Raw genomic sequence first — 72,089 nt, 5'->3', positions numbered from 1 at the left:
AATCAATGTAGACAACAGCAACCCCTATATTTACAAACATCAAGAAGAGAACAACATTATCAAGACAGTAACAGCCAACACTTCATTTTCATTCCCCCCCTCCAAAATAAAAAGGCAGTTGAGTAGCAGAGTGCAGTTTTAGGGTGGTGTGAGGTTCTACAAAGCAGAACTACACAAAACTTCCAGTTTTCACTGTGGAAATGTGTGCGTGAGAAAAGCTACACGGCTGATTAGTACCTGTAAACTCGATTCACAGCACTGATTATCCATATTAACTAACAAAAGCAGGGGGTTCCCCCCACACAATGAAAATGGAAGTATTCTTCAGGAGGCAACAGCATGCATTTGCTTCCTGCAAAGTATTGTTATTTTCAAAGCAAAACTATTTTGGAGCAGCAAGACAGTTTTTGAGGTGTGATCCTGACTTTCACTTTTGCTATATAATCAAACTGAAAGAGAAGGGGAAGAAAGTTCAACTTCTTTAAAAAAAAAAAATAATAAATCCTTGGTTTTAAGCACTTTCCTGTTTTCCGGCCAGCAGTGAGGGTTTGTTCCCCACAAGGGACTGACAATGCTCAAAATTACAGCACAGAGCAGCATGTCCTACACCTTTCAATGTTTTCCTTAGCTCCACTGAGAGATTGCGAGGGCCCACACCACCCGTCCTCTGGAAAAAGTGGTGGGAGGCAGCAATTGAAGGCAGGAAGGCACAATAAAGTTCCTCTCTCAGGGTTCCCTTGGCATAGCACGGCAGAGTGGAAAACAGTGGAATTAGAAAACTGGATTATTTCCCAGCTTGCCCTCAAAAATTGACAGGAAAGCGTCTGCCAGAAGCTCCAGTCATCCCTGCAGTTTTGGGCTCTGGGGCCCCTTCCTTCAGGCACGGTGGTTCTGCTCAGGTCACATCACTGACTGGCTCCCCCAGCAGTTGCTTGATGGGATCTGGAGTAATCTCTTAATCATGTTCATCAACCCATACAGCAGTTAAAATAATGAGAAAAAAAAAAAAAAAAAAGAGAAAAAACCCTCAAACAGTTTCTGTCCATGCTCTATTAATAACTTTTTTTTTATAAGTACGAAAAGAGACATCAAGAGAAAATAGACTTTTACTTTGCTTTTTTCACGCAGAGTAATTTCAACTGTTGGTTTGTTTGTTGGTTTTTTTTTTTCTTTTTATAGTACTAGGAGATTTTAGCAAACAGACAGCATGTTACATCATGGATCTGAGGGTGGATACCAGCTTAACTTCATATTCTCAGTTTTGCATCTATCTCGTGGTTAAAACACGCACCAGAAGCGTGTGGGAAGGAGCAGAAACGGACCCTAAGCTGCAGCTTCCCGGACTGGCAAGCGGGTATCAGGCTCTGCAACGCCTGGACAATTATCAGCTAACACAAAACCAACTTGTGTTGAGTAAAAGGGCCAGAACAGTTAAGGAAGATACTGCAAGGGGCGTGGGAGAGGGTGGTATTAAAAACCAGAGTCAGCGTAGAGGAGCTGTTGCTTAGAGCAGAAGTATTGCTACACAGTTTGAATAGGCTTCCTGTGGCTGCCCAGAAAGTCTAACAGCTGGCAAGGCAGCCTGCTATACTGAAGAGGGAACTCCTTTATCAAGGGTACAGAAAATAGAAACATAACCACAGAGGTGGGAGAGCAGGTTCATAAGCTGTAGCCGATCTCCTACGGTAACTGTTGTTCTTATTCATTGTAGTCTCATTAAGCTTATTTGACGCGTAGTTGTCTAGATAACCATCTACCATTTCAGAATTGCTCAAAAATAGCCAGCCGAAAACACACGGATTCAAAATTTTAGAGTGTTTTTGTACCATAAGCGGGCACCGCTGCGGCGTACACCAACTGAATCCCAGTCGGGCTTGGTTTTTTGATTGTACAAGTAATATTTTGGTTTTCATCGTAGTTTACATAGTAAAAACAGGCAAACCGTGTCACTTTTAAAAAAAGTGATAAATTTAAAAACAAGAAGTGAAACAGTGCAGATACCTGAAACTACACCAATTCTGCTAGCTTAGCTGCACTACCAACAGAAATAGTTCTGTCCTGTTTAGATAGACTTTGTTTTGCTACATGACTGCATATGCAGCGAAGTGATATCAAGTCCTGAGGGTCCACTCCTTTGATGAGTTAAGCACACAAAGGCCCACATTTTGATGCAATCTGATATCATATATTTAAGTCCTAGACAAACTGCAACTGTGAGGAAGTGATAAACAGAACTTCCTGCACAAAGCTGCCTGAGATAACACTTTCCATGGACTGGAAAAAAAGAGACATGATTGCTACAGAACTAAAAGGGAACTGTTCCGCTCTTAATAAATAACCCTTTCTTTTTCACGTGGCTATTGCAAAAGCCGAAGCACAAGTGACTAAGATTCGGTATGCTGCGGAGCGCTTCTATTCACACATTTCTGAAATGATTCTTTGAGGAACTACACTTAATTCTTAGCTCTCCAGATCCGCCTTCTCCTGAAGACTCCTGTGCTGCAGCCGGAGCCCCGCAAAGCAGAAACCTCCCGGCTAATATTTTTACTTCCATTTTAAAGAAAATTCAAGACAGCTAAACTAAAAAGTTTAATCAAACGGAGGAATAAGGAGGGGTTGTTTAAAGAATAAGGCTACATTGTCTCCAACGAGGGAAAAACCCTATAGGAAACACGACCGATTCCTTCTCATGGAATTTCCTCTGGATTTTGCATCAACGTCACTTCAAATTCCAAGAAATTGAACATATTTATAATTACTTTCAGTTCACTTTGTGAATGTTTGAGCAGCCAAGTTTTCCTCGCACTGGAAGTCGTGGGGGAAATGAGCTTCAAATATGAGTACTTAACCTGCACCGAAAGGTTTTTTTGAATTAGAATTTAGAAAATGTTTGAAATATGGAGATGTTTCTTCGTATACAAACTGACTAGAACACAAAATAAAAATTCATGGAAATTAAGGGTCCAAAGCACATGCAATTTCTAATGGAAAATATCAAGAATTCATAGTAAAATGTCCACTAGTTGTTAATGGGGGCGGGGGAGTAATACTTGCAAAATAGACGTACTTATTGTCAAAAGCACAGGCAAATCACTGAAGCCTGGAAGAGATTCCACAAATACTTCTACAACAGCTCACCTACTATGCAGACATCTACTCTAACCTCACATGATGATGTCCTAGAACCGGCCCCAACGCCGAGTTCTCCTTCTGAGACACCAGAAGGGCTCCAGACTCATGACATTACAACCAGTTCTGATACAAAGAAAGGGTCTTTGTTAACTTTTGCTTGTTCTGTGCATTTCTTTTTATACTTTCGGGGGGGGGGGGGGGGGGATTGGTTTTGGGTTTCTGGGGTTTTTTTGGTGGGTTTGTGTTTTTGTTTGGTTCGGGGTTTTGGGGGTTTTTTCTTTTGAGAAGCTCAGACTGCATAACATGTCAGGAGAGAAGCAACTGCCATATATTGAAAAGTAATCAAATGCTACCCATCTTTAAAGAGTTTTAAAAATTCTGCTTCTGTTGCGAGTTTATGAAGTAGTAGGGGAAACAATTGACTAAATTAATGTGACGGTTCTGTGGTGACCTTCTGAGAGATTTGCCCTGTACAGTGTTTCTTGAGACATAAAGAACCCTAATATCAGCATTTTGTCTGGTCCCTTTTGGACCCTGCACATCGCTGGTTGGACCTAACCTTCACCACGAGCCATGCAGCTGCGCTCAGAGCAGCATCGGAGATGCCATTAGCACAGCTGTGCTGAGCCCAGTAAACCAAGCCAGAGCTACACAGTGCTTAACAGCTTCACAGTCTGTGAAATACCAATCTATTTAAAAAGAAGAAGAAAAAAAAAAAAAAGGGAAAAAAAAAAAAGCTGAAAACCTTTTCAGCAGTCTTCTTAATTGGATCATTTCAGAAGGCTGGGTTAGCACACAGCCACACCAACAGGGAGCAGCCACAGCAGTAATCTCTGTGTCAGGCAGGAAGGAGAAGGGAATCAGACTTGACTCTGAAGAAATTGTAAATGGAAACACAGCCCAGTGATTGCTGACGACTATGCAGTCAGAGTGACAGGCTGCAGAAAGCACCAGGCCTAAAACTGTGGTCTTTCTTTCACAGGCTCAATAGATCCACCGTAGCAGGAGCTAGCTATGATTATTTTTCTGATAGCCTCTTAGCGATACACTCGGGCAAAGAGCCAAATGCTATGGACAATTCCAGGCTTTTTATGATTTAAGAGACAGTAACTGCCATGCTGGTAGCAAAATGTAAAAATTTTTTAAGCGAGTGATAAAATACACAAATGCTTGTCAATTTTGGCCTATTTCCACTGTTTCTACAGTACACTGCAAATATGGAGACTTGCCCATTTGTAATCTAGTTCAAAACTGATTGCTTTCCCTTTAATCTTATACATTTGCTAATTTCATTCTGAGGTCTTGTACGTTCCCTCCCCTAGAGGGATTTCTCTTGCAGATAAATTAATGTAATCAGTTAGACTGCGATTCTTATTTTTCAGGTGTGAGATGTTATTGAATAACAATTAATGACATTACTTTTCTTCATGAACTCATGGGCTGCTTGTTCACTTGGGAATCGCGGTAGAAATTATTGAACAAACATTTTTATCGTCATTAAGACAAGTTTTGTTTTCATTATACTAAGTTATCATGAAAGCAATATCTAGTATAACACTCGAGTGACTAGTTTATTGTTACTTAGCCCAGCGATAGGCACCTTAGAAAAAACGAAAATAGGTAGCAGACCAAGCTATAAGTAGCAAACACTCTCAGTCTCCTCCTCTTTTAGTATGAATACAATTGAAAGTCTTCACAGTGGTGGTAATCTCGTAATGGGTTTGAGCTCTTTACCTTGGCCATGAATGAATTATTGATTTTTCAATTGCAAAACCAAGTCTGCCGAGCAGACACTTGTGACTACAGAAAGAGGGCTCATCTGATGCGAATCAGTGGACAGAGAAGCCTTATGCGTCAGCAACTGATTCTTAAAACAAATAAAATGTCACTTAAATATTGTAAAAACAACAAACAAAAAAAAAGCATTTGATTTTTTAGTGCTGCAAATGGGACACTGTGCCAACTTTGCTCTGCATAACAAGTCTCAAGAAGCTCTCCTGGGAATGTTTATACTGTGTTTCTATCCAGGCCTTATATTTGCTTTGAATTGTGACAACAGTTTGACCGTTTTCATGTTAAAAGCTTCCTGCCTTTGTCACGAAAGGAGCTTTTCATCAATATCTATAGACAACAGTCAAAACAGGAATTCAGAAATATTGCTGTAAACTTTACCAGCACCTACGTGGAAGTCCTTGCACCCCAGTAGCACCCCCACATCCCTCCTCAGTCCATGTCTTCTGCCAGTGCCAGTACCCTAAACCCTACCAAGAGCAAAGCAGAGGGCAACCGGCCCCAAATCCTGCTGCTGAAGCTAGCTATGCTATCAGTTACAAAAGATACTTAAGCATTTAAAAACTTTTGGAAAAAAATTATTCATTTTCTGTTCTAATATGATAGAATAAGACTTTGACAATCACGCTCAGGTCTTACTACAGTGTGAAAAGTAACCAGTACAAAACATTTTAGAGGTTTTTATGTAGATAAACACACATAACACACATACACGTGTATGTATATATATGGGAAAGTCTCATACGTGAGTACATATGAGAGTGTTTCATATCTGATATTTGTCAGTTCAGTTTTTTTTTTGTTTTGTTTTGTTTTTTTTTTTATATTTAACACTGCAGAGCAGCTTACTATTTTCAGCACTCTCAAGTCAAATAAACTATTCACGTCCCAGAATCTTGGGATATATTACCTTCCACCTACGGGAAATTCTACTTGAAAGATAAGACTTCGCACAAGACTGAAATAATAATAACTGCTCAGGCAGAAGTCGCAGTGTCTTTCCCTGGAAGAATTATTTACCTCAAAACTTCAGTGCAATGAAGAGAAATCGGAAAGTATGATTCGCCTTTTAGATTGTTTTAGTTGAGTAACGAATAGGCTGAACTTCCTTTTTTCAGAGTATAGTCAAATAGTGATTATGCAAAGTGTACAATTCTAAACAGCTAATTAAACAGCAACCCCAAATCTTTACAGCTGAATAAGCTGCTTTAAAAAAGAAAAAAAAAAAGCCAGAAAACCTGTGCCTTGTGTACAAGTTGTTTGGGTTTTTTAGAAAAAAAAAAAATCATCAGCTACTCTAGCGATTCATCTCTCCACACATTTTTACCTGTGCAAAAATCAACCATCTACAGGATTCAGTGTATTTTTCTATAAGAGCACTTTCCATCTGAAGCTCCCAGGGGAGACACCCTATTTCCTAATCAAGAAAGTAAACCATCAAGAAAGTAAGAGAATAATGCAAACAACTGTGATACAACCTGGCTCTCCAGTATCTTCATTCAGGACTAAAACCTAATCTAATTACATCATACTAAAGAAACAAGAGCATCTTGCACTATTCCAAAGGTCATTTTAAGATGACCTTTGCGTTAGGTGTACTTTCTTCCCATCAGATATGTACAGAAAAGGGAACAAAATATTATAAAAATAAGCTTGAGTAAGATTCATATAGTTTGGGAGACATGGCAGGATCTCCTGAAAACTACAAAGTAAGAGACAATTTTGGAACTTTTTCCTTGAAGTAAGCTAGACATCTGGGACCATGTAATTCCAGTGGTTTTAGAGAGCTACTCAGCACGGTGGAAAAGCATACTCCAAAACTGATGTATTCATCTATACTTTCTAAGCAGTGATTTCGACAGTGTTACTACAGACTTACTCTGGTAAAGCCAAAAGTAGCAGTAGGGTTTGTTTTTAATGCCTACTTAAAAAGTTCTGGGATTCTCTGGACATTGCTCAGTTGAGTGCAATTTCTTTAAGCTTCAGTGAAAATCTACCAACTGTTGTCATAAGAGTCATCTTCTAGTACATTTTCTGTCTTTTTTTGAAACCTGAAGAGAACCTGAAGTAAATCAATTCTTGGTCAAGCATCACATTAGTCCCATCACAGAAGGTTAGCCCCTCAGCAACGTAACTGCATACCTTTAGCTGTTCCCTATGCACGGTAATGGACACACTTAACTATGAAAAAACAGCCATCACTTCCCAGGAACTGTTTTAGCAGGAACAGCATTGCAGTAGGTTTTTTTTTTAAATCAGACATGGAACAGTTTCTTTCCAGCTCCCATTATTGTAGGTAGCTGTATTCAGAGCTGTGTGCTGAACAAAAGCTAGTGAGCATCACAAAAACAGGCACCAAAAGGATGTACAACTTATTTAGGGGGAAAAAATAAAACATCAAAAAAAACCAAAACCAAAACCCTTAGTACTCTCTCTTACTTTACTAGGGAACGTTCATTAACATCTTATTTGGATTAGGACACTTACGTATTAAACCCATCATATCAGTTTCATTTTCTGAAACCTCTTAGCATTTGTTTAAATTGTTTTCTCCACATTTGCATATTTCTAATGGTGCGTTACTTTATGATGCAGATTGGCCATTGCTGTTGGGATATATACTTTTAAACAAACAAACAAAAATATCTGAAAGCGGAAGATACTTCAGTAATAAAAAAAAAGACAATTTAGTGCTTTTCCCATCTTTTGTGACAGAAATAACACTTTGCATAATGGGCACTATTACTAGATTTTACTTTAGCAGCCAGGAATGCTGACTCAAGTACTCTGCTTATATTACCCTGTTATCTGGGAGTGGGGTCCTCAACAGTAGAGAAAACTATGTGAGACATTCTTAGTACTCTGTTTAACTTACTTTACTATGTCTCCGAGGTGCTAAGTGAAGTCTGTCACTATCCCAGAAAAGTTCCTTAACTTCATGGCTTTCACAAACTTATATATCCCATTTATCTCCCAGTTCGCTTGGGGATTACAGAGGACCTCAGCTGAGTCGTAGCTTTTAATGAGCTTACGCAGAACACAGGGCTGAGATACCAAACTCGCTCCTCCCCTGGAAGGCCGTGGCTCAGGCAGGGATACAAAGAGGGCTGTGTCAGAGCACAAGCCTGACATGCTTCCCTTCTGCTGCCTCTAGCCAGATAGCCAGGGAAAACGGCTGACTCCATGGGTTCTGTAAATCATTGTTTCCTGAACATGGTGGGTCACTGAATTTCAGCTAACCCCCAACATCAAATTTTTTACCTGCACTAAAGGTGAAAATGCGTGGTTAACTGAAACACTGTGAGGTTATGTGCCGCAAAGGGCTCCCTGAGGGTACCTACCATTACCTGGAGAAGCTTTGCTGAAACTTGCGTTTCCCAATGAATTTAAGCTAATCTAAATGCACGCTGTGACTGAAAGAGGCAACTCTGCCTCTACCCAGATTCACATTCTTACTCTGTCTCTTCTCTGAGCATGAGCAGTCATAAAAAAACGCGTGGCCAGTTAGATCTGCTGAGAATTAACCTGAAAAAATACAAATAAAGTGGTTAGTTCTCACTAGCATGAGTTTGTACAGTGCATGGGAACAATGACTGGTGGTAGAAGGGCCAGAAAAACCCTTTTGGCTGCAACTTCTTAAAGCCACGGTGGAACCATGAGAAGGGGACTCTGAGCTACCATGGAGCTAGCAGGAGGTTTTTGCAGTGATTTAAAACTGGGTTTGTTTGAAATAGTATGTTGGCCATACGCTTCTATGCTGCCTCCTGCTGAGGATGCTAAAGAGCTCAGCAAAGCTCACAAACAGCTCCTTGGTAGGTATTATCACTCCTTTTTTACAGGAATGAGGATGTGGACATAGCTTGGATAGTTTCCCTGAAGCAGAAGGCAAGTTAGTGGAAGACAGACAGAAAAACAAAACCACTGATCCTTGATTCCCATCACTATGTTAATTAATAAATCAATTGTGACCAACACGCAGAACATTAAGAAATGCCCCCTGAGCATTTGCTAGCAAGTTAGGCAAATGAGCAGCTGCATGACCACACCAGTGCTTGCTCGGCTGCACAGGCAGGGAACAGCCGAGCGCACAGGACCGGCACCCGTGGGGCTGTGCACTCCGCCGGAGGAGGTGTCTTGTAAGCCTGGTGAGAACAAGCACGGGTAGGCAACGCAGGAAAGCTGCAAGATGGGAATTAGACATAGATACGCAACCAGCAGATTTTAACAGCAGGTTCTTGAAGGTGCAGGGTGTTGGCTGGTCTTGACCTCGTCCTGCCCGTAGTGGTGCTCTGCGCCCTGCACAGGATCTTGCCGGTCATGAAATACAGGAGGGAGCCACTATTTTATCACTCCTAGCAAGTTAAGAAGAGCGTGCATAGAGCCCCGTGTGCCTGTTGATAAGTTATACCACTTCCAGCTGGGAAAAAAAAAAAAAAAACAACTATAATGCTATTGAAGGAGGAGGTATTTTATTTTATTCCGTTTTAAAAACACACATTACATAAGAGCAGGAAAGTGTTTGTCATTGCTTCAGAGCCTGTACGAAGCCATGCAAAAATGTATATTGCCACCTCTGGTGTTCCTTTGAGCCTTACAGAGGAAGCAATGCTTTACTTCACTGTATAGAGTAGTAAAAATCAGATTAACAGCTGATTTAGCATAGTTTCTGACCCTGCACTTCTGACTTTCTTTTACACCACTTCGTATTGACATGAATGATGGCACACATTGTGGGGTAATGGATATTCAGATCTCACCTGTACAAAAGGCAGTTGCTAGTTGGCTGTTAAGTATTTTTATCTTGTGGTTTTATAGCCTCCACTACAACAAGTGAACAAGATACCTCTGTCCTTGAAACCATTAGGATCGCAGTTAACATGAGCCTTTGAGGTGGTATCAGAGAGATAGCAAGAGCTGATGAACACAAAGCAGCTGGGTCCACCAGGTGAGATTTAGTGTGTACTCACTTATTTTCATCTGTCTTAAGTATTAATAATAGTGCTTGTAAGTGTTCTTCTTTTTTATTGGAGAAATCATCTTAACCTAGAGTGTATCAAATTCTTTCACCTCTCCCAAAATTCCAGCTGGCACTCCAGCTATTTATAACATACACTTAGTTTTAAAAAAGGTCCAAACTATTCCTTCAGCAGACTCCAAATAAGCTGTGTTTTGTTCCTCCAGACTTTGGGCAATGTCTACTGCTCATTTTTTAAAAAAGATCGTGTACAAGAAAGACTTGGGCAGAGCTGAGGCATTTACAAAATGTGTAAGCCAGCTCCTTCCCCTAACACCAGGGGCAGATTTCATTTCCCTGACATTTACCCTTTGCTGCACAGGAGCAGAGAGGCCTTCCCCAGCACGAGACTATTGCCTGCCTCAACGGACCTTGGATATCTGGTCTCGCTAACTGTCTAGCTGATCTATGCAAAGGTTTGCTTGCTTTTTTTCCTCCCCAGAAGCATTTCTAACCACTAATAGAGGAGCTGTTTTATTGAGCCAGGAAGTCAAGAGGCTCGTCAGAATCAGGGTTTGGGCTGCGAGGACGACACAGGGGAATAATAGCGATGGCAGCCACGGAGGGTGGGGTGCTGCCACCTGACAGCCCCGCGGGCTCCAGCGAAGCATTGCTTCAGAGTCTCTTTGTGTTCAGCTCATTCGGAGGGGCTCACGCTGGACGTGCATCTCTGCAGTCGTTCTTGTTCTGCCTCAGCAGAAGCCCGGGAGTGTGAGCGGTGACAAAGGTGGGAACAGACGTTTTTTTGAGAAATAGGGTAACCTGTGGCCTGGGCAGACAGTTGAGTTCTTCACTGCTTCCCAGACTCCAGGGGAACACCAGTCTAGAGATCCTAATCAAGGAAGCACCTGGATGTCAAATTTTAATCCTAGAGAGCCTTTCCCAACCAGCTGCCATGCCAAATGCTTCCTCTCAGTTCCTATACCAGGACACGCATGAAACTGACCCACGACATTTAGACAAAATGAGGCCATAAAAGGGAGATGAGCGATGTTAAAGCCATTCACCAGACATGGATTTCCATTGGAAGTGACGTATGTTAGGAGGGCTTTTCCCAGACAGGAACAGGAGCTGGAAACGTAGGCTCCACCACCTCATCAGTGCCACAGGGTTTAGCAGCTGCTCTCTTTCTTTAAGCTTCCCACTGCATATACCCCAGGGACAGGCACTAGCAAACATTGTGAAAGAAGTCCCGATAATAGAAGCCAAACTGTATTAATCATGGAAACTTATAAAATAAATATAAAATAAACACTGTAATATTTGCTACAGTGTTAATTTCAAATGCATTAGCACAAATTCAGAATAAACATCCTAGAAACAATGGAAGAGCTTTGTGCTTCCACTACCATGACCAAGAGCCCAAGACCATAACCCACTGAAGAACATCCTGAGGTCAGACTTTGGGAATGCTTAGAAGATCCAACACAACCAAACTCTTTTAGGCAGGAGTGCCTCCTCCATACCGTAAACAATATATTAAAAGCAACTTCCTTAAATCTTTTCTGGAAAGCAATTTATGTCATAGTTACAGGCATTTCCCCCAGTATTTTCATCTTTGTTGTTTCAATCTTTGATAGTGCGGGAAGGAAATCAGACAACTTGTGGATATTGCTGCTACCCTTCAGTTCTGCTGATAATAGTTGTGGAAACGTACACATAAGAATAACTTCCTGAATGAAACAATATTTAGCACGTATAGAAGCTTTTGTTCTTGTTGCCTAGAGGATATATAGTTTTACACAATTATAGTGACTTTTAAATGACCATAAAGAATACCACTAAGATGTGTGAACGCTCTCTTTGAAAAAAGAAAAGCAGCCAAAGTAGGTGGCTTTTTTTCCAGACAGAAAGGACAAACGGATACACACTAGCTCCATTTTTCTTAAGCCAGTTGTATCATAACAGGAAGGGTTACTCATTCTAAATTTGATGTTGAATTATTTTACAAAAAAACTATGATGACCAGTGGGCAGAACTTTCCCCTTTTTATTTCATAACCTCAATCAGATTTTTCAGAAGAAGCCAATGTGTCATCAGCTGAAACACATTCAGTCACATGACTGAAGACACAGGGCTTTGATTTTCCTGCCCCCAAAATTACAAAGAATCTACTTTTTTTTTTTTTTTACTCAAGCATAAAAAGAAGGAGAACTCCTGGGGAATGTATCTGTCACAGCAGTATGATAAGACACAAAACAGTTAAGTTTCCCCAGATGATTAGACTTTATACCCTTATAAGACAGCAATAAGTGGGGAACATAAAAATGGCCATATTGGGCCAGACCAAAAGTCCATGTAAGTAAGTATCCTCCAGCAGTTACCTACTGTGCTGCGTAATTAAGGAAGAGAGCAAGAACAAAACAATGAATAAAAACCAGAGCAAGTTGAAACAGCCTCTTACAACCATATACACTTACCTATTTCTTTCGCCAGAAATGCTAAAGGACAAGAAGGATCTAACTACCGCTCCTCCCAAGTCTCCAGAAGGAAGGCAAGGGAGCAAACAGGGCCAGAGGAAGTAAATTAAGAACAGAGACAACAGGTGTTTCTTATTTTTGTTCATGGTAGGTGAGTAGTAGGCTTGTCATTTCCTGAGGCAAAATTCAGACCTTGATTTCTAAGAAATCATGGGGTTTGTAACTTTACTAAGCTTAGCTTTTCCTCTTTCTGTGCTGGGACACGAAGAGATTGCTAGATGCTCCTACTTCACCTGCACTGAATATTTAAAAATTTTATTTTATAGGGTGCATGGTTGTGATATCGCATGTGTTATTGCAAAGTGCTGTCATTATGCCTCTCTAATTTTAAATCAATACAAAAATGGAAGTTTTGATGTTACATAATGGGTTAAAAATCACAGCATTTTCCCCTTCCAAGTCAGTGTTTAACATAGTTATCCGATGCATCAGAACAGGATTAATTGAGTCTCACACTGAACAGAAACAAGACACGCTCAGTGCTTTCCCAGCATTTTAATATATATACATAGTATTTAAAATTCAGCTTGTTTTATTCACGTTAGTAGAACAGTATTTTCTACTCTGGCTGGGAAGGTTGAAGGAAGTCTTTGACATCTTATATCGGACATGACAAACTGCAAGTACAAAGATCATAATTCCCATCACTCTGCACACCTCACATAGTTATTCACCCTAATTCTAGGTCTGAATTAGAAGCATCTAAGATTTAAAAAATTAAATACAGCAGAAATTAGACCTGCAGATTCCAATCTACAGTGTTTTGAGGTACTTTATGCCATATCAGAGGACCATACTAAATCTCACCATGTCACAAAACCAATCTGTGTGTTTTATTTCATTTTTTTCAACCTAAGATGACAAGAGCATAATTGTATCTGTTTCTCAGTCCTTCCAGCTGCCTAGGTAAACAGTAAGCATTTACAAGATCGAGGCATGTGGGGAGCAGTGTCTTTCAATGTTTAATTAGAAAAGCAAAGTAAAAATAACTCTTCTGCTTTAAACATATTGGCTTTAAAGTTTGAACAAATCTGAGCTTTTTTTTTTTTAATTTGAATCTGTAAAACAGCCTGATGGCTGCTTCTTTACTCTTTCTGAGTATGCTTAAATTTATAAATTTAATCTAAATCTTAATCTAAGAATGTCCCTTCCTTTGATTTTCTGACTGGAAGACTGAGCTGCATTATAACAGGGATGAGACATCACCAACAGTCACATCTCCAGGAGCAGTCCAGGGGGCTTTGCCCACCTCTGAGGCAGCGAAGGAATTTATTCTGAAATTCAGTGGATGCAGTTAGATGAATGCCAAATAATTCTGAAGTTCTCTTCAACTTCTGGTTTGCTCTATTAGGTGAGTATGTAGAGGTTTGGGTTTTGGTGCTGCGCTTGCCCCATCTAAATGGCAGTTACGTAAATAATACACTGGCCAACCAACATACTGGCCCATCAGCTAATAAGTAGACCACCAGCAGCAGGGGTTGTGTGGGAAATGAAAGGGGACACGGAGTGGAAAAAGAAGCTGTGTGACTTTAGTGCAGTTCCTTTTACCCCCTCCAGTGATCTAAATAAGGAGACCATGATGCCTGTGAGAACAGAAGACTAAATTTGATGAGTTAGGAGAGTTCTTCCTGCCCTTGCTTTATGGGTTTTTTGAGTGCCTCCACCCGCACCGTTGTCCCATTAAAGCAGTGGCCAGAGAACCCTGAGAACCATGCATGTGAACAGGAGCATCTTCAGCAATTTAGAGGAGTTCAAAGCACAACCTTCACCATCTCCATTAACAATATTAAAACTATGAGTTCCCCTGCTCCAGAACAGTCAGAAAATTGAGAAAAGCACATTTGTTCTACACATCACATTGGTTCTTATTTGCATTCTGATTCTTTTAGTCCTTTGGCTGCACATTTTCTATTTTTTCTTTGACATTGCCACAGTTAAAGGGTCCTTGGATTTATTTTTTTTAAATGAAAGGTCAGATTATCACAACAACAGCAAGAACCGAGGCTGAAAATGGACTCTCAAACCTGGTGCAATAAACAGTGCACTATGAAGAGTTGGCGACACCTGTGTTGTACGACCCTGGGCAAGTCTGTGCCTCTTTGCTCCCTTTCCACTGAGTAAATAGATGCCAGAGGGGTGACTCTCTGTGTACCAACCTCCCAAGTGAAAGCTGCTGAGACAGTGAGATCACAGAGACCTTTGCTTTGGTGTCATCATCCTGGAAAGACAGAAGTACTGAATCAAAGGCGTCAGGTCTTTCATGTGAATAAAGTGCTGATCCCACAAGCTCGGAGGCCTCTGCTGACTGGCACTGCTGAGCATGGAAGAACTGCCTTCACGCCAGGTCAGCAAACAAAAGGTGCTGTTCCAGTGGTCCCAGAGGCTGGTGCCACCTCTGCAGGTTCCCGTGAGAATGTTAATCTCTGTGCCAGCACAAGTGCTAACCTCAACCCACCACGCAGGTAATTTTGCCTCGATAACAACCCAGAAACATGAGTTCTATTAGAGTATTGGTAGCTCCAACTGGTAGACCTGAGGCACAGGAACAAGGCGGCTACCCAGACTTGTCAAACACATCCCGCACAAGTCGGCGTGGGCAGGAGGGAAGCTCTTTTTATCATTTTTTGATGCAGAGACGACTCCTTTTCCTAGCTGGAGGAGCAATGCAGGACCGCTCCCCCTCCCCAGCATCTTTTCCCCTCCTTGCAGGCCCTGCAGGGAGGAGGGGCTCTCTATCACCACCCCACTGCTGCCACCACATCCAGCCAGGGCAGAGCCTCTGCGCCCCTGGGGACAGCACGGAGGGCGGAAGGGTGGGCCCAGGGAAGGAAGGAGTGGGAGGACTGCAAGTAGGCACAAATACTTATGACTCTCCTCCCACCTTCTAGTGGGTCTTGCTGGGGAAATTGTTTTATTACCCCATCTTCTTCTCTCCCCAAAGCAGAGGGAGAAATTAAAGCCCTGTCGCTGTAATCGTCACTGGTTGCAGCGAAGGATTATCCCGTCCTCAGGGGGTGATGGCTGAACACTGTCATCAAGGACAGGACTGGCCAGGCACAGAGATAAGTGACAACTGAAGTTCTTAAAACAGGTTGTGACCTCAGGTTTTGGTCATCTCCGTAGAGTATAAGCTCTCAGTGCTGGAATTGTTTTTCCTTCAAGTTTGGGTGAGGGAAAAATTAATTTTCATTGTTTTCAATCTCCTGAGCAGCGGATTTTCCACATACTTTCCCTACCAAAAGCCAGTCACCAAAGCTAAACACTCGTTTTACTCATGCAGACGCTGACGTTGGCTTCAATGGGATCAACCAAACAAAAAGGACAGAGAATGAGCAGAATAAGTTCTGCTCTTCCCAAGTCAGTGGCTTGATTGTCCTTGCACTTCTGGAGACAGGGCAAAGTTCAGGTTTGACTTGAAGTTCTGCAATTCATTTCATTTAGATAATTGTAAAAATGTGCCAGACTTCCTAAATAGACACACATTTCATATTTCTAATGGAGTTACTACACTAAACATGGAGTCTGTTGTGCAACTTGCTCACTAATTATCCAGCAGATCTTCAGCCAGACCTGCAGGAAGCTATTCACCTGCCAGGGCTGGTTGGGGACTGAGCACTGCCTGTCAGAGTGGCACTTCTTGCTGGGATTGTGTTTGTCTTTTTATTACTATTTTACCCATTTTGATAAAACTAGTAAAGCTCTCATTCTGTAAGCAGAGCCTGATGAAGTGAAAGGTATGACAGGAGAAACAGAAATCCCCGGCTCTTTTTTTCCTCCTCGGGCCGTCACAGCTACCGCAGCAGCGCTGCAGCCCCATCAGTAGGTCAGCGATACAGTATCCACTTCTAAAACCAAGAAGAAAGAAGAGAGGGAGTTAGAAATTAATGCCAAACAGTTTTACTGCATTTATAACAAGACTTGATATAATTTGGGCTTTCCTAGAGGAGTGTAGTGCAGCATTTGTATATCTTGAGAGTCTGCCCTGTTCCAGAGAAATCATTGGAGCCCTTTCGTACCTGGGCTTGCATCATCTCAGACAATGTAGGTGCCTTTCATCAGCTCAAACACATTGTCCTGGTTTGAGCAACACAGGACTAATTTCTCTTCTAATGCTTGGGAAAAGTGCACTTTTAGAAGACTCTAGTGTCTGAATTTGTGAAAATATTTACTTTATAGCCAGCTATGATATGCGGATTTCAAGGTCCCAGCGTTTTCGAGCTCACCAGGTGCAGGGATGAGGAGGAGCGAGACCCGGGTACTAGACCCAAGCTGTCCAACAGGATTATTTCATACCATGAATGTCACGTTCAATACAAATTAGAAAGTTCGCTGTGAAGTGCTCCCTCCCCTTGATGGCGGTGGTCCAGAGAACTTCTTGTTCCGGTGCCGGACTGCTGAGGCCTTCCCTTCCTCCCGAAGCTGTAGCGCTGGCAGTGTCTGACATTTGCGGTCCACTGCTGGGAGTGCACAGCTTCTACTGATAGAATTGGCTGAGCATAATCCATGTATATTTTACATTGGTATTGGGATCAATACTGGTTCTTTCGTATTATTAATGTTAATTATTCAGTCTTATCCTATTAAATTTATTCATATTTCAACCCTCGTGTTTCCTCATTTTTCCCTGATTCCCCTCTCCCGGGTGGGGAAGGGTCATCGGGTGATAGAATAATTGTCTAAACGACAAGAAATTCTTGTGGGTTTCTCAAACCATAACACACATCTATAGCTGGGCCTGTGAGTTTATCAACTCTTCCCAGTGGAAATGGCAAGAAATACAATAGAAGTCAGTAGGACTAATGATACTCCCAATTCTTCTGAGCCAGGGTGCTTGGCACTGGCATGTTGTCTGTAAGCGTTGGGGTGCAGGGTAACATGTTGCTCATTCCCACAACACCACCTGGCTAATAGTACACACCTGAAGAGGGTTTTAGAGCTACAGGACACTCTGGGATTGTCTTATCTGATCAGCAGAGACCATGTAGTTTGGTCCATTTCAGCTTCGCCATTTTGCGTGGAAAACCTTCTTTCTTGCTACCTGTTCACAAAAAAAAAGCGCCTCCCCCCCCCAAAATCCATACAGAGAAGAAACCAAAAATAAGGGAAGAAATAGAAGTCCAGCAGTAGTTTTAACTCCATCTTCAGCTACCTTGACAGCAAGAGTGCAGTATTTAGATAACTTTTGGCCACTCAGTCAATTTAAGCTATTTCTGTACCATCAAAACCTGATTTATAGTCTGGACTTATCTACTGTAATACAGCCAAATGAACTTGAAAGATCAACGTGTTATAAAATGACCAAAAACAAAGGTTTTAAGGAAATGACAACTGACCCCTCTCCATAGCAGCACAGCGCTACAAGAGACAGCTGTAATGGCACAAATGGACAGTTTATCATCTTTCTGCCAGGGACTGACAAAATCATGTCAAATGAGGCATTAAAGCCCTAGTTTTGAAAACTGTGATAAATATCAGCTAATCTACTGACATAATATATAGTGAGTCAAATATTTAGTTTTGCATTAATTCTAAATCCAACATTAGAGCATTTCCTCTTGATTAAAAAGGATAAAACGTAGATGTTATTTTATGCTCCAGTTCCCACGTCTAATTAATGCTCAACATTCAGAGCCATTTCTGACATTACAAATGTATTAGCAAACATGCCAAGGAAAGGGGGGGAGGCACAAGGGAAACGAGTGCAAGATCTATATGCTTAATTCATATTCCTCCATTTGCAGAGGCTAATATGTTATTGCAGAGACTATTTGCAGACACTTGCCCTGCCAGTGAACAGCTAACTTCCCTGATTGCTTGTATAAACAGTCTTCTAGATCTGGAGACAGACGTTGTAAGAGAGCACATAGCTAATTTAATTTTAGTATCATTAGGAATTAAAAGCAGGACATTAATAGATTCACAGTAAATGTTGGCTAGGCAATCTAAGCATTGAACAATATGACTATTAAAAGCCTTAATATTTGTGTGTGATCATATGAAAAGGTTTGTCAGAAAGCATATTATCTTGGGAATAAGATGTACCTAATTAGAGAAAAGATTACTGCTGAGATAAAGCAAAACACTTCAGTGTTTTTGTATCATATATTACTGATCTTAATGGGCATGAGGAAAATCTGCATTTAAATGTATATACATTTATAGGTTAGTTAATTAGCTACTCATATCAAGAAATAGAATGAGACAAATCCTCACCAATTACTCAAATATCTTCATTCTTTTTGCATTGTATTCCCAGCACCATGCTTTAGCTTATTCTTGGAAGAGAGAAGTTTGAGAAATGTGTTTTATTGTCAAATACTATGACTTCAGACTCTTGTAGTTTCAAAACACACTGCACTGTAATTGCTCCCTTTCTAGAGAGCATGTTTTAGGAAGCTTAAATGCAATCCAGTGCTGTGTGCGACAGCACGAGCTCAACTCAAATGAAAAAGGAGTGAAAGACACAAAATAAGTAATCACCTTAATTCTAGGAAATGTGTTGATTTACTGATTAGGTGTCTCTAGGTTCACAATCCTAGATGAATCCGCCACGTAAATCAATATTAAGTGCAATCTGCAGGATTTGGTATAGCTCATGCTACCAGTGAAATAGTTCTTCATATTCCGAAAATAAGTGAAAAATCACTGAAAATAAACACAGAAGAAAGAAAAAAAAAAACAAAAAACACACAAAACTAAGGAGAGCTTAAAAAGATGCACTTCAGAATTAAATACTTATTACATTCAAGAAAGTTACACTCTGATTCTTCTTCATCATTCTGTTCTGCAAAGGATTCTTGTAAATGTATAGCCGTGTCCTTCAGGGTACAGGTTAGGAGATATTTGGCATTTAAGAAGTTGCATGAACTTTAAAATCAGTCAAACACGGCGAAAGTTGTTTACCAACAGCAGCGAGGCAGCCTCCTCCAGTGCACGCGTCTGTAGGGGGGAAGAGATTGCACACAGAAGTGATATTCTTCTACAACTCACTCTTTTGGTGGGTAGTTGCTTTTATTCAGTTTCCTCAGTTTCTTATCTCAAAACCACAAAGACCTTAAGCAGAACGATCGTTCAGAACAGTTCTGCAATACTTGGCCCTGGGCGCTTTCCTCAGCTGGCTATTCCCAGAGCTTCGCTCTGCAGGACTTCCTACTGGACAGGGCTCTGCTCCAGGGAGAGCTTCCAGGCTCCCATTTCCACCAGGATGGCTCTCCCGGCCTGCTTACCAAGTGGGAAGTCAACCCACTCTTGATAGCAGCTATCACCAAGAAATGCCTTTGAATCAGTGTTTAAAATGGTTTAATTGTTCCTGTAAACAAATCACAGCCGAATTTGTTGTCATTCCAGAAACTGCGATGGTAAACCAAGTTATACTGGCTCTGCCCCTTCCGAAAAAGGGTTTGTGCTATTTAAACTTGAGAAAAGTTTCAGTACCATTTTGAACAGACAGGTTGATCACAATAACGCTGGCATAACACACTTGTCTGGCTTGACAGTACGAGTGAGTCATGGAGTAGATCTACACAGGTCCTACGCTTTCTGCCCAGTTCCACAGTCAATGAATACAGAGCAGTGCAGGACCAAGACAGCCCCCTCCCCACACACTAAAAAGGCGGTAACCAGCCTAAAAAAAACCCCAGACCCTGAGTAATTTCGCAGTCTGAAAGACCTAAATTGATATCGTCTCATTGAAAAGTGGGTTTTGTCTTTTTCATGCCACTGTTTGTGTTACAACATAAAATACCTTCTGGCACCTACCATAACGTGAAAGAAGACTCTCTGTCAATGCCTGAGAATTTGGAGTTGATCTCGTAATTTACATCAATGCCTTGTGCAGATCTGCTTGCCAATTTACATAACTTCAAAATGCAACACTAGCAGTTTCATTTGCCTTGCATTTTGCACCTCAATTCAGGTACCTAAAAACCTATGTAACAGGTATGCGGTAGTTTGGGAGCTACTGATGTGTGGGAACTTAAAGTTATAATAGATAGCTATTGGAAGATAATAATTACATTTCCTGAGAAGTTTGGGAGCATGTGCTCTACGGTTGGGGAACTGGCACCTTTCTTCATTCTATGGGCTTTTTTTCCTTCTTTGTATTTTGACTCCAAAGAGACTGTAAGTGGTACACAGATTGGCACAGAACCAGAAACAGCCATCAGTGGGAACAACCCCAAAACCTGGGAAGCCCTGATGTTACTGAATTTGTTCTAAAATTATTTCTCAGCTACTAATATCTACCATTACCCCTTTGTGAAGAAGAAAAAATAAAAAGCAAATCTTACTTTATCTCTCATTCTGGAACTTGATTCATAACTTCATGTTACATCTTTGCACTGAGAGGAAACCATGTCTAGTAGCTCCTTTCAAGAGTTCAGCAAGTTCTTGTGACTGAAGTCATATTGCTTGGAAGAATGAAGAAATTCACCCCAGACTCATTCTTCTGGAAGGAAACCAGCTGTCTTTCTATGAACTGGTCTAAAAACAAAACAAACAAACAAAAGTACGCAAGGAAGCAGAACTGTTGCCACGTAGGTTCTGGAAAGGGCTTCTCACATTACCATATAACCGTTGACTGATCACCTACCTTTTCTGGGACAGTCATCCTGCAAAATGAAAATGTGTTAACCTGGAAGAATGTGTTCATGTGATGTTTGGAAATACATAAAATGCCACACATTACTAGCAGTGCTTATGTCAGTACTGCATGCATGGTGGCATATAGAATGTAGGAGGTGCTATGCAAAGCCCTCTCTCAGCAGCTCCCAGAGTAACGAGGCCAGGCACAGGACGAGTCGTCCTTGCCGGTCTGGAGCCTCCAGAGCACCATTACCTTGCGCTGCCATGTTGGCTTCTATAGCACCTTCGCAGCACAGGGCTGCTTCTTCCGCAGGGATGCCAAACACTGCCTTAGTTTACATTTATCCTTAAAATAACCAGTTTTGTACCAGGCACTGAACAACTACTTACATTTATATTTGAAATGACTTTAAGGTCAAGAAATTGGGATTTGCTTTTTCCACCTTCCGCTCTGTTGATATGGCTTGAATATTTAGACAAAGCCTTAAAATATTTAGAAGTTTATAGTTCTTTTAAGCAAACATAAAACCACATTTTATATCCCTCTTTTTCTCGACATACCTGGTGCATGGTAGTCATTCAAGATCTCTCACATGGAGAAAGCTTATTCGGATGCTAAAAATATCACATGTTTACACTTGTAAATCACCATTAGCAAATGATTTTCCTAATGCTTTAGACAATATAGTAGCAAAGTGCAGCTGCTTCGGCCAGAATGGTATTTTAGTGATTTTTAAGAACTTAATGAGATCAGGTAATTGACTAGTGAAGCTAAAAATTTTACCTTCAATTAAACAATCAACAGCTCCGTACATCAACATAATCATCTTCGCCCCTCCACCTCCCTGTTATCAAATCAATATGCGGGTAGCAGTTGTCTAAGAAACCACTTCCTCTGTGCTTCTAAACCAGTGTTCAGGACCCATTTTAAAGCATTTATTCAATCAGTCTGGTGTAATTTGCAAATAATGGAAAGTATGTAGTAATGCAGATTCCGTAAGCAACTAAGGAAAAATGAGGCCTTAATTCATTTGTTGTTTAATGGCATTATTTATCCTACATTTGTTCTGGTGCAACCAACAAATAACTTAAAACTCTACATTTTAAAATATAATCATGTGTGCTTCAATTGACAGTGCTACATGTATCGATTATATATACAGGAAATAAGATTGTACAGGTCATGTTAATGAATCATGAGATTGATAGTTCAGGCGACAGCCATGAGGCAAAAGTATCATATTAGAAAAAAAATGCACAAGAACATAAAATAATTTTGTCAGGAACCCCCTTCCAAGGGCTGTATTACAACACAGCAATTTTGGAGTGGTTGCTGCCGAATCAATATCACGGAATCACAGAATTTTCAGAGTTGGAAGGGACCTCTAGAGATCATCTAGTCCAACTCCCCTGCCAAAGCAGGATTGCCCAGAGCACATTACTCAGGACTGCATCCAGGCGGGTCTTGAAAATCTCCAGGGAAGGGGACTCCACAACCCCCCTGGGCAGCCTGTGCCAGTGCTCTGTCACCCTCACCGTAAAGAAGTGTTTCCGTGTATTTGAACGGAACTTCCTGTGTTCTAACTTGTGCCCATTGCCCCTCGTCCTGTTACTGGGAACCATTGAAAAGCGCCTGGCTCCATCCTCCTTCAACCCACCCTTTAGATACTTGTACACCATAATAAGGTCTCCCCTCAGCCTTCTCTTCTCCAGGCTAAAGAGTCCCAGCTCTCCCAGCCTTTCCTCATAAGGGAGATGCTCCAATATAACTGCCCTCCCCAACCAGAACTGTGAGTGTAAGATATTTATTACTTGAAGCATAGGGAACTTCTGCTGTCTTGCAAAAGATTCTAAAACCGAGCAGTCATATCCCACCGCACATTATATTCAGAGGAGTTCTGGTGTCATGTCACCCACAGGCAGCTGTAGCATAATTCTCTTCTCTAGTAAAAACATTTGTTTCCATCTGCAGGTAGCGTGTATTTTGTTACAGCAAAAATATCAGGAAGAAAAACTGCAGTGCAATGTGGAGATGTTAACGGGTAAATTAGTGACTTTCCAGTGTAAGTTTTTTTTAATTAAGGCATAAATATATTCTAATATACACTTATATACACCGCCTGCACTTCCTGCGAGTACGCCCTGAGCCCCCAGACACTCCCAAAGGTTTGGGGAGGGGGGAGGTAGGTAGTGGAGCAAACCAGCGTCTAGCATGAACAGTATTCATTATGAGAGTAGCACAGGCAGAAAATGGGTGTCTTTTATTCAGCTATTGCAGCGTCAGCATTGTCTTCTCATACCACAGTATGGGAAACCGTGAACAACATGAAGACTACCTGCACACAGCCGTCTGCTGCTGCCACTATCGTGCTGCTCCACAGAATAAAATTAGACTACTTCACTTGGGCTGGGGTAAGATGCTCAGGGGGGAAAGACTGTTATTGCACCAAGGAAACAATATAGTATGAGGAACAATATCAGTGCCTGAGCCAACGCTGCCTGTGTCAGCCTCCAGGGCCAAAGCCAGAGAAACGGGCTGAGCCCGGCAGGACAGACCCCATCCATCTCCCAGCAGGTTATCCCAAAATCTTACCAGGGTGGAAATCTGCAATCTGGTCCCTGCTGCCGGGACAGTCCCTGCAGCTCACCCAAAATAATCATTTGGCAAATTCCTCTTTGTCGTTTCACAAACCTCAGAAGAATTTCCTGGTTTGCTCCACTGTGTACGCCAGGGTGCCATGGGGGCTGCAGAGCCACCACCCCATCCCACTCTCTTTGCCTCTGAGCCCCTGAAGCGTCTTCTGCTCGCGGCACAGCTCCTCCTTGGCTGTTCCCACCCCGAATTATACAGCTCTGTGTTTGTTTTCAGCCAACAGAGCAACTCATTCACAGTTCCTGCCCACATCTAACTGGCACGGACATGCTCAGAGCAAAATTTAATCTGGTGTCTTATTAGCCAAGGAGCCCAGAACCAAACAACTAAACTCCCTCAATTAGCAAAACTTTCTCCGATGTGCTAGGAGAGCTCTGACGCCCATCAGCCAAAATGAACTGAGTTAATGCAGACCTTTTCTTTAAAGTGTAGCCATCCTTTAAACTCCTTACACTAACTTGGACTATTTTCATTCCAGGTAGATTTAGAAAAGGCTCCCCAAAGATGTCTGGTGACGACTGGGAAGACAAATCCCTGGAGAGTAACCTCGGCCACTGGCCCAGCCTTTTGAAGAACCGGGTCTTTCTATACCTCAGGTGTACAACGGGTCTGAACTGCTCTCCAGTTGACCCTGTGTGCTAGATTAGGAGGTTTGGGGCTGGGTAAGAGGGTTCCTTCTTACATAGAAAAGGAAGTGGAAGAACTGATGTGTATAAAGCAAAGTTACTTCTTCCCCTTTTAACCTGTGATCTTGATCCTGGTAGCTGCAGTAAGTCATTCAGGTACAATTGCATGGTAGCAGACAGTCCTGACATTTTAAAACAGCTGTACCCTCATGTAGGTGTTTCCCAGGACAAGTACTCTCTTTCAGTACGTCTAGACTAGGATAAAAGTTGTGTTTTTAAAGATATTAGCTAACGCAGCTTGACTAACACGTTTTGAAACCTTGCATAGATAGGACAAGTCAAATGCTAAAAGGTGTTAAAAAGTGTTTGCTAAGTCATTCTAAAAATACAACTTTTATACCTGTCTAGACAATGACGGGTCACTTTTTAAAATGACACGCCATGCTCATAGGAAGTCCCACTGCAACAGCCAAGGAGAATTATAGCATAGGAAACAATCAATAAGAAGTTTCTCCACAAAGGTCTTCAAAGCAATGGCACAGATTGACATGCAGGGAAACCCTGAAGGCCTTGTGTAGACAATGAGAGAAAAAGATTGGTTTTTTTTCAGTAGATACAGTTTGGCCCTGTTTTTTCAAAAGCAAAACCCACTAAAAGTCTACTAAGATCATCTTCTGCTCAGTTTTAGCAGGTCACAGTCTGGGCTCCTGGCTGACTGTAACTCAGTCTGCTAAAATCATGTTAAAAGGTATTAAGGTCTATGTGTTTGTCAGATGGGATATTTAGTCCTTAAATAAGCTTGATTGAATTAGGTCTCTTGGAAATGGCCCTTTCCCTAAAGCTGATGAGATGGTAGCTCTTTTTTCCATGCCCATTCAATCTTTTAACCCAATTGTACCAACAAACACAAAGTTCAATGTGACTTTAGCATTAGTATTTCTAGTCGACTGCAAACACCGACTCATTTCCTACAGGCCACCAGACAGCAATTGGTTTTTACTTTGACTTCGTTTTGCTGAAATGTACTCAGACAAAACCCTCGATCTAATCTACCTCTTTAAACAGCTACTTGAAAATGTCTAGCCCGCGTGCATGCACACTTACCCATTGTAATAATTGTCTTCTACAGTCAGCAGATAAATTCTTAGTCATGAGTATATTTCCTTACAATGTTTCGCTTCTACCAAGCTGACTGGAGAGTGAACAAGTTAGAGTAACTGTTTCCCAGAATTGTACTAGCATCTTTGACATCTTAAACAATACTTTCAGGAAAGAAAAAAGAAAGGGGGGGGAAGTCACTGCCACAACTGAAGAAAAAGCATGACTCCAACCTCTATGACCATTTAATGTCAGGCCCTCTTTGATCTGAAAAAAAAAAAAAATGACTATTAGTTCTGCATGGGTGGGTATCGGTCTGGTAGGAAAAAAATCTACATCTCAATTAGTCCCATTAGAGACTATGTCTTTATGACATGGGTGGGTATCTGACATACAGAGGAAAATTCACAAGTCACTAACTCAAAAGAGTCCACCAAATAATAATTTGCTGGTATAACTCCAAGTGGACTTGCTTGAGATTCTCTGGGTTTGTTAGTCATTTGTCAATAGCTCTCAAACAATGGAGTTGTGAAATGGAGCTAGTTAAATCATCATGATGAGCCTTTTTCACTATTGTGTCAAGTTTTTTTGGCCTTGGCATGCACCACCTGAAGTATTTTAGAAATATACATTGATTTCCCATTTTGAATAAATAGGAAGAAAACAAATCTCCAGTGCTTGTGAGGCCCGATGCCAACAAAATCCATGATTCAAAATAAGACAGAGGCTCCAGAGTTGGCAAAGGCTCTTTGGTAAGCAGTTGTCACCTACAGACCTGGACAAAATCTTTCTGTCCTTGCTAAGCCTAAACCACCATTAAACATTAATGGGAAGTTGATCTGAGTCACATTAGCATGCTCTGACCTGCTGTTGATGCTTATTTCGGGTTTTCAGCACTATCTTGAAAGTTTCTCATGTGCTAAAATAATGTCTTTAAAATCTAACTTTTTTTTAATATATAGACGTAGCTGAAAGACAATAATACCCATGCACAGATTTTTTTGTCCTCTGGAAAGATGTCTAATAGCCAATGTCTTCGAGGCCTAATATCATTTATTGCCATCCACTAAACCGAGTGGTAAACCCGCCATTTATCCGATAGGACCAGAGGAAGGTCCTTTTCGGTGAAAGCAAACAATTAGGAGCCCTAAGTTATTATTTCCTATTATTGTGCAATAAAAGAGGCTCTGGCCATTTCAGTGAGAAGGATAAAAGCGTCCAGGATTGCAAACATCGTGCAACTTCTTTCCTCCTCCCCCCGCCCCCGCACAGCGTGGAAGCACTCGAGGCTCGCTGGGCGAGCACGAACAGGCTGACCCACGCGTGTCCCGGCGGCCGGCAGCCGCGCTGTGTAAGGAGTCAAAGTACATAGGCGGCTGGGTCGATATCCTATTAGGCTAGAAACAGTTCTGCATATCAAAGGCCGACGAACCAAATGACTAAAAATATAAGTACCTGACCCGGAGGATTAATCACACACTGTCAAGCTGAAATTGGTGCAATTCTTCCAATCATTAACGTTTTGCTTACAAAAATGTGCTTTTCTGTTTGTTTTTCTGCTAAATGATAACCATTTTCAAGTTGAATCGGCTGATAAAAAAGTCGAAAACAAGACGGGAGTTGTGCTGGAAAGGTCAGACGTGCTAGTTCGGCATGGAATAGCCAACAGGCAAACAAATAGGAAAAAGCAGGGTGGCACGGAGGGGGCTCGAAGGTTTTCCCCGACGGTGTAAAGCGCTTTGGCTGTTTTTCTCCTGCCGAGAAGAAGAACCCGCCCGGGGAGAGCCGCTCGCCCGCCCCGCCGTGGGCATTCCCACGGGGGTCTCCCCCGCTGTGGAAGCGGGATTTGGGCATTAGGGGCAGCTGCTGAGGAGGGCGGGAGGAGGGGAATATTTCTCTAATTGCAGGCGGCAGCTCAGCCCGCGGCTCGCCGCCGCCGGCTGTGTGTTTTACCTACCGTGAGCCCTTCTTCCCGGGTGGGTGGGAGAGCAAGGCCATTTCCACAGCCGCGCCAGGGTGACAGTGCCGTTGTCACCTGTCCCGACACCCTGGAAATACACATCTCCGGCCCGCCGGCTGCAGGCGATGCACCCGCGCTCCCCCCGCCCCGCCACCGCTGGGAAAGTGCCTGGGTTTAACGAGCCCGGCTTCCCGGGACCACCTTACACCGGCGGGGACACGGACACGAGCGGTGCCTCGGGCACAGCCCCCACCCCGTGCCATCGCATCGGGCCCTGCAAGTCTTTAAGCGCGGCTGGATCCTGGCTTGCCCCGGCCGGGGGATGCCGGCATCGCCCCGCGTGGAAATGGCGAAGGCCCCGCACCCCCGGGCCGCCGCCTGTCGCCCGCCCGTGGCGGTGGCTCTGTCCCACGCGTGTTCCCGTCCCCGCGCGAAAGCACAGCCGTAACACGAAGCCGCCCTGAAGAGGTAATGCCAGTTTCGCGCTTCCTGATATCTGTCGGGACAGACAGACAGACAGACGGACGGACAAGAGAAGGAAAAATGTCAGGGAAAGGGCCAGGACGTCCCTGCCCGAGCGCCCCCCGCCCTGCTCCCGGCACCCCCCCGGCAGCTCCCGCGGCTCAGTCCCGGGGACTCACGGCGGGCTGTGCTCGTCCCCGTCGGGACCCGGGCTGGGACCCATCGCAGAAACACTGAGCGAGAGGAAGACGCGAAGGATGGCAAAGCGTTCTCCCCCTCAACGGAGCCCCGCCGCACGCCCCCTGCTCCCGGCGCCCATCTCCCCGCCGTGGGCGCACCGGGGGGCGGTGGGACCGAGGGGGCGGCCGGCGGCTTCGCCCTTTCCCCAGCGGGCGCGGGCAGGTGGCAACGGAACCTCCCCGTTTACTTTGTTTTCGAGCCCCGTTCACGAACGCAGTTTTAAAGGAATAAACCAACGCTAAAGCCACCCAATTACTGAGAAAACCCAGCTGCTATTTCTCGAAGCATTAACCAGCTCAGACACGACAGCACCGCTGCCCTAAGGGCCGTCCTCTCCCCTCCCCCCCAGTTAAAATTGCTCCCTAAAATGCTTTCCAGGCACTAAAAGACTCCCTGGCTCTCGGCCGGGGACAGGTCCCTGTCCCCTGGGTGCTGGCTGCGGCGCCCGGGGAGGGCTGAAGACGCGTGGGTGCCCGCCCCCGGCATGCCCGGTCCCGGGGGCATTTGCCCGCACCCCTGGGTTCCGCGCTCCTTCCCCGCGCCCCCGGACCGGCATCATTTCGGAGAAAGGCCGATGAATAACCACTGTTGACTCAGGCGGGTCAGCGGCTGCCCTGGCTGGGGTCGATGCCCGGCCCCGAGCAGGCACCGCCAAGCCCCGCTCCTCCTCCTCCATCCCGCGCCCCCCCCCAGGGTCGGGGCGACTCGGGGGTGAACACTGCCGCTTCCAGCCGGGGCCCGCAGACCAGGCGACCTCCTCCCGCCACACAGAGCTTTCCCGAGAGGGTGGGAGGCGTCCGGGCACCCGTACAGGCAAAGATGGCAATCGGGGTGGCAGGCTGAAAACCAGCAAAAAAACCCCAACAAACAAAACAGTGAGCCCACACGAGATTCCCGCAACACGAGGTCGCACAGGGCTGCGGGATGGCCGGTAACCAGCACGGTATCGGAGGGAAAAGCCCGATTACAACATTGCTGGCGGTGGGCAGGTTTGGGATTTCTCCTGGCAGAGACCGGACAGCCAGCATGACGGGTGGTGCAGAGCTCAGTTTTATTTCACAGACAAGTCCATCAAAATTAAATACCAGGGTTTGCCTTTTTTTTTTTTTAAACATTGAACAAATATGTACAAAATATGAACAACGTGAGGTATAAAACCGCAAGACTTTTAAAGAAAACTAGTATGTACAGAGCAGATATGTATACAATAGGCGTTATCTTCCCACGGCTGTGTGCCTGACTTATCTCCCACAGCTGATGCCCGTTTCTCTCCTGCAGCAGGGCCCTATCACTCCCTGCATTTTCTTCTCAAATACGAAATCTGTAAAAAACACCGCTAGAGATTTTCAAGGAGAAAAATATGTGGGGGTTTTTCCCTGCAAATGGAATCATCCAGATTGAGGGGCAAAGTCCTCAAAAATCTGAGTAGGCACATTTCACCTCACACAAGAGCAAAAATGAATCTGTCCAAAGACTCTACCTGATGAACTGAGGGATGTCTTGGTGGAGAGCACCATAGCAGGTAAAAGTGTGTGAGCAATAAGGCACTTGTCGGGATTGTCAAATCCCTCCCTATTTCACAGAACGTGTTTCTCTGCTTGCAAAGGGTGTTTAAATTAATCTAGTTAAACTACACTTGTTTACAAATATAAAGGGCTTAGTCCTCCAATCCCTACTCACTTCCACACTAGGTAGAGAGGAGTTTTGCCTGATCACCAACAGCAGCTGATTCAGACACCCCCTGAGTAAAGACAGGGTGCAGTATTATATTCCAGTTAGAACATCAATTGGCGTACAAATGTATCTTACAAATAATTAAATACAAACCACGTTCCTTTAACCAAATTAGAGATCTGCCAAAAATTGACTGTTTGTGGAAAATACATCTTTCTTTCTTTCTTTCTCTGCTTATTACAAAACGAGTCTGTCTGGTGCTGTTTTTTTTTTTCCTCTTTCAGTGGAATGGTGAAAGTTTTCTCCTGAAGCATAATATTCTTCCAAACCAGCCCCTGGTAAAGTGCAAGCCGAGTTAGGGTCCACTCTCCGCATGGGGCCGTTAGTGGGTAGCATTGTAATAGCCTTTATCGCCTTCAATGTCCACTTCTTGATCAGAGTCGTCGGAGACGTCTGACTCCAGATCCTCCTGTGAGGCCGGCGAGGGGGTGTACTGGGAGCCATCCAGGGAGACCTCCTTACCCTTCTGCTCAGGGGTCGGGCAGCTCTCCGGCCTTTGGTCACTGTGACTGTCAGCACCTTCCACTTCTTCTTTTTTGGTGGCCTGAGGGTTCTCCTGCAATGAAAGAATCCTGCTTTATACAGAAATATGGGCCACTGAGTGAGGAGGCCTGGGAATCCCAGCTGTGCTGGGTGGGAAAACCACCTTGGCTTTCTTGCAGGAAAAGGCAGGTGTCCCGCTACCTCCCCGGGCCTCCTGCCTATAAACCTGCTGGAGTGGGCCGGGCGAGGGCTCAGCCACACAGGGACTCGGCTCTCATCCCACTCGCCGGCAGACACGGGGGCCGCTGCCGTGAATAAGGCTCCTTGGCGATGGTTATCACAGCCACTTCAAAAGAGTCAGGAGCTGCTGGAGCCCAGGAACCTCTGAACTTTTGTCTTCAGCAAAGCAAATGTTTATTATGAACCTACAAACACCGACACACAGCTTCCTCCTGCCCTGATCTTTCTTTAATTACACCCAACGGCAAAAGGCGGGAAGCCGAATCCATCAGTGGCCAGAAAGCAAATGAGAAAAAATTACTAATTGAGCTAAAACTCAACATTAAAACACTCACCATTAAAACCAAACCAAACAAAACCAAAACCCCATTTCCGAAGGCAGGAGTAGCCCTGCGTCGGCAGCCGTCTGGGGAGCCCCGTCCCCTAAGGGGGCATGAAATGATACTCTTACGAGAAAGCAGGCAGAGACACGTACCCATGATATAACCGTGCGGGCTCGGAGAAATGGATGTGACTGAATGAAAAGGAGGAAATGACTTAAAATGGCCGAGATCCCAAGCGAGCTCTCCGGACACTGCGGCACAGGTTGGGCCCCGACGAGGAAGAGGCTCTGCCGGGGACCCAGCCCGCCTTTTGCCGCAGTAAAGGGGTTTTATTCAAAAATCAACCGAAGCACAGGTTAAACCCAGGGGAAGGTCACAGAATAAATATATCTAGATCATAGCACTATGATTAGTTTTCTTTTCTTATTGTTTTTATATTAAAGGCTGATTTACCAGTAAAACTTTGCTGTTCCTGTCACGCTTACTAAAGCTGGAGTCGGGCCACAATGCAGATTTTTCACAAATCTTTGAGCCAAGGGGCCCCAATCTGTCCAGGCTGGGCAGGATCGGGCCCTCTGGGCCATAAAAAAAAAAAAAAAAAAAGATTTCTCTGCTTGAGCACAATTTCTAAGGGAAGGGAAAGCACTTCAACTGCTCAGCCTCATACACTGTAACTATTTGTAAACGAAAAGTAAAAGCTACTCAACTTTCCATGCGGCTCCTCAAAACAAACAGGGTGTTAGTACCTGCATCTCCCACCATTTGCAGAATAAATCGACTTGTGTTTATTAAGAGAGGGCGATTTAAAAGACCAGTAAATATTCCTCTCCAGAACAACTGCCTAAGTAATTTACTGACAATTGCTTATCTCCTCCACGTTAATTGGCTAAACAACATATGGGTTTACAAAACAATTAGCGTGGAGTTTTAATAGGCGGTGTGTGAAAGCCGGGTATAATTGATATAGGAACTACATTAGGAGCTTTTAACGTTAGTGCTGCCTGAGCGAGCCCTCATGGATTCCAGCATGACTATTTGTCTTTTTAATCAAGGTGAAGAGGTTAAACAGCCTTTCAGATGACTTCTGCATACAACCTGGAATAGGCGAGCACGGTGTTAAGATAAAACAATTAAAATACTTATTTCTATAGAAACGGAAACATCCCCGTACCTGCTTTAGACGCCTCCATTTGGCTCTGCGATTCTGAAACCACGTTTTGACCTGAGCAACGACAACGAGAGAAGGCACGGGGTAGTCTCGAAGCCGGCAAGTGCCAGGAGCCTTACCCGAGCCACAAACAGCAAGCAACATCCAGCCACCCCCCTCCCCCGCCCGCGCCCCGAGCCAGCCGGGTCCCCGGGCACCGTGCGGCCGGAGCGGGGCCGGTGCCACCCGTCTCGGGGGCTGCCCGGGGATGGGGTGCGGTGACCCGGAGCGCGGGTTACGGCCTCACCTGCCTCTCGCTGAGCTGCAGCATCTTGGCCAGGCGCTTCCTCTCCGGCGGGGAGAGGTATTTCTGCGTCTCGAACTTCTTCTCCAGCTCGATGGTCTGGTCGTTGGAGAAGCGGACCTGGCCCCCTTTCCTCTTGTGCAGCGGCCGCTGGATGAAGGGGCTCCACAGCAGCGGCTTCCCTTCAAAGAGAGGCACAGCGCCGAGGGTCACCGGCCGGCCGCGGACACGCGTGCCCGGGGAGCCCCGCTCCTTGCCTGAGCCCGGGCCTGGAGGCGCACCGGCTCCAGCGCCCGCTAATTTCCTTCGCCTGATTTTATTTCCCCTAGTTCCCAGTCTGATCTTTCGCCTCCTCTGATTTTTCACCTCCGCCGCCGAACAGAGAGACCAGTTAAAGCCACTCTACGGGCTTTGGCAACATTTCCGTCAATGTGTTTCCTGTTGGTCTATCTCGCAAAGAAAAGAGAGAGAGAGAGAGAGAGAGAGAGAAAAAAAAAAAAGAAAAAAAAAAAAAAGACCTTTGCTTCCTTCTGCTCTTTCGCTGCGATGCCCCAGAGAAACCGTCTCCCTTTCTCTGCACCAGTGCCCGGGTCCCCGCGGAGAGCGGGGACATTGCGGGGCCGGGCGTGGGGGGGATGCGCCAACGCGAGGGGTCGGGGCCCCACACCCGCTTCGGGCAAGAAGCGCCCCGAGCCCCCCACCCCCGGCTCGGTGTCCCCCAGCCCCGGGCTCGGGGCAGCGGAGCGGGGCGAGGCGGTGCAGGCAGGGACACGTCGGGGAGTCAGCCCCGCTGCTGAGCGGCAGCCGCGTCCCGGGGCCGGAGGCTTTGGCCAGTGCCACTGAGTCACTCTGTTTGTCTTTCTGTCTTGCTGCCTGCACCCTTTGAAATTTGCTGCATTGTTTTTCAAGATTTTGCTTGCGTCAGGCTTTAGTAATTCTGGTGCAAAACAGACTCAAAAAATAGGAAGCAACTGGTTATTTTAGCTGTCATAAAGTCACATCCCACACAGAGGAAATGAACAATATCAGAAAAACGGATCCCGGCTATCAGAAGTCGAGTGTTTCCTGAATTTGTCTGTATTGAGGATGTCGATAAAGTAATCAGCAATGTGCACGACTCCCGGGGAAGAGCCTGCTTCAGGCGGCCAGGAAAACACTTAACAGCTTCTGAAACCAGATTTACTCCTATCGAGAGCTCAAGGTTTCCTGTATGAACGGAAAGGGTCAGCCTCTTTCACTGCACAAATGTGGTGAGTCAGGTCCAGTTTTGCAATCACTAAGAACAAGTGCTGCAGCCCGGGCGCGGGGCTCAGCCCCCGCAGCGGGGACGCTTCCCCCGGCCGCGGGCGACAAGGGGCCGCCGGGGGCCCGACTCGACCCGACCCGGTCCGGTCCGGCCCTGCCCGGCCCGACCCGACCCGCCGGGGAACCGCGGGGGCCCCGGCGAGCGGAGCCGGCCTCTCGCCTGTTTTTCAAGTCATCCGGAGGAAAAGGCTGAGATCTGCCATGCGATCTCCCAGCACAATTAAAACTCCCCACCAAAACCACACGCGACATTACTAAGGACACTCTCAGAGTCACTCGGTTGAAGGAAAACAAATCTGAGTCACCGCGGCCGCGCACTGTGGTCTCGCTCCCAGCGCCGGAGCGCGGCGCGTCTTTAATTTACTGTAAATCAGACGGGGGCCGGAGGGGCGGCGGGGCAGGCGGGCAGATTTCAGTCACTTCCCATTCCCCCCCCACTTCAGCCCCCGACGGCGGGACGGGGACGAGGATGGGATGGGATGGGATGGGAACGGGGCGGCGGCAACCGGGGACGGCGGGGGGGACGACGGGGGACACTTGGCTTACCCAGGGGGTCCTGCCGGATCAGGGCGTGCGCGTAGTCGCCGACGGCGCGGGGGAAGGAGTAGAGGGGCCCGGCGTAGGCGCCGGTGCCATAGGTGGCGGCGAGGTGGTGGGAGAAGGCCGGGTGGATAGGGGTCGGCTCGTAGATGGGGGTCCGGTACGGGGACACCAGGCTGGTGAAGGAGGAGTTGGGCGACGGCAGCGTCGGCGGCGGCGGGGCGGGCAGGGAGTGGGGGGCCGGGGCGGCGGCGGGGCCGCGGCCCAGGATGTCCTCGATGTAGAAGGGCGTGGGGTGCGCGGGCTGGAGCAGCGGCGTGGGCGCGTACAGCGGGACGCCGACGCCCAGGGCCGCCGCCGGCGCCGCGCCCGGCGGCTGGTACTGCATGGCCCGGCCGCCGCCCGCGCACCCCCCGCGCCCCCGGGCCGCCCCTGCGGAAAGCCGGCCCCGACCGCGGCGGCTGGGTGCTGGCACCGCCGCCGCGGGTTTCTCTGGGCTCGGGTTACCCTTCGATAGGTTTCTATTGGCGCGGGGCGGAGCCCGCCCGGTCTCTGTCCCCTTCCTGCCACGGCTCCGTCTAGCCAATGAGCCCGGCCAGGGAAGGGGGAAACCACCCCCCGCCGGCAAACGCTCCCCCGCCTCCCCGAGCAAACTCCCCGCGGCGCCAATCAACCACTGCCGCAGCCCGGGGGAGCCCAGGCAGCGGGGCGCGATCCGCAGCCCGCCCGGGCCCTGACGGCACCGCGCGGGGGCGGGCACGGCGGCGCCGGGCGGGGGGGTCCGAGGGCAGCGGGCAGGGGGCCCGAGGGCAGCGGCAGGGGGCCCGGCGCGACCCCCACCGGCTGCCGCTCCTCTACCCGCGCACGGCACAGCGTCCCCACGGGGGAGCGCGCTGACCCCCCGCAGGGTGGCCCGACCCCGGGCTGAGGGAGGAGGCGGAGAAGGGGGTGCGCCCTCCCACCCCCCCGAGGCTCCCCTTTGGGAAGGCCCCCGCGGGGGCTCCGCCTGGCTGCGTGGCCCGGGGAAGGGGCAGGGGAGCGCGGCCGTGGAGCGAGCGGAGGGTGGCGGGGCCGCGTAGGCTCCTGCCCTGTCCCCCAGGACGGGGCCGAGAGCCCGGCGGGACGCGGAGCAGCGTCGGCCGGTAAACAGGGGGGCGGCGGGGGCGGCCGCCCCCCGACGGGTGGTGCGCGGCGCTGGGAACCCGCTCCCCGACAGCCCCGCGAGGGAAGGCGGCGCGGCGGCCCGAGCAGCGCCACCTGGGCACCATGGGTTTAATTTCTAAAAACCCGCCGGGTTTTTTGTAAAAACCCTCCTGCCCCCCGCCCCCGGGCAGAGACGTGCGCTCCGTCCGAGCGCCGCCGGCTCCCGCTCCCGACCTCGCTGCGGGGCTGCCCCTCGCCGAGTCCCGCTCCAGGAGGGACTGGGGCGGGAGGGGGCAGCGACCCCCGCTCTCCCCGCGCCCCGTCACCACCTCGGGGACTCGCCCCGACGGCAGCGGGTGGCGCCGCCTTCCCCCCCTCCGTGGGAGCGGAGGCGGCAGGTGCCCCCTGCGTGTCCGGGGACCCCGCCGGGTCGCCCGTCCCCCGTCCCCCTCACACGCCTCCGAGCTGACAGCGAGCGCGGAAAACTGTTAAGGAATAGCAGGTGCTGGTTTAACATTATTTTTTTTTAAAAAAAAAAAGGTCTCCAGTTCAAACCCACGAAGATCTTAATAACTAAGAGGCTCAGAGCAAGACCAAAGGGTGTTGGTGAAATGGAAATATATATATATTTTTAATAATATAGCGAGGTTGGTTTTTTTTTTCTTTACATTGTTAACAAATGCCAAAACTCACCTTTAAAGCATGGTCTTGTGTCTTGTAAATATCAGGTACACGTAAAGCGAGCTGACAGTTTTGATTATTTTTTCTCTCTGTGCTCAGTCTCCCAGGCATTGCTCTTTCCAAGGGGTTTAGCTAATGTTTTCATCTGGAAGTGTTGGATTTGCAGCTTGATTTACTTAATAAATGTACAGTAAACCGATGACCCGTTGCCCTCTGGAATAACGACGTGCATGATACGAGGCAGCAGTATGGAGGGCCCCCACGATATTTTACAAGCTGTCGATTCAAAATCCTGAGAACAAGTTTAACCGAAAAGAAAAAAAACATGTTTTGCTGTATTATTGGAAAACAAATAAATAGAGGAAGAGATTATTCTTTTCTGACTTTTATACAAGCAATAGGCCTTGTTAAAAGGAAGTTTTAATGGCACAGTTATTACATTCCACTACCACTGCATAATCCCTAACAAGAAAAATGAAGCACTTAATTTTGCAGTTCTACAGCACCGCCCCTTTCAAATTCAATTGTTAGACCTCAGCCTTCCTCCTTCCACGGGTTGGAGACTATTAAATCCGCATTCATGAAATGTCACATTTATTGAACTACATAATTTTTTAATATCACTAGTGCAGGTTTTATAGTTGATTTTATTGTTTTTATGGCCATTCGGGGCTCTAAAACCCGGATTTTTTCAATGTTGTCCTTATAATTTTTTTCACACAGTCAGAACTAATAAAATAGAACAGTTGTGACTTTTTAATGCAAGGGGTCTCGGAGTTTCAATATTTTCACTCTGCTGGATACTAAAACCAATAAAAATACATGAGATTTTAATTATTTTCTGGATTAAATAAAACCTTTTCCCTTTCTTTTGGAACCTACATTTTGTTTGTAGTTTCTGTTGTGAGGCAGATAACGCAGCTTCGGATAAAATACATTATTACCAATATTGCTGCGACGAATACAGTTTTGACTGGATTTTACAGGCTAACGGGCGTTTAAAGTAAGGTGCTGTAGACACCACAAAAATCAGTGCAACCAAGACAGTGTTTTAATATTTCTATTATTTCTTCTCTAGGTTCCCTCTAGAAAGCGCTCCAATTTATCTGAAAAACCTCGGGAGAGAGAGAGAGGGGAAAAAAAAATACACTCCTTTCCTGATTTAAAAAAACCCCAAACCTCTCACGTTCATTTTCTTGGAATGCGCTTGAAACACCCCCAAGTTTTCTTGCTAATCTGGGGATTTCTGGAGGGCGGCGGGGCGGGATGTGTGCATCCCCGCACCGGCACCGGCTCAGCCCGAAGGGATCGGCTGGAGAACTCATTATTTTGTGTAATAACTTCGGGGCCCTGTCCTCCCCTTCGCTTTCTGTGAAGTCCCCCGCCTTCGAGGAGTTCGGAACTCAAGGAAAAGAAAAAATACAAAATAATAAAAACGAGGGACTCCGCTTGTTCCAGGCGGCCCCGCTGCCAGCCCCGACGGCGGTGCCAGGGGGGCCGCCCCGTTGCCCCACCGCCGCCGCCCGGGACGCGTTCCCCACCGGGCGGGCAGAAAAAGCAGCTCATAGTGGGGAAGGCCGGTGCAAACATGCTGCTTCGGCGGTCCCCCAAACCGGGGGGCTGGCGGGGACGGGGTGGGACAGGCTCCCGCGGGGAAGCAGGGGAGTCCGGAGCAGCTTTCCCCTAGGACGGCGCCCCACAAGCGCCTCGGGTGGCCGGGGGGGGGGGGGGAAAGCCCTTACCGGATGAAGCGGGCAGCCCACGGGCTCCGGTGGGGCTCTGGAGCCTCCCTCCCGGTGCTGGGGGGAACCGGGAGCCCCGCGGAGTCGGCGGCGAAGCCCCGCTCCGCGGCCCGGCTGCGGGTGGCCGGGTGTCCCTCGTCCCCCAGCCCCGGGGCGGGGGAGCAGCGCTGCTTTAATTTAGCGTTTATGTGTCACCGTGTTCGTGAGCGGGTTTTACAGGACGGTGCTAACGTGAAACACCTGGACGGCGGCACCGCGGGCGCGCACGGCGCGGGGTCGGGGGAGGGCGAGCGGCGGAGGGGCGCTCGGCTGCGCCGGTCTGTCGTCAGGAAAATGCCTTAAAATAAAATAAACAAACAAACAAAATCAAACAACAGCAACAACAACAAAAAAACCCCACCAACCCTAAATGTCGGAAAGTCAGGAAACGAATCCTTCCAAAACCAGCGACAAGTGCCAGGCGGTGTTTCCACCGCCCCCCCGATTAACTGCAATAAACGCCCCACTGACGATTTCTGATGCCTGGGGTGGTTATTCCGGGCAATACGCGAACTACTCCGCGATTTATAAGTGAGATTAGTCTCAAAGCACAGAACTCTTTCCTTGCCTCGCAGGTTCTGTTACCACTAACATGTATTTTTTGGTATGGTACCTGCCTGGTTTCTGCTCTCAAAAATGGGAGTTTCGCCTAAAATAGCACCCTCTGTGACACTGCAGACTTCAGGAGAGTTACACCAGAGATGATTCATTCCTAGCTGCAGTAACTGTGTTTGGCTGTACAGAAGAAGTGAGCAATCCAGCAAAGTCCATCTTTTACCAGCCAGAGCGGGTACCAGCAGCATCATCCCCTCATGCTACAAGGCACTTTCCAAGAGGATCCAGCCCGCAGCCATTCCAGCCGTTCCCATTATTGAAAATATTTCAAGATTCTTCCAAGAGAGGTGAGGCCACAGCCTTGAACACCTTCCAAGGAGGAAATAGGAGGGAGTTCACCTCTGATTTTCCTAGCGCCGTGGAAGCCAGATTGCTCCAGACAGAGGCACCGCGTGTTGCGGGGTGATGTCAGTCGGTGCTGCCGTCTTCCAGATAACTCATCTGTTAGATATTCACTTCTCACCTCTTCCTCCTCCTCAGCGTCATGATTTGATTTACTAAATGAGTTACAACCGCAATAAACATTAAGGCAGGTCAGTCTTGAAGGCAGTCATTAGATGTAGCAGAACAAGACAAATCTTGGTCTAAAAAGGGGTGGACAATATACGAACTCTTATTCTAGGCAGAGCTGGCAGGACTTCATCATTTTCCATCCTACATCCCTATATTCATCTGATTATGATTTTGTCAAATTTAAATCATCCAGGTGGAAAGAATTCTGTTCTGTGGGAATCTGCCTCATGCTGAGCATGTTTAAGGTTTCAGTAAAACTGGTTCAGCTGTTTTCCAAGCTGCAGATTTTTTTCGCTGGCATTTAGACATCCTTGCATTGTACTGAAAACCTGTGGTGCCCCACCACTAGGGAAACTTCAGGAGATGAAAGTGTCCTGCAAAAAGTCAGCCAGGGGTTTCCTCCTCGGTTCTTCCTTTGCTCTTCCACCCAGGGCTGTGGTTTACAGTCAGGCAAAATAAAGATCCCAAACCTCTGCAGAGAGACACCGGCACCTTGGGAATGCTTAGGCCACCCATGGGCCTGACTTGGCTCTCTGATGATTTGAAGAGCTCTTCTTTCTTGGCACTGAGTATTTGTGTATATGAGACACGTGCTGCCACCAGCAAGTGCCCTTTTCTTATGCTGTCACCAGCTCTGAAGGAAAAAAAAAAAAAAGAAAAAAAAGCTACAGAAAAGCTTTAATGGTGCCTTTGAGTCTTGTCAAGGATTTCCAAGCCAACACATGCCAGACCCTCAGGGGAGCACATTGCTAAGGTGCCTCCATTTCCTCTAGCCCCCAATATTTTTAATATCTCTTCTGGGACACCTTGACTTGCAAAGTGGGATATGCAACATTTACGGCTGTGTGGTAAAAGGAAGGAACACATGGCCCCATATATTTTAAACATAGCTTAATACCACTTTCTTTCTGGACTGGGCTGTCCTAGTGATTACCGTGGTACCAGCTTCTCTAAAGAAGAGTTTAATTCAGCTGAAGTGTGACATAATTCATCAGAATTTTCTTCTGAATTGTGAAGAGGCATCCTATGAAACTACGTAGGCTTTAATGTTTTTTGGAATGCACTTTCCTAACCCTTCCTTGGCCTGAAGAGTTTCTTATCTGACCATTATGAGAATGTGGTGAACAACACTATGAAAAACAAAGCAATATATTGTTCCTTACAGGCTCATATTTCCTATATATCTGCCACCACAAACCAGGAGCTATTTTGGATCCTGCCTACAAGTGCAACTGAAAGCTGCTTGGTTAATTATATTTATTTGGGGTGATGGCAACTGTAACATGTTAAAACTTCTCTATATTCTTATGTGTTGGCTACACACATAAAGATTACACCCAAAAACACATATAATTCCCAGGGGCTAGATTGTCTCTCACATCTTGCACAATCATTTACGTAAGTGCAAACTGAATATAAGGCGCTGCTAACACAGACTGCTGGCTACCGTACACCCACTCTGTGTTGATATAAACGACTATAACAAGATACCAGACAATGGAGAATCTGCCTAAACTACAGTGATGATAAAATATCTTCTTTTTTTTTTTTTTTTTTACAGAGTAATCAGAATACAAAATATTGTACAATTCGAAGAGGACTTGTGCAGCAGGATTTTTCACTGTAACAGTTCCAGTGGGTCCAAAGTACACACAGCTAAATTTGATGTCAGTAGGAATTAGGTATGAATAGGGAGTGTTACTTAGTTATTTTTGTTAATGTTTTCCAGAGTTTACACATTCACTCTACATTTTTTAGCAAACTTTATCATTTTGGCATCATAAAATCAATCCCTAGGTAGGTTTGTTTTATCTGGAGCTGATACACACATGCAGGTGCTGTTAATAGTCAAATTTAGAAGCTTACAATAACAATCTAGCTAACTATTAATGGCTGTTTAACAGTGGAGTTAGAAGGATGGATCTGAAATCTGTCCTCATCTGAAAAATAGATTGCTAGACTCTCAGGTGCAGAAATTCTTCAAAGGCTTCATTTCCATGGGTAGGAGCCAAAATACTTGGGTAGAATTGGCACTAAAAGGCTAGAGGAGGAATTGCGTTAGAGACAAGTTCAGAATTTGTGTAATGGGTTTGGAGTTCATTGAAGCTGAAGATCTTCGTAGGCAAATCATGTATTTTTTCGTAACAGAATGGCAGAATATGCCTTGACAGTTGTACATGGAAATGTCTCGTAAAGTATAATATTAAATGGTAGAAATGAAAGGAAGAATCAATTTTCCCTAAGGCGAGTATCTCCCCCTCTCTCTCCTGCCCCTGTGCTGAGGCGTCCCTGTAATGGAAACTGCATAGTCCAGAGCTGACTGATGAAACACGGCAGCATCAGTTGCAGACAGCACCCAGCCTTAAGGCTCTGAGTCCAGAGGACCTTATTGTGCCAGTTATACTCTGTTATTTCACACCCGAGGTGGCAGGAGAGTTACTGCTAGGTCTGACAACACTACAGAGTTTCCCGATAGTGGCAAAATCTCGGTGTCCCACATTACTAGCAGCACTTTCAGCTACACAGAGCATATTTGGCACCCACTGATGAGGAATTCTGCTTTGCGACGGGGACTCAGGAGGATGCCACATCCTCTGGAAGCACAGCTCAACTCATCTTTGCACATTTCGCCCTGCTCCAGGTGCAGAATTGGGAAGGACTGACTTCTGAATTGTCCACCTCTGCTGACAACTCTGTTTTGGCCCCTGATCATGGAGCGGAGAGGAAACTCCTGTGATTTGGGAGATAAAGCAAAACCAGGATAGTTTCCCCAGTCAAAATGGAGGGTAAGGGCTTCCATTCAGTGTGTGGGATATAGGAGCAATTGACACCCAACCTGGAAAGTTATTTTATTTTTACTGTTCTGAAAGCACGCATCATTTAACAAACAGAGCCTTGCTTCAGCTCTGTATTCACCGTTGGCTGTTCAAATGATGTGAGCTCGAGCAGGCTCAGAGGAAGGTGTAGGTGAGCATCCTGAGTGGGTCTTTGCCATGTCTGGTTTCATTCACCCTCTCTAGCAACAATCACCTGTCAGGCAAATCACCGTTTAAGTCCCTTCAGAGCCTGGAAATACGGAATGCTTTTACAAAGCTGCAGGCTTTCCCATGCTCTGTGAGTTTATTTCATAGCCTTTGGGAGTTTTTTATTTTTCTTCCCTGGAGTCTGGTTGGGAAATTCGTCTTGGTTGAGCTATCGTGTTTCGACGCTTTGCTTCTCTGTGTCAGCAGTGCTGGTCATGAAACGCTCGTGCAGCTGAGAGTACAGCTCTCCTGGTAGGCATGAAGTCAGGCTGATAGCAAGGTGCTTTATACCAAATATGATTACTCCTGAACGGAAACTGGAACAACAGTGTGTACTGGGATGGATAGCCACACCACAACTTGTACTCATTGTAATACATTTGGTAAAAGCGAAACGAAAAATAAATCATGCTTGTCATGAAAATAAATATGCTGATATAAAATCTGTAGTGAAAACATTGCCGTTCTTTCCTAGTACTTTAAGCATTGGGTTCGACTAACTTTTCAGAACAGCTGCTCTTTCTCAATCCTTCTGTAGTTTGACCATCTCATAATCTTACCTCATCCCAGTATGGGGGCCTGAAATTGTAGGTGCAGACATAGGAGTTTTAGTGTTGCAGAATCTAAACCACAGCCCAGATGTTTCCTTGAAGTCAAACCATGACATCAGAGCCAAACCCGATGCAGATGCTAATCCCATTCTTTATCTGTAACCATACTTAACTTATTTAAAATGCTTGCTTGAAAACATTACAGAAAAATTACTATAAGAAGATGTAAATAGGTGTCTGAACAGTATCCTCAGCAGCCAGATGGGTGATACATAGCTGCTGAGAAGAAGCGGCGGGACTTCAACCCAGAGCTTCGTGTAGCATCCTCATAGATGCACATACACTGTTCAGCTCAGCTGCTGCATTAGCAGCAGATCTACAGTCCATGCTCCTGCACCTACATCTGCTGGAGCAGCCACATGCAGGAACTCCCTGGAGAAGGAGCACCACACTGGGACTCCCCTTCCCCACCACAGTCAGTGAATCCCCACCACAGTCGGTGAATCCCCACCGTTCAAAAGCATGTCTGCTTCCAGGGACTCCGAGGCAGTGACAGGCAGTGCAGTTTGCGGGGGTCATTCATACAATGAGCAACAAGAAACATTGTGTGTATGGGTCACATGCCAATCCATGTGGTTCTTCACATGGCAAGGTACAGCCAAAAATGTGATCGGCAGGTGAACAAAAATGGGATTTTAAAATTCTGTTCAGACTCACTGAGTATGTACAATATCTGGGGAGGAGATGCAGAAAGCAGACTGGTCACCAGAACAGAGACACTTCAGAGACACTGTAGACTGTGGGAGAGACCTACTAACTACAGAATCATAACAGACCAAAACGATTCCTCATATTATAATATTACCAACATGTACTAGAAATTAACCGGAGAGATATCTTCATTTCAGAAGAACAGTTTCTACACTGCCCTCTATGTAGTTTTGTTTCTTACATTTGTGCAATCTGACTTCAGGAAATACCTAAAATTTCAGTAATTTTCTTGAAAAGGTAATGCAAATTCAAGTTTGGGGATCAATTAACACGATATAGCCAATTTAAATTGAAGGTAGAAGTAGCTCACATTTATTCTTTGAAGAACATCTGACAGCCTGGAAGGAGCTGGGTGAACCTTGCCTGACTTTTGCCGTTCCATTACCGGAAGATTTGTTCTTGAAGAAAGGAGGTCTTCTACAGTCTCAGATGCACTGAAAATCTGACCATAAATAAAGGCTGGCTTGGTTGGACCATGACTACAGAATCAAGTCAGAAAAGTCTACCTTTAAAGACAAATGTGCGATTTAATTTTAGGATGTGCTTAAACTGAGCCCTTGCTGCATCCCTTAATTTCTGTAACTTCCCAAGCCGCTTTTCTACTGGTTTTCTCTCTTTCAAATTATGTTACATTTCACCTCAGGACTGAATCTACTGAGAGACATGACCTTGCTCTTTATGTAGCCTTCATAGTACCCATCTGACACCTGTAAAATATTAAACTGTAAGAATGTATGTTAAAGTCAGTTAGCCGGGATAAGTGTGTTCTATAGATAAATGGGCTTGTTGGGGAGAGAGCACCGCAGCCTGTCAAAGCCTCTGTCTGTATCACAGAAGAGTAAATACCTAAAGAGTCAGGATGCTCAAGATAACCATGAAATCACAGAAAGTAGCAGAAGGAAGTCGTGTTGGCCGCATCTGCCACACAGCACGCACCCGTCAGAACCCTGCTGCAGTTAGATCTGTTGCAACCCAATGCTCTTTCATTTTCTGCCTGTTGCCTTTTCGTTCTGTTTTGCAGTTGCATTTTCTACAGTTTTCTTCGTATTTAGTTCACATATGGGGTTTGGACACATCAGTCTCTCTTTCTGTGGGTTTCAGGGCCTTCAGCTTCTTAGGAGTAGGCAGAGACCTACAGATAAAGCCCAAATAGGATTAGTCTTTCCGTATCTGCCTATACCCTAACTTAGACCCGGGGGAGTGCTTTCTCCAGAGAACACCTGAACCAACGTTGAGGTCCTGCTGGCATTGCCACAGACAGGAGCGTGAATGGGACACAAACAGCGCTTCTACCTGCTTTTGGGACGTGCAGAGCAACAACTGCAACAGCAGCAACTGGCCTTTCTGCTGGGCCACAAGTAGGTGGCTCAAGCCCTGCTTCAGAGCGTGGGCAATGGCACCGATGACTTTGTGCCCACACTTCTCTCCGCTGGGCAAGAGCCTCATAACCTGCGTGCTCCTGGCAAACAGGCTGAGAACTGGAACACCCAGGTCAAACCCAGACACGGGGCAAGGCTGGGATTGACGAAGTACTGTTATTACATTTTCTTTCTGCTAAGCGCATCATTACTTATGCTACTCTCTTGTCCCACGCTAACCTCGTTCCTCTCATTACTGCAGGCTTACTCTTAAAACATTAGTTAACAGTTATTATGTCATCTTACTCCCCAAGTGTTGGTTAGCAAACTCTATGCTGTCAGCTCTTTGTTCTTTTTCTCATCAGCCAGTTCTTCCAAGCATATAACTACAGTTGGCTCTTCTTCTCTGAACTTCCCCCAGCTTGTCTTCCTGGTACCGAGGTGGAGAGAGCTGCGCTCACCTTTTCCAGGTGCTATCGCCTGTCAGTTCCAAGAAAAGAGGCTCGCTCACTCCTTCCCTGTGGTGCGTCTCCACGAGAGCCCCAAATCGTATTGACATTTTTAACCGTCGCCTCACCTAGCAAATTCACATGCAAATTCAGAGGCCCTCCTCACCCCGGCGCAGCACTCGGCACATCTTTTCCGCCCTAAGAGAAAAGGAAGACGTCGGACCTCGCCTTTCTGACAAACATTGCCATTTTTGTAGGGAGCTCAGATTGTTTTCTAACTCCTCTCACTAATCAGGTAAATTGGCTTATTTATGACAGGGAGAGGAACGATAGGAAGTACTAACTAACCCTGTACTGGTGGTCAGAGTAACGCAAAAACAAAGCCGGTTTCCAGTTCTCTGCGCTGAGACTGATTTTCCATTGTCGTTCCACATTATCTTCCCATTTAAGTCTGCTCGTGCAATTCTGTTGTGCATCCTGTAATTCTGTTTTAGTAGGTTTAAAACAAACAAAAGGAAGTACTTTTTCACACAGCGTATAATTAAATTGTGGAATTCGTTGCCATGGGAAGCTCTGGATGCCAAAAGTACAAATAGGTTCAGAAAAGGAGAAGACAAATTAATGGAGGATAGGTACATTGATGAGAATGAAACATAGTAGCTTGCTCACAGCATTTGGCTCAGGAAGCCCTTACGCTGCTGTTTGATGAAGGCAGGAAAGGATTTCTCTATCTGTGCCTGTTTCTCACACAGTTCCCCTCAGTAGCCTCTTCTGGTCACTGCCAGGAAGAAGACATTGGAGTTAATGGTCTGTCTTAGTAGAGCAGCTCTAATGTTCCTCTCCTAATGAGAGACACAGATGTCAATAGATGCCTGTAAGTTTAAAAAATTAATCTTCAAGCTGAAAATTGACTCTCATGATTCTGAATTCCTCTTTGGACATTTTTATCAGAACCGATCCAGCTGATGTTAGTACATGAAGTTTACAGCAAAGTGTGCAACTGAACTAGGATGTTTTAAGGCTTCAGGAGCGCTAGGTTTGTTGGCCCAGCCAAAAGTTTGATTTTGCAGATATTACAGTTTGGATCAACTACACTGGGGACTGATGTCAAGAGGAAACCCGTTATCTGTGCTGCAAACGTTGTATCTACTCTTGGAGCTCTCTCCCCTCCCTGAACAAACGCTCCCACCGGTCAGCGTGGTGCCATCTCTCCTTGTTGACTTTGCTCCGTAATTGCTGGTTTATCAGTCTCTCCTCAGACTTCTCAATTTGTCTTGACTGACGAGCAAAACGAGCAGATCTGTACACGCATAGACAGAGTCAGAGAGGAGAGGGCGGCAGGCTGGCAAGGCGCGGAGCGAGCCCCGGCCCTGTGGCCACTGCTTTCGCCTGGGCAGGGAGCCTCACCCCACAGGCTGCACCAGTTACTCCAGTCCAGGAGGGAAAAATGGCCCCTAATTCTGATAGCATCACGAGTTGCTTTCATTTCTTGTTCTGTGTGTTTGGCTGCAAAACACGTAGTCTGATTTCATCTGTATTGCTTTGCCCTTGAGGTTTCTTTCTGCATCATTCAGAATGACGGAATCTAATTTTGGTCACAGCTCTGTTTCCCCACTTCTCCTGTGTTAGCTCAGACGGTGTGCTAACTGCCTCAGTTACTGCGGGCAAATTCACTCAGGCGAGGCAATGAATAGAACCAAGTGATTTATTTCTATTGTGGAGAAAGCTGTATATATTTATCTACATTATGTTGTTAAAATGCACGCGGTGAAAAGCCAGAAAACAGTCTGTTGGCTAAGGGCCTGCCTCACCAGGAAGGTAACCGCAATGCAAGAGGATTGAATTCAGAGACTTAATTTTCTCTTTGTCACCAGAAGCCCCGAAGTGCAGGATTTTTCCTTGGATTTTGAAGAATTTTTTCAGATCCTTTGGTTGCAGGAGGGAGCAGGTCAGACTGCACAACCTGGCCGAATTAGCCATCTGCTACTCTAGCTCCATCACACAGTACTTTAGCATCTCAGCATTATTATCTCAAATTTCCTAAATGTTGCTGTAGTTCCTTGTCTTGCATGATGGTAGACTCTATGGAAGGAAAGCTTACATTCAAGTCAAGCGTTAGAAGCAGCGCTGGCTCTCTTTTTTTTGTCTGAGTGCTACTGGAATGGAGAACACGAACTCCCAGCGAGGGACGCAGCAGTGACCACAGTAGCACTGTGCTGCCAGACAGGGAGGGCTGGACTGGAAACTGGGGACCTGGACCTACCTTTGCCACAGCATGCTGCTACTGGAGCTCAGGTCACTGCATCCATGCCTGTCTGTGCCCATTCACCTGCTCCCTGAATGGACTTTTAGACTAAATTCTTCTGTAGGTATGACCCGCATAGTGCCCTGTTCAGTGTATCTTGGCAGGGAGCTCTTGGAATGTCCATAATTTAAATATTAATTATGACACAAAAGCAGTGATCCAAATGTTCAAGCCACAGTCTTGAACGGTGCTGTCAAAGGCCACTTTATTAGCCCTGTTTCACTAACAAGTCAAGAGATCCCCCGGAAAAACTATGACCAAGCTTTTTTCTGTCAATCAGTTATTAGCGTACCAGTCCTCGTTTTTCCAGTGACAATTATTCTTGTCTCTACAGACTGGGGTGCACTACTCATGATGAATATTCCCTAGAAATAATAGGTTAAAATAAACAGCCAACCCAAGCCCAAAGGCAAAGAGCTAGTCCTGGACACCAGGCAAGATAATCAGGGAATATCTAACAGAGATAACGAGCAAATCATTCAAATGAATTGATTTGGCTCTGGGCGGCATCCATGTTTGTGCCTGAAAGCTTCAGTGAAATCCAAATAAGTGGCAGTTATCTTGCTGTCTCTTCCTGTTATCTGACTCTAATGACAGCAGGGGAGAGAGGGGGAAATCATGTCTTTGAACAGGATCACGGCCTTTCATTTAAAGTAAATACTACATCAAAATGGAAACTGCCTGAAGAATTAGTCTGCCTTGCTTAGTCCTGAGCAGGTTAAGTAATGTATTAAAACCAGACAATATCAGATTCTTGCAATGGCTTCAGCACCTTCACTACAAATGCACACACAGAGAATCAGAAAGCGCTATTTATAATGACCTGAAGGTGGCTAACAGTACAGCGTGAGGTAGCTGTGAAGAGTCAAAATTCAGCCAAGGCATCTGTATTTTATGTTTCAATAAATGTCTTTAACGTTAAAAAAAGACAATAGGAAAATTCAAAGTAAGTGATGCTTGTCCCAAATTCATCTATGCACTTGTAGCATCCAAGTTAAAATCCTTACCTCCTTAGGTTCCCATGTAGTCAGTGGAGAGAAACAAGCAGGGCACCTACCAACGAACCACCCGCTGAGGTTCCCGTCTCTCTCCCCTGACTTCGGAGAGAGCAGGGCATCTCACTTAGACACCTCCATTTAGGTGCCTGAACAAACAGAGGTAGGGTGAATCCAGGCCATGCTTTGCTTTGGGAGGAAAACCTGGGGCCAAAAAGTGGCTTGAGCACAAGGTGACAGCCTCTACCGAAGCTTCACCTGGACTTCTGAGCTCCAACAAAATCAACCACAGCTGCTGGAGAGGTGGCGAGGGCTGAAACCCCATCTTCTGCCACACTGAGCTCCAGCTGGGTTTGAGGTCCGGCCCCCCAGCACAAAAATGCAAATGGAAATAATTGCAGCTCCATGAATATGACAAGATCCAAACCGTGGTGGCGCAGGAGAGATACTCGGGCTACGCTTTGGCAGCAGCCTTTGTTGGCAAGGCGGGCAGGCAGGCAGCAGTGGCTGTCGGCCCTCAAAGCACGGCAGCATGAATTGCCACCACCCACGTAACACACGTAGAGCCCTTTCTCCCTTTTGCTCAGAGTGGGTACTCACTCCTGACCGGATTTCTGTGCCTGCTCACACAGTGGGAATGCTGCAGAGAGGAGGAATTTCTCTGTACTCCGAATGGATCCTGGCAGTGCAAGATCCACCAGTACCCTTAGAGCAAGCAGCAAAGAGCTCTGGGGTCAGGTCATTACGAGTGTCTGCACCAGAACAGCAAAGCATCAAAACCACACTGGGCAGGCACAAAGTGGTTTACAGCTCTTAAACTTCCTTAATAATTACTTTTTTCAATACTTAAAACCCCCTAGAAGTCAGATTTTATTGTAGTTCCAACATCTTTTTCAACATACTATTCTGAATAATTTAATGACATATCTGAAAATGTCAGGACAAAACTCTATTCATAATACACTTGTACTCAGTGCTTTATTTTGTTTTGTTTTACTTCTGTAACTTTAAAAATGTTTTGATCCTGTTTTATTGGAAAGAAAATAAACTGAAAGTGAGGCTTCAACCCAAACAGTTTTTCAAAGTAGTAAGTATAAACTCTGGAAAATAAAATGCAGGCTAAAAATGTTCAGAGACTATTAAATGTAATGGAAAGAAAGCACCTATCACTTAACTGAATTTTCGCTGTTAAAGCAGTTTTATGTTTGCTATTCACAGGTACTAACATTTATGATAGTAACCTTTATAAAGTCAATTTAATTATCTTTATCTTATTACAAATAATAAATTTAGTTGTCCTACAATGAAAATCAATTGTCAACATAAGCTATGGTTAACATCTAATAAAACAGCCCTCTGTAAATCCATGATTAATAAGATTGGCTTCTGTATTAACTAACAGACATCATAAAATTTCCCTCCTTGCATTAATCTGTATATTCAATGTTCATCCTGCTGGACTGAGTTTCCTAAAATAAACTGTTAGAGTGAATGAGCAAAATTTTGGCGCCTATCATTATTATGTTATAACCATTTGAATATATATCTATAGCTGAATGGTTTTGAAATTAATATCGTATTTTAATTAAGTCATAGAAGATGGTGGCTATAACAAATGATAAGCGAGTCACTTCTTCGTTTCCCTTAGCTTCCGAACATAATGATAATGCTGCTTATGTTTCGGTTTGAGCGTTAGGGGAAGCTAATTGAAATGTGAAAAACCAATTTCCCAAAACAGTCTTTACAGATGACAAGGGTTATTTAAGCTCTCCTGTGTAAAAAAATTAAATAGATAAATTCGAATGTACTCCCTCAGAAACGTATTTACAAGTTTCTACTTCCAAAGTGGGAGTAGTGGTGGCTCAGATTCAGTATGAAGTTATGTTCTGGAAGACAGGGGATATCTGCACCATCCTTTGGAAGTTTGGAAGGTTTAAAAGGTTCGTCTTCCAGTGACACACACTATGCCTAAGGACACTGGCATGATATGGTGGCCACTACAATCAGTGCTCACTTCACTGACATTGGGTGCAGTCTTTTAACAGCAGAACCGTAACATCATACCTATCCTGACAGATCCCAAAGTCATTCTACAAAGTAGGGGAAGTAGATATGCTTGAAGCACCTGTGAAAGAACATAATTAGGGATGAATACCATTTCTAGGCTTGCCTAGACAAACCCTTCTGAATGCCATGAAATCTGTTGGCCATAGAGACCAAACAAGGTCTTAGATTTTCTTTTTAACCATCGTTATCAACTCAGTATGTAATTTGAAAAACTGAGAATCTGATCCTTCACCTTATTACTTCAGTATAAATCAAGTGACTACAGCAGAATTAGACCGATGTATGACTGGACTCGTGCAGTAGGGAAATCGGTCCTCTGAGAAGCAACATTCATTATTATTACTGAAATGGCTGGGGAGAAAAAGTATCTTACCATGTATTTAATCTGTTTTGTTTAATACTTGCCATAAATGCTAAAGAGCATATTTTCTTTCCTGCTAATTGCTATTTTTCAGTTCTCCAAACCTCTGTGCTAATTAGACAAAAAAAAAAGGTATTTTTAAAAAATTAGCTTCTGCGAATGAAAATACAATTCCTTATCACATGAAAAAAAATCTTCACATAGTAGCTTTAGTGCTCTGGACATTGTCAGGATAAAATTATAGTCAAAACTATATATACGTTAACAACTGTAGACAATCACATCTGGAAAGATCTGAAAAAATCTAAGGTACTTTTATGTCATATTTCTGTTTATTTTATTCTTACTTTTTTGTAATTTTTAATAAAGAAAATGCACTAGTCAAGTTCAGTTTTAGTCGTTGTGTCTGATTCTTTGAATTACTATATTTAAGTTACAAACAGGCTAAGAGTCACAAAAGGATTTCAAGTATAACTAAGGAAGTCAAGAGAACATTAATATAGGTTTAATATTTTAGAGAAAAACAAAACCATCCAGTTATCTCCATCGTTTTACAAAATCTAACTTTGTGGTACCTAAAAACTGACAGTCGTCTTAAAATTTTAGAAATCTGGAAATATGGAACATTTTTCAGACGTCATATAAAAATGGCAGCTTGTTTCTAACTCCTCCCCTGCTGAGAGACTGCTGGACCAAGCATTTGCTCCTTCTTATCTGCCTGAAGAGCACTTGTGTAGTGCCAGTGTGCCCTCCTTTTGGTAGCTAGACCCTTTACTAGGGAACCAAAGACAATTTTAGAAGTATTCTGAATATAAGGATTTAAACATTCACTTCCCTGCACTATGTTCATACTTTTAACATTTTCAAGATTGAGCACAGCAACGCTGCTGTGGGTTAAGTTTGTGTTCAACCTACAAGAATGGACAACTTTGCTAGGTGGTCTACATCTCACCTATAGTACCGTGGCACATAAAGCACTACTAATGCAAAGCCTAACATGATTTATTGTTATTTAACTTTATAAAGTAACTGTGTGGGTGGGCGTACAGTTTATAGAGCATTGCCCTCTACCATAAAAAGTAGTTTCTAACAGGGAAAGAAAAAAATAGCACTCAAATGGCTATAAACACTTGTTTAAAAAGTATATGTTTACCAACTATATATTTTAAAATTTTTTTCTTTTTTCATGTTTTTAATGCTCTGGAACATTAGAACTCTTTCTTTTTTCCCTTCAATCTCTATTTGACAGAAAAGGAATGTTAAACTTTAATTCTTTAATTTTATTTTTCCAGGTCCTTCTAGCTTATTTTTTTCTTTTATCACCCCAAAGAGTTATGGGCTTCCTCGTTTGCCCATTTACCAGATGATTGCAATGGTGGCTGACACCTAACAGATAAAAGAAAGGCAGAGTCTAGCAACTATGCACCTTCTCCTCACTCCTCTCTAGCCCCACACGATGACTTCCGATACCCCAAATAAAACCAGCCATCAATAGCAGCCACTCAGTTTAGTCTTCTTTCCTGTCTTCAAATAAACACTGCATCCCCCAACAACTCTGAGGCAGTAAGTGCCACAGCTCCCCTGTTTCCAGGAGGAATCAGGAAGTTCCCTTTCCTCCTTTATCCTCCAACTGCTCATTTTTTCTTGAAAAGCGAGCTGGTGGCTCTGATGATCTATGCTTCCCCTGGCCTCCTTATCACTCTCTGCATACCCCCTTTACATGCATTTAAACTCATGTTTTCCTCATCTCATTTACCCACATTGCATTAATCCTACCTGTGTTTTTCGATAAATCAACAGCTGTCCCACTGGCCACTAACCCATAATCTGAAAAAGCTCATCAGGTTGATTAGAACACTGCTATGTACTGCAGACCCAGTCACCACAACTCTCCCTCATGCTCAGCTGGACTAATCCAGTCAGGATATGGCCTTGCTATTTATTCTGTGGAAACGGCTTCCTACTCTTCTTATAAAGGATGCCTTATAATGAGACAAATTCAACCCACAATGCCATTTCTTCCCTCTGGGTTAGGCCTGTGAATCCAGTGACTACGTGTAAGAAACAACTCTTGCTTTATTTTTATTACTCTCCTTTTCTCCTTTTATCACACATTGAACCGAAACAAATGGGCGTTGCTTTCTATTTTGGGCAATGCCCACGTGGTGGGGAATCCAGAGAGCAGGTCAGGACAAGGATTTATTTACTGAATGTCTATCAGCCCTGCAGCAAAGCTCAAGACATAGGCTGGATCATCTTTTTATCAAATGCAGCTCTTCATAAAATAACCCTTTGTCCAAGCTTGAATATAGAATTATCCTCATGGAAACATAAAGCATAAATTCGGTATTAGTTTCTGAAACCTGTTCTTTTAACAGATGCTTAGCAAAATGCTTCTTTCCAAGTTCTAGTTAGTGGCCACTACTTGAGCTTTGGACTAATGCTTTAGTGTTAGAGCCATCTAGTGGGAGAAGAGACATGGACAGAGAAGCTGAGACAGGTTCTGCTATTTGGATTTTCCATCCCATTCAGGTTTGTGGTGTGACCTCCAGACACCAGGGCCAGTGAAACAAGGATCTGCCATGCCACTATTGCAAACAAAAGAAAACATGATTCTGAGGGGTATTTTAGAAAAAGAGAAAGTATCTAAGCAGTCCGTGGCATTCATACAGCTGTTAAGCCTCCCATTTATCACAAAAGCAGCCCGTGGCTGTACCAGGGGAAGCCAAATAGCTAAGGTAGAAGAGATAGTTTCAAAGAGGATAAAGCCAGGAAGCATTGATTCTGGCATGACTTTATAGATGCAAACCTCCTTAGGTAGTGGCTGTTCCAGCTTGTTTGCTCATACTGATCCTGTGAGCTCCCTAGGGAAAATTAAGTAGGAGGGTGAAGGGCTTGCACAAGCCTCTCCCATGCAACTGTCGGATCAACTCTCTGGGTTGAATTTTAGTTCCTAATTGATTTCTTGAACCATCCTGGAAGATCACACTAATATCTAGTCAGTGTTAACAGGAACGTGGCGCAAGAAAATGGATCCTAAGACCTGGCAAATTGTTAAGTTCATTAAGTTTCTGGTGCCAGAATTTGACAGTACGCCAAACACCCTCTAAAGGAGAGAGTCCTGCAGCTTCCTGTGTTTCAAGTCCCTTACAATAATAGAAAGATTTAGTATATAAGCCTGGTACCAAGATACCATAAAATAAATAAAAACAATCCATATTTGTGTCTCTTACTCATTTGAAAGGGAATTAATGCTTTCCCCACCTCCTATCAGGCTGTTAAGAAAAAGCAATTAGCTTTGCCTACAAAGGCAAAAGAGAGAGGATAAATACAAGCCAAGATAGATGTTTCAGACAAACACAACTGATTAATGGTCTATCTCATGATAGAGTTCAGAGAATCACTGAAAGGGCACACTTCAAATTATGTCTTTCTGTCTCCATCAGCAGGACTGCAATGTGCTGTCTGAATGGTGTCCAAAGTGTATCTAGTTGGCATACTTGCTCAAAGACAAAGACATATGGACCACACACTTGAAGAAAGATCAACTTAAGCCTGCAAGCTAGTCATAGAAAAATGAACAAGCTCTTAAATCATGTTTTGGCTATTAGCTAAGAATAGTGCTTCAGTGTAAATTAAGGTTGCCTTCCAGTCTCTCCCCCCACTCCCATCATAATCCTATTCATCTGTTTTTTTAGCACATCAAATTTTCAGGTAAGCAGCATGAAACGAACAGCTGGTCAAATCCTACTGTCAATTACTGGAAATTCACTGTCATTATACAACATAGGAGCTGCATTTGTAACCAGGTTTGCATATTTTAATGTTAAGCATCTACATATTAAAAGAAATGCTGCTAGTTTACAATACATAAGCTGTGGCTGACAACATCATATCCAACACATCACAGCTGCAGGTTAAGAGGAAGATAAGAACAGTGGGGTTCAAAACAAGTGAAAACAACAACCCAAACCCCAGAAATGGTTCATGTACTGAAGAGGCACTGAAATAAAGCTATTGTCTACTAGGAAATAAGAGGGAACTTATGATATAGCTGTTAATGTTTTAGCTAAATTAAACCTGGTAATAAGAAATGAAAGTCACATAAGCGTGTTTTACTGAGGGAGGGGCTTATACATTTTTTTTCCATGTAATCAATGATTTATTTGAAGTATCCCAGTCAAAAGAGAGCTATCTACTTCATAGAAACAGGAATCAGACCGAAAAGCAGGTACAAAAACAGAACACTTATTTACAGTTAATTAAAAAATAAAATGGTAGTTGGTAATGCTGACAAAGCATTTTTCCACATCCCTTTCTGCTGTTTTAAATCTACTGAGAAACAGAAAAGGATCTCTTATTTGACAACATAAAAATCTATTTAACATACAGCACCATAATCTGCAGTGTTTTTTGTGTTGTGGTTTTTTTTTTTTTTTTTTTTTTTTAAAAAGTTTGTTAGTACTTTGCAAGCTACAGCATATAAAAACGGGACAGAGGCAGGACATGTGGCAGGCCAATTTTTTGATCCAACTTTGCATCAATATACCATTATATACAAAGACCAAGAATAACCAATGAAAGTTATGGCTCAGTAGACAATTGGACAGAAGTATTTCAAAATAAGGATTTGCAGTGGATATGTCTTAGTTCAGTGATCTTAAAGGAGGCTTAGATTTGGGAAGAAACTGTTCTGTCATATCCTCTATTTTGTTCTTCTCCACTGTAGCTGCAGTTTTGTTCTCTTTATCCTTTTTGTAACTCCTTTTGTGCTGGGATTTAAAGAAAACACCCAATGTTAAGAGAATACAAAGAAATTAAAGACTCGCGTACAATGCAGTATACAGTGTTCCGAGAAAAAAAAAAAAAAAAGTTGGTAGAACTCCTGAAATGGTTCCTAATATTGCATTTACTAAAGAGATTTATTGTAGACATCTGGAAGTTTAGCAGCTACTTTTAAGGAATCCATGGCAAGCAAATACACTCCCCCTCCACCCCTCCAAGCCAAACCCAAGCCGAATATACCAGGGATTTACACTGATACATTGGTACAGCAAGAGGGTCAAAAGGAAGGAAGTTTAAAAAAAAAAAAAAAAAAAAAAAATCAGTGAAGAATCAAGAATGTTCACATTTCTGTCTAACCTCTAAGAAAATATTTCACAACTAATTTCAACTTTTCCACTAAAACACATGTATTTATGTCTAGCAAATTATGACTTTGTTATGCAGGATTATTTGCTGAGGAGTTTTCTACTGTCTGTCCAGCTTGTCAGAAATTTGCATTATTTTATATGCTGTTAATTGTTATCAGAATCTGCTGTTATTTTAGCTCAAATTTACAAAGCATATTCTACAGCATTTAATGAAGTTGTGAGACTACACTAAATTATAGTAAGGGACTTCAGACTACAGCACTGTTATGGAACAATAAATTTTCCTTCACTTTTAAATACACAGTTGTTTGGAGTATCTGTGGAAGTTACCTGGAAAAAGGGAATGCCACCACTTGCATGGCAGCATATGTTTGTATCCACTAAGGATTTGTCACTAGCAAGGCTTTCATTGGATTCTTCGAACCCTTCCTCCTCTTCCAAGAGGTCCTAAAAGAGAAGTTTTCAGAAAAATGTATTTCATGTCTGAATTTCCTAGGTGAATGAATGTACTAAGCACGATCAGATCTACAAAAGTCATGGCACTTGCATTTTTTTTAAAAACAGAAATGAAAGTCTCTACATTATTAATATCTTATTTTTCAAGGTATTGTTTTTGTCAAAAGCTCAGCACACTTAACTCCCAGTACCCTGTAAAACACAAAGGCTGCAACAACACTGGGGTTCTAGTCCACTCTCCACAATGGCATGAAAAAACTCCTAGAGATGCGAAATCTTCACTCGAGAGCCTCATTTGCCACTCACACACGTACCTGATCTGCATTATCCTCTGCCTCCTTTGTCACACTGTTTAGCATAGCATCAAGCTTTGATTGATTTTGCCTTAATTTCTCTAGAAGTTGTTCCCGGGGTTCTGTTTTCACAAGTGTGACTGGATAGTAGTAGTCTCTTCTCTGTGGAGTTGTCCCTTTAATGAAGATTGTACACTAATGAAAGGCACTATTAAACACTTTCAGCATCTGCTTTAATTACAGATCCTCAATTTTACATTAACTCAATACAGAAATCATGCTTTGTTCAGTCATCATTCTTAGCATGCACCTTAAAAAAAGGTCTAAGGCTGCTAGTTATATTATGTCCCCGTTAACCTTCACTTATGAATTAATTCTGCAACTCAAATAGCTTCCTGTGGGACTATTCTGTCCTCAATCTACTTTAAATACCTGTTGGAATATCCACTTTAAGATCCTCTTGCAGGAAACCATTAACCTGCGTCAGTCCATGTTGTGCTTCCTCATTAAGTGCCAGCTTCTGCCCCAGAAGTGTCTCCTGATCAATCTTTATCTGATCAAGAAGGCCATTTAGTACCTTCTCCTCAGCAGCCTTTTGTCTACCAATATGGTCAGCAATTTCAGCTATTGCTTTATCACAATTTTCTTCATTTTTCTGAAAACAAAACAAAAAAACAACCAAAACCATCAAGTTAACAAGAAAGGTAAGGTTATGGCCTCTTTTCTAAGATGCGGTGCATGATTAGTGACATGACCTGAAACGAAACAACTGAGACCTCAAATTGAGAAGTTTCAGTGCTAGTTTTACACTCTCATTTTGAGAACTATCTTCAGAAGAGAGTCAGTTTCTTAGAAAGTATGATCATTTTAGAAAGCTACTCATAAGAAAAAAGATGATGCCATCTGGTTCAGATCAGACTCCTCATGCTTCTATACACAACCTGCACAGAATTAGGATATTCAAATGAAAGTGAAAATCCTACAAGCACTAGAGGCTTTATCCATTTGCAGGGGTAAAGAAGGAAAACACGTACTTTTAGCCATTCCCATTGGAATGAAATTTCTGTAAGGTTCAGTAGGTATAACAGATACACAGGTATCTTGAGACTGCAAGTGTTTTTAAAAGCTGGGTTTTCTTTCTGAAAGTTGGCAAAATGTTGGATTTGTTTTATTGTTCTAATGGATAATGAAATAGACAAGAAGGATGGGAAGTAAAATTTGTGATGGAAATAAAAAAAGAGAAAGAAATTATCAGATAAGGCACCAGAACTAGTAGATACTCAAAATGAATGCTTTCTCCCATAATAGTAATTCATCTGACCAATAGAATAATTTGCATCCTCCAGAATACAGTCTGTATTTGATCATTGTGCAAATCTCCCAGGGATATTACTGGTAGATAAAGCTTTAGAATTAGAGAGATATATACTAAAAATGTAAAAAGCCCAAATTACACATGGAAGTTAGCCACATGGGATTAATCAAGACACCATTTTTTGAGGTTATTTGCACTTTAAGTTCAAAGTCTTCCTCTTAATTTAAGCTTTTGATTTCCTCTAACTGCATCTATTTAAGCTGAGTAACATGAGTCTGCTGTGATTGAAAAAAAAATAAATTTATTCTTACTGTAAGTGAGAACTTTTTTCCCCCTACAAATTCTACTGTAAACATTTATTTCAGAAGGTTGTATCAGACTACAAATTACTATAGGTACCTTTTGTAAACACTGAAGTTGCTGTTTCTCATCATTCAAGGACAATAGCTGCTGACTGGTAAAGTTGACTATCTGAGCAGTTGTAAATTCACCCCATTTATCAGTATCCTGAGACACACTTTTGAGATTGCTGAGAAGCTTTTGACAGTGGTCAGTGGATTCTTCCAGCATCATCTTGTTTTCAGCATTTATGATTCTGAGCTCTTGAGAGAAATTATCCAGAGATGCAATAAATTTGCTGTGATTGGAAGTTGCACTGCTGACTAGATCTGTAGTTTTCCTGCAACAACATATTTGTAACAGTTCAGAGATTTTGAAAGGTGGATTTTAATACATTCTACACTTAGAAATATCTGAGACCAGAACCAGTGAAGTAGTGTGGTTCTATCAAAGCAGTTATAGTGTTGTGGCTGTTTACTAAATTTACAAGTTGCAGCACTTGGAGCAGTAGGTTTGTTAAATCCCTTAAAAAGAAACAACAAACCCAACCCAACACCACCCCACAAACTAAAACCCAACAACTTTGGCAAGACCTTAGTTACTCAGTCTGCAACTGAATGAAGCATGCTGCAATAGACACACTATACTTCAAGCTAAGCCTTTATGGTATGAGGTTCTGAAGTCCAGCCATACTAAGGGCTATTCATCAGTATATTGCTCCCAAAACCATGGTCTCTTATCTGCAATATGCTCAAGAGACAAGTTTGAGGAAAAGCCTTGTAGAGCTACCTTTTACTCTAAGGAAAGGTGAGCTATGATCTACATTCTGTGGCAGAACTCAGCTCTAACAGTCTTGTCCAGAAGACTTTATAAGCGTATAAATACGAAGAGCATCTATTTTGCAGTCCTCTTCATACATAGGTTTATCTTGCATCACTATACACCAAAATTAATCTGCTCCTTACAAGTGAACATTTTCTTGCACAGCAGTGATGGTGGTCTTCAAGCTTCCATTTTTTGCGAGTACATTAGTTAAGTTCTTCTGAGTCTCCTGAGCAAACAGGTCAAGCTGGCTTTGCAGCGAGGACATTAATTCAGCTGCACTCTATAAGGAAAAATGTCATGCATTTCAGTTATTTAACTCTTTTTAACATTCTTAAATGGCACTTGAATGCCTTTATTAAAAATGCAGCAAATAAAAGCTTTGTCATTCTAAATCTGAAAGTACAATTTTTGTGTAGAGAAGATAGACACTTTGCTTTTGGAGATATATTTAAAGGCGGATATACTGGACATACTCAGAGCAAGGGTAAATTTTTTTGTTACCTTCTTACATAAGCTTCTTAAAGCAGCCCAAAGGCTGAAAAGAATTAGGATCAAGTTACTGTCCTAACATTTCTTCTGAAGCAACTACAACACTTTACTGCTACAAAAAGTTTAGATCAAAGAAAGCAATCACACTTGGTGTTAGGATTTCTTCTTACTCTAAGGATACCTTTGTATGTGCCAACCTCGCCATTTCCACTTCTTCTTTCAAATTCTCACAATCATTCTGAAGCTGAGCAAAAACACTGGCTGTTTCTTCGCGTAATTTTTTCAGAGTGAGAGAAAGATCTCCAAAGAAGGTATCCACTTCCTTTTTATGACCCTCCATCTTTGAAAAAAGTTTTATTTAAAGTGAGATATTTGTCTTTAGGTAAGAACTGGATACTTTTCCCTAGCACAATTCATATAGAAACAAACTGTACCCCAAGGTACACTAATAAAAACAAAGACACTAATAAAGTATTGTGCATAAAAGGTGGAAAATAACACTTAGAGCAATCTGCAGTTACAGACCAGAACTTGGTGTGGGTTTTTCCAAAGATAAAATTTGGCATGTGAGGTAGACAAAATAGGAAGACACAGACAAGGTTAAGACAAGAACAAGAAGCAAAAGCTGATAAGCCATGGACTATTTGCTGTTCAAGTCTGAAAGGCAATAAAAAGCCTCTAGACGAGGAGTTGATTTCACATGAGTTGTAATTGACAGAAGGGAGAAATTTTTCAGTCAGAGCAAGAGATAACCAGGAACAAAGATCTTATTTTTTTGATAAAATGCAAAAAAAGGAATGAAAGAGTGAGGCTGCAGTTCTACATAAAAATCATGAGATAAACTAGAAATAAAAGTTAAAGCATAGGACTTTTTTTAATTAGTGCAGTGTTGTCTGCACTTATGGCTATTGTTAACAAGATACAGCATCACATTCCCCCAGAACCAAAGTGACTATGGAGAAAGTTAGGTATGACAGCAGGAGAAATTGGGATTGATAAGACTCCTCTAAGTTGGTTATTTTAGATTTCTAAAATACAGGAAAGACTGCATTAAGGATATTATCAAATATTTGTTACCTATAGCTTTAAGCATCCATGTTTTACCATTGTTCTTTGGCATTTAGGTGAGCAGTTGTACCAATATAGGTAACAAGCAAATACACCACACACAGAAGTGGAAAAGAAGTTTGAAAGAAAGAGCTAAAAGGTAGAGCTCATGGGACAGAATAAAGGAGAAAAGGCCAGACCAGAAGTGGAAGCAATCTGACACACTGCAGGAAAATCACCAAAGGGCTACCTGTAAATTAAATAAAATAGAAAAGCACAAGGTAAGAGACAAGTTATGTGCATTACCTTGTCAGCCACAGCAGAATATTTCTTCATGTTAATCTGAAACTGACAGTTTAGCCCCAAGACAAATTCTACCATTGGTGTCACACTATTTAATGCTCTTCCTAATCCAGATGTATGTTCTTCCTAGGAACAGCAGTAAAAAAAAAAAAAAGAAAAGAAAAAGTAAACCAGGATATGATTGTTCCTTCATCTACATTTGTAAGAAGCTATCCATATACATTACCCATGTATTCTGCTATTACAGTATTTGCCATATAGTACATGACAGCTTGTGGAGGTGACATGGGAGGGGAAGCGAGGAGGGACATAATCATGGCCAAGTGCTGAAGCACAGACAGGTAGAGAGGATCAGAAAAACACCCTTATACAATATTTACAGAACCCCTTTTGATCAAGAAGTTTCATATATTAAGTAACATAAGAGTATATGAATTTACTAACAATTAGTCTCAGCAGCTCAGCTTTACAATCAAGTGACAGATTCTCATGTTGTGTTATTTTTTCATACAGGTGAGAAACTTCAGTAGACACCAATTCTTTAACAGAGGCAAAAGATGCTGATACAACTGATGCAAGGATATTAGCTGCTGAAGAACTGGTAGACAGAAGTTCACCTATGAAAGAAATCAAGAAGCGTTACAATTATTTTTTTTTTTTTTAAGTTCCACTGTAAGATAGGAACTCTTTTTATAGCTTATCACTTTATTGCCTCTTACAGCACAAGAAAGCTGTTGATCACCCCAGATACATTATTACTGGTACAACTGTAATTATTACATTGCTTAAAATAAAGCCTCTTTCACTTACTACAACAGATCTGTTCTAGGAAACGGTCTTTGGAACCACTGTTGCACAAATTCTGGATAACATACTGATATAAGTATTACACTTACCTATAAAATTTGTGTAAGATGTCAACATCTGTTGCTGCTTCAAACTGTTTTCACTAACTGAATCTTGTACTTTGTTGAACAAAACATTCATTTGTCCTGCAAATGTATTTTGGATGATAGCATTGTGTTGATCAACAGCCTTCTTACGGTCCAGTTTCGCATGCAGACCAGATACATCTTTTGTAGTTTCTTCAATTGTACTAAGTAACTACAATTTTTTAAATGTTATTTTAGTCAGTCTTTAAACAAGAAGTCAAGCATACATTCTATAAGGAAAAGCAACTGCAGTTCTGAGTTAACAGAGAAGTTATCTCCCTAGAAAGACAGGTATTTCCCTTTACATCAAATTACAACTATTCTTAATCCTGGTATTATGTCATTTATAGTCTTAGAACACAGGAAAAAAGTTACCTACTAGAGATCATTCCTTCTAACTTTGAAATTAAAGCATTAATAAAGAACATCCTCAGTATTTAAGGAATTAAGATATCATTTATCACAGAATACTAATTGAAAAAAATTCCTTACCACAACTTTTTCTGAAAGATTTGACAGTAAATATATTCTTTGATAGTCCTCAAGCACAGGGGTTCCAGTACTAGTTAGCAGGACACACTCCCTCCCCACATCAGGTCAGTTTTGGTAATTATGACCAATCTACAAACACATCAAAACTGTACTCTAAAATATAGAGGTGACAGGGCAACAGTTTCCCTTATTCACTCAGTGAATTACTGCACATATGTCTCTGCAAAGTTTTTCCTGTTTTTCTATCCCAATTAATATATATTAACTTGCTCTTTTGTAGGGTCAGCCATAAGTTTCTAGTAAAGAAAACTACTCATTCAGCAAAACAATTAATGACAATAGATACTGCAAAGAAATGGAACTCTCGTGACAAACGGGCCTGAAGGAAAGGTAGCTCCAGACCAACCAGCGTGTTTAGCAGTCAACTGTCAATATTACCACAGAGAAAGTCCTGCAATCCTTAGTAGCTTTTCATCGCAATATAGTTTATGGAGAGCTAATCCTAGTTTTCCATCTTAAATTCAGGTTTTGTCACACTCAAATCATGCTTTAGCAACAACAATTTCCTTGAACAGCCCATGAAACTCCTAAACATGGGAAGCTACTGTTACAGTTAGGTGCAAGAACTGTGACAACCTTGCTAGCTGTGCTGTGAAGTTTTTGTTCAGTGTTTTCCAAAACTGAAACCACATATTCTTCTTCAGCCAGATGAACCTTGGTTTCTTGAAGATCTTTTTGCGTTTCTTCCAGTTCTTTCTCCTTGATTTGCAGATCTGTTTTACACTGTTCCAGTTCATTTTTACTAACTGTGAATAGTTCAGTGATCTGAAGCGGAAGACAAACATCATTAGGGCAACACTGCTTTTTAGAAGTTCAACAGTCCCACTTTACATCTCTCCAATTATGTCACAATACCAGAAGGCAAGTTGTCATCTACCAATGTAGTTTCACCTGTAAGGCTCAGAGGTCTTAAACCTAGACTATAGATTTATGTAATCTCTATTCACTGAAAATAGCACAAGCCAACACCATTTTCACTGTAATAATACCTTGCTTCCCTACTCAAACCACAAGGCCAAACAACTGTTACAACACAAGAAAAAAAAAAAAAAAAAACCACACTAAAAAACACTAAGCAGATAGAATGAAGAAGTCAGTAAAGCTGATTAAACAGAGCAGTTACACATTCCAGTAAATTAGTATCTGCATTTCTTTTAAAAAGGAAGCTTGCATTTTCTGTGTACTTTGTTAATGGGAGCTCATCAACTTCTCCTCTCTCCCTTCATTCTTTGCTCCTAAGCAGGTATTTGTCAACTGAGATGATACTATTTTACAAGCATGTTTTTGCTGAAAACCCAGAAAAGCAAATTAAAGGTAAAGTGCTAGACATTAAAACAGCTTTAAGAAATAAACATTGCATCCTGCAACTTGATACATGATATTTCAACTTCTTAACTTCAAGTATTAGGAAGCTTCCCCACTTGAGTAACTAGGGAACTTTAAGAATGAAAACTCTTCAGACTGTTCTTTGCTCAAACTTTTTTCCTCCTTCCCCAAAATTTCTTTCATTTTTTGGCAGATTTAAGCCACAGTTTAGAAATGTCACTTACTCTTTTCACTTCTTCCTCCATGACGCTGATTTTGTCAATATACTCTGCAATTTGTTCTTCCTGTACTGTCAACTTTCCATTAAGGGCTCTCAAGCAAGGATTAAAACAAACAAATTAGTCAAGTAAGACCTGATTTTAAGATCTATTGTTTTTTATATCACATAATTAGTAATTTCCAAAAATAAGCATTGGTAACATTTGTACAAAAAGCAGGTAACTTTCACTTAACACACAAAGGATTTAAGACAATTTTCCATTGTAAACTTTCTGTGTAAACTAGCCATCTTACAAAGGGAAGCAAACTATACTAAGTTTGCTCTCCTATATGAGCTTCCACTGAAAGAAAGGCTGCATGGTGTAAATCTGCATCGCAGCTATGCTTATAGCAAGTTCCACATAAACACAAAAGCCTCAATGCAAATCTACTCTTTAGGCTTCTGTGTAATAATTTCTAAAAAACAAGCCATTTTACAGAAATTTTGAAGACATACTCATAATTTTCAAGGGAAATATAGACTCCATTTTTTTCTCGTGCAGCAGCAAGGTCTCGCTTCAGACGCTCAATCTCTTCAGTATATTCCTGCATAAAGAAACACATGTAAACCTGAAATTTCTACTCTACTTTCAAGATTTAGCTTAACAGGCACTTCACAAACATAGCATTCTATGGAAGTTTTGCATAAGCACAGGAGGAAAGCACTTCAATTCTTTTACAAATAAGTTCAGCATAGCACCATTTAAATTCATACCATTGGATAGATGTAGAGCATTGAAACCTCCCATTTGAATCGTACTTGATTACATATAACAGCTTACAATGAGAATTGCAGCTTCTTTAGTAGCAGTCAGCTACTTTATATTATCTCTTCGCTCATACTTAGTGACCAGTTCACTTTAATTCAGGCACTTTCTAGGGAACAAAGCTGCTAATACAGCAAGTCCAGAAAAAAAAAAAACACCAAAATCCAGGGTCATTTAGTGGCTCTCCGCTAACTCGTAAACAGGTAATCCATACACAGAATCATAGGTAGTAGCAATAGTCCTCTCTATCCAGCTTTAGTCTTAGCAACAGCTTCAGTATCTGCAAAGTAACTAATACTGTACCATTTGAGCAGCTTAGTTTGAAAGCATCAGTTCAGTGACTAAAATCACCTCAGAAAAGCACCACTTTAGTTACAGCTTTTCTACAACTTTGTAATTCCTGCATAGCTAAAACTAGTTAACACAGTGAAACCTAACCTGTAACTTAATTTGTGAAGATATATGTCTAGCTTACCTTAATAAGAGCTTTTTTTGTTAACTTCTGATTGACTTCAGGCTTGTTCATTATGTTCTTTGCTCTATGGGCATACTCCAGTGTACTCAATGTTTCCTGTGATAAACAGATGTAACACTAGGTCAAGTTGAGGAGTTAACTCATTTTTGTATCATTAGCAAAATATAATAGCTATTTTAGGAATAGATTTTCAGACTTAAATTTACCTCAAGATTTACAGATGCAGGAGAAACTGTGGCAATTATCGATGTTTTTGTTCGTCCTCCAAGAGAGTCTTGAAGGATTCTTGTGAGTTTAGATTCCCTGTATGGAATGTGTGGGGCTCTTTCTACTAGAGCAGTAATAACTCTTCCTAGTGTCAGGAGAGACTGGTTGATATTTCCAGCTTCACGAGCTCTTTTGTCAACTGCCCCAGATCGACCAATGTTTTCACTTCCTGCAAGATCAACCTGAAAGACAAGAAGGACATGGTTCTGTCTCCAATCACCCTGAAGAATGCTTGCCCTATAGCATTGCAGAACACAACACGAGTGAACCAGTTTATGAGTTGTTAAGGAGACACTGGGGTGACAAATGGGACTCACGTTTCTCAGAGTGACAAATATAGTTCATGAAAAACAATTATATCCCCCCCCCTTGTGGGGGAGAAAAAACCCACCTTAGATTCTCAAGAGAATGAGGTCAGATTATTCTAGTTCATTACTTTAAGAATGTCATCAATGACAATTAGTTGAAATACTTACCAAGTTTAGCTTCCCAATTTTAACAAGTTCTTCTCCCTCTACTGTCGTTTCTTTCATATGGATGGTAATTGAAAACACAGAGTGGGAACGGCTGTAAAAGAATTCCATTTCAGACAGACATCCCATTAAAGCCAAATGATCTGCTTGCTACATGTCACTACTCCAAGTTAGGTATCCGTGCTCTTTTTAGGGAATACATTTGGAACTTACAGATTTTCAACACACAAAGTTATTCTACAACTATATTTTGTGTGCATACGTATGAATGCTGTACTTAAAACCAGTGATGAAGCAAATGGATGATGTTTGACTCATCCAATCCCGGTAAATTTTATCTTATTTCAAGCAAAACCAAGAAAAACACTTTTGCTTTGTTTCATTTGTGCGTTCTCAACTCACAGATATGTCAAGAAAACTGGCTTACAGATTTTTTTAGTCAAAACACTAAGAACAGTTTTACAGAACGTGAGATTAAGAAATTTAGCTATTCCGGCTCAGAAAAAAAAATCAGCAAGTAGATGAATCCAGTATTAAAAATTTAGAAGTTCAATTCAGTTTTCATTCAAAACAGTAGTATAGTTTAAGATGATTTTAGCTTGATCTTATTCCTTTAACAAATTTTTACAATTGTAAGCTGACATATATAGAAAACCATAGGCATGGAATTACAGCAGTTAGACCATACATAAAACAGCTTAGGCAGGATGAATTCTCTAAATTCCCTGTAATGTCAGATAAAATTGGTTCTGTGTTCTAATCTGTGGTAGCCAAATACCCATTCCCTTGCACCAGTAGACAGATGTGCTCATTATATCTTTCAAATATGACATGGGCAGGGTGTTCCTTGCTTATTGCAACACTGGATCACTACTTGTTCACACTGACATATGATACCACATCTGCAGTTCAAGAGCGAGAAATCGGTAACAAACAATGACATTTTTGACTAAGGTATCTCCACTACATTCTGACTACAAGTTGCAATCATATGAAGTAGCCTGCATAGCCAAACAAAAAAGCACCCTCAATCTTATCCCCAGCTTCCACAATCCGGTTTGCAAGTTTTCAGAAGCTGAGGTCTGAAAAGAGGGACTTGTGTTGATCTGCAAAAAACAGATCTCAGCAGTATTTTGAAATTCCAACTTCAGTAACAAATCCTAATATACTATTTTCTACTGCTGGTGAAGAGAGGAAAGGATACTTGAGATTCTTATACCAAATTTTTATTTAGTAAACAGGATTGACAAAAAACCCACAATCATCCATAACAGCTAGAACAAAGACAACCCACCTCTCTAATGCAAGTAGAGTCATACACCTATTAGAATCACCCCACAGGATGTGATAAGAAGTTCTAACTATGGCTTTCTAATCCACATTTGGCAACCTGAACTGCGATACATAATCTCAAGATCGCACCAGGTTTGCACTAGCTTCAACATCTTCTACTTCTTTGGTAAGATTCTGTTTAATAACACAAGAACAAAAAGTTTCTGAAATGGGAAAGATTTGTACCTGGAATATGCATTCATATAAGTAGCTGCAGTTGTTCTTTTTGCTGCACCCCTTTCCAGGATTTGGTAGACTTCATTTTTGTTGTGTACAGTTATTTCTTCCAACCCTTTAATAATTACACCCCTCTGTCAGAAAACAACGCATGCTTATTATATATCTCTCAACAGTCCTGAAAGCCTTGAGATAACAAATTTTGGAAGACAGCACTAACCTTGTTTCGAGGGTCATCAAACATCTGCAGTCTTTCTCCAACATCAGGAGTAGTATTCAGAAGATCAAAAAGCTCCTCATTATAGATTTCCAAAAGAGAGACTTTCACTGAAAATTCGGTACCATTCTCTGTGAGTTTTTCAAATATTTGATGCAATGTACGGGGTATTATACCTGCTAGTGGATCCTATAAATTAAAGTGAAGTATTTAATACATAAATGTACTGAAAGAGATTTGGGGGTGGGAGGGTGGAACTTCAGCTAAATAGTCTGAGTTAATATAAGCAAGAATACCTCGGACAAAGATCCTCTTCCACATAAAGATCGCCAAGACATGTATGTTTGCATTAAAGATGTAAAGTTTTGATTTTTATATAAATGAATGAGACCATTTGTTAGGTTACAAACATTTAAGGAAAGTCAGCTTCAGGATTTGAAAGGTATCAACTTCAGGTTTTCTTTAGCTTTCTGCAATTTCTAACTTTGAACTATAGTACAGACAAGAGAAATCTCAGGAGTGAAAATATACCTCTTCCCAAGTATATTCCTCATTGGGTGACCGCTCCCCTTCCATTGTGAAGGTCTTACCAGTACCAGTTTGGCCATAACTGTGAGAAAAAAAATTTAAATTGTAAGCAATAAACTAAAATTCAAATAAAGTTTCCTGTAAATAATTATTGGCTTACTTACGCAAACACTGTACAGTTGTAGCCCATAATAACTTCATCCAAAATGGGACATACCACACTCCGGTATACATCAATCTGCTTTGCCTGAGCTCCAAAAACCTGTTGAGGCAAAAACAATACATCCCATTTATCCATACAGTAATAATGTACAGCATCACACAGTACAGTAATCAGAACACATTAGAGAGATGTACTAGCTAGTTTCTAGAAGTCCCCCACTTAACAAGCGATTACCATATCAAATGTGTAAGTCTTTCTTGATGTCTTATCTGTCACTCCTCCAGTGCGGACACTAACTTCCTTTCTTGCTTGATCACAGTCTACAACAGCATAGGAGCTTGCTTTACGTTCTGAAGCATTAAAAGGCCTAAAAGACAGGAGTTAAGAATATCGGGTTGATATCATTGCTAAGAAGAACATAAACTGACAAAGCAGTGCTATCACTCAGTTTAAGGATCCAGAATAGTATACTTAGGTAAAAGGAATATAAGGCTTTTAATTTAATTTTTTTAAAGAAAAACTGTCGCAATTTGGCAGTTTACAGACCTTGTTTCTCCTTCTGCCTGCAGTGGGACAAATCAAGTGTCTAGAGCTTTTAGTTTGTTTACATACGTATTTTTTAACAAGTTGATAAACACTTTTAAGATAATTTAGATATGCACACAGCTAACTTGCATTATAAAATGTTGTTAAACTGCAGGGTGTTGGAAGATTAAACATACCCAATAGTTGTATAAATAAGAGCCTTCAAAAAAGGAAAAACTTACACATGAAAGGCAATAGTGAATCAAATGAATTAATTTTAAAAATTTCATTTTTTCTTTACACAAGCACGAAGCCTACATCTCACACTGATGACAGAACATTCTAAAGCACCAGAAATACTAACAGACCCTACTAATAGCAGAACAATAGACAGCAATACCAGAACCTTTATAATGTTAATGCATTTGAACAGAATTTGTGAATAGAATTTAGTAAGACAGACAAAGCATCAGATTTGGGGGGGAAAAAGTCCACATTACTTAAAACTCAGAGTAAAAGGTAAGTTTAACAGAGGTGTAATAAGTTTGATGGTGAGTGTTTTGTTTCATCACTAAGTTAATTTAAACCTGGTGCATACGATTTTCTTGAAGAGGCGTTTGCAACAATTTCTCCCCAAAAGCACGGAAATTACCATTGGTTGAAAACTTAAAGCATGAAATGCTATTTTATTACTCATTTAGTAGTGCTATTGCACTGAATGTCTATGCTACCTGTATAGCTGACCTGGATGGTCAACTTGAAAATAGAACTTCTACAATCTCAGTAATATTTAAAATATTTTTACAGTACAGGCACTTCAGATGCCATCTCTTTAAATTATTATAAAAAAAAATAATATCACAAGTGCATGGCATCTCAAGTTTCCTGACTCTTGTGGCTAACATTTCTTCCTCAATATAGCACTGAGGCTGAAGTGTTAAATTCTAAAGAGACCACGAAATGCTTTGGTGCAAGACTGAGTGGTGACAACGTATGATGACTAAAATCTTGTTCTCAGGAGCAAGTTACAGCTTCAGTTTTGTGACTTTTAAAATAGTAGGAGGCTGAACAATGAATATGTTCTGCTCTGTAATGATATTAACAGTGAATCAGTCAAATGCAGGAGCCTTACAGTTTAATAGCCCATAACTGTGAGAGTAGAGGAACAATTCAGCCAGGCTGGAGCATACATGCAGACCATTGTCACCAGACAAGTAGTAACCTGGTATGCCATGTTGACATTTGATCACAGGCTCATCCCCTTAGGTATAAAGCATATTAACATGCATATTAAGAATGCTAATATATGCATTTTGAGTTTCCAAATCCATGTTTTACCAAAGCATGGTGAATATGTTGTTTGAAAGTGTTTTTGACAAACTCAGACACATCAGGTTTTGGAATCAAATTAATACAATTGCATCTATCTACCTATCTGTAAGGTAAGTAGAACCTGACTGATGCAGAAGAAAAACGAAAGGTGGAAGGAAAATTTACTAGCTCAAACACACTGAAGCGCTATACTAAAAAAGAAAATCTGTACAAGAGGCAGAAGCAAGGGTGACCTAGAAAACGTTTAGGGTTCAGAGACTAAATCTTGACATAAGAATTAATCTATGAGTTGCAAGAAAAGCAAAACACTACACCATGGGCAATCCTGATGCTACTGTCATATTGAGCATTATATTTAATTAAAACATACACTAATACTTAGTGAGGCTATTCCAGAACAATTGAGACTAATGAGATGAAAAAGAAAATGATTGTTCTTGACAGTGTTTCAAACTCAATTGCTTCAATAGTTATTCTTCTTTTGCAATAGCCTTGATTTCCATCAGCATTTTCAACAATTCGATAACATTTGTTTCAGCAGTTGTGTTGCAAAAATAACAGAAAAATCGCTTTCAATTTCTTTTTCATTGTGCATCTGTAAAAGCACAACTTCCAAGCATGAGGATATAATGATTGCAAAAAGCATTAATAACAATAATATGTAACTTCACATTTACAGTTTTGGCTCAAAAAAAAAAACATTTCCAAAGGTATTTTGAACACTATCCTTAACAGTATTAGAGTTTTAACAAGCACTGATACATTAAGTATCAGTGAGCAAGTCTTTAAAGTCACCTCAAAATCACAAAGAGAACCTAACTTTACGGTACATGAAATTTGTCATAGCATACAAAAAAATAAATTTATCTCATCGACCAAGGCAGTCGGTCGTTATTACTTAAGAAGGTGACCCCCGTAGCTTTTTATCCGAATTCGAAGAGCCTGCATCCCTGAAGTTCGACGAAAACAGCTGTAGCAAAAGTTTTATTAGCTGTTAAAATCGTAGCGGCTTAAATAGCAGTCATACTAACTCTCATCTAGCTCTTCTTAACTTTCCTACATAGCTTCATACTGGGTGTGCACCGAATCAAGTTAGAGAACTGCAACTTCTTGCCTTTTTAAGATGTAAGAGATTATTCCCAGCAGCGCTAATTTTGCGGCAGCGCCGATCACCTCCGCTGGCAACAGGAGCCCACCACACAGCGCGTACAATTCACGCCTCGGACAGGGGTTCCAAAGCGCACTACCGACCGCCGTCTGGCTGTCACGGCTGGCTCTTTAACAATGACACGCACGGAGATCTGCGGGCTGCCCGCCGCCCCGTCAGCCCCCTGTAACGGGCATATTTATAATATGCCGGCCGGGCACACCGGGCTCCCCGCGGCAAACGTTTCCGACTGAAGCCCCAGAGGGACCTCACCGGCTCCCCGCGGGCCCACCTCCAACACTTGCCCGGGGAAGGCCGCCGCGCCTTACCTGCACCGCACCACCACCTGGATGTTCTTGCCCTTCTCCTCCTTCTTAGCGCTACCGCCGCTCTGGGGGCCGAGGGAAGCCATGGCGGGCCTCGGTACGAAACCTGCCGGGAGGAGGGGGGGGGAGTGGAGAAAGGCGAAGCGCTGACCGTGTTGGTCCGGGATGCCCGGGGCTGGGCCCAAACGCCCACCGCTCGCCTCAGCCGCCGCCGCGGGCTCGCGCGCTCCGCCGCCGACTTTGAACCACGCACCTCCCCCCCGGCCCAGCCAATCAAGCGGCAGCGCGCGGGGCACCACGGGACTGTTTTTCAAATTCTGGTAGTGACGCAACGGGCAGGGCGG

At 43.0% G+C, this 72,089-nt stretch overlaps 2 protein-coding genes across 2 annotated transcripts; both read right to left on the bottom strand.

Annotated features, from left to right (window-relative positions):
* Positions 1–29,971: 29,971 nt before the first annotated feature.
* Positions 29,972–34,503, bottom strand: HHEX (hematopoietically expressed homeobox; the record flags this gene model as incomplete). The annotated part of the gene is made up of 4 exons (XM_082486350.1): positions 29,972–30,329; positions 31,991–32,041; positions 32,274–32,452; positions 34,122–34,503. 4 exons carry the CDS (start codon positions 34,501–34,503, stop codon positions 30,096–30,098), a joined length of 846 nt encoding a protein of 281 aa, XP_082342476.1. The 3' UTR covers positions 29,972–30,095.
* Positions 34,504–54,532: 20,029 nt separating this feature from the next.
* KIF11 (kinesin family member 11) lies at positions 54,533–71,831 on the bottom strand (the record flags this gene model as incomplete). Its single annotated transcript, XM_082486650.1, has 22 exons — positions 54,533–55,500; positions 56,212–56,328; positions 56,652–56,806; positions 57,063–57,285; positions 58,345–58,624; positions 59,250–59,389; positions 59,780–59,938; positions 60,952–61,074; positions 61,393–61,565; positions 61,845–62,052; positions 63,009–63,197; positions 63,983–64,070; positions 64,474–64,562; positions 65,259–65,354; positions 65,465–65,707; positions 66,002–66,092; positions 67,517–67,641; positions 67,728–67,913; positions 68,256–68,334; positions 68,417–68,514; positions 68,650–68,782; positions 71,749–71,831. The coding sequence occupies 22 exons, from the start codon at positions 71,829–71,831 to the stop codon at positions 55,375–55,377; spliced, it is 3,204 nt and encodes a 1,067-aa protein (XP_082342776.1). The 3' UTR covers positions 54,533–55,374.
* Between the last annotated feature and the right edge of the window lie 258 nt (positions 71,832–72,089).

Source organism: Vanellus vanellus (assembly GCF_965231255.1).
Source record: "Vanellus vanellus genome assembly, chromosome: 7".
NCBI lineage: Eukaryota > Metazoa > Chordata > Aves > Charadriiformes > Charadriidae > Vanellus > Vanellus vanellus.
Note: the sequence above shows the minus strand (reverse complement) of the source record. Positions and strands in the feature narration are given on the sequence as shown.